General features: G+C 38.3%; 2 protein-coding genes across 2 annotated transcripts; both read right to left on the reverse strand.

Moving 5' to 3' along the window:
• Nucleotides 1-1,522: 1,522 nt before the first annotated feature.
• FGA (fibrinogen alpha chain) lies at nucleotides 1,523-9,469 on the reverse strand. The gene is made up of 6 exons (XM_045552153.1): nucleotides 9,343-9,469; nucleotides 7,199-7,324; nucleotides 6,542-6,725; nucleotides 5,348-5,493; nucleotides 3,190-4,756; nucleotides 1,523-2,435 (listed from the first exon to the last, which is right to left on the reverse strand). Exons 1-6 carry the CDS (start codon nucleotides 9,394-9,396, stop codon nucleotides 1,726-1,728), a joined length of 2,787 nt encoding a protein of 928 aa, XP_045408109.1. The 5' UTR covers nucleotides 9,397-9,469; the 3' UTR covers nucleotides 1,523-1,725.
• Nucleotides 9,470-20,555: 11,086 nt separating this feature from the next.
• Nucleotides 20,556-28,948, reverse strand: FGG (fibrinogen gamma chain). Its single transcript, XM_045552154.1, has 10 exons — nucleotides 28,686-28,948; nucleotides 28,541-28,585; nucleotides 28,159-28,342; nucleotides 27,954-28,047; nucleotides 26,206-26,336; nucleotides 25,770-25,903; nucleotides 24,669-24,853; nucleotides 22,917-23,194; nucleotides 21,317-21,486; nucleotides 20,556-20,773 (listed from the first exon to the last, which is right to left on the reverse strand). Exons 1-10 carry the CDS (start codon nucleotides 28,761-28,763, stop codon nucleotides 20,759-20,761), a joined length of 1,314 nt encoding a protein of 437 aa, XP_045408110.1. The 5' UTR covers nucleotides 28,764-28,948; the 3' UTR covers nucleotides 20,556-20,758.
• Between the last annotated feature and the right edge of the window lie 43,141 nt (nucleotides 28,949-72,089).

A 72,089-nucleotide genomic window follows, 5' to 3' on the forward strand; every position in this document is an offset into this window, starting at 1 on the left:
TCAAGAGAGAGGTAATTACATGAAAATCAAGAGGAAGTGGGCTTCTGAGTGAATGAGAATCAGAGAAGCTGAATTAATATCTAATTTCAGAGGAAGGGAAATAGAAAAATAGGTTAAAGAGGAGGTAAAATGGAAAGGAGCTATCTGGTGTCTCTTCTCATAACCAAACTATTTTCCATTACCACGATTCTGCTGATATTGGCTACTGTTTACAAACTGAAAAGAGGTTTCTTTAATCCTTTGATAAGCTCAAAATCTTCAAAATAAATTAGAAAAAATGGCCCTTCCCATTCACTTTTGTTCTGGGACTGCATTCTGTTCCTACATAGTGTGCTCCTCTAAAACAAAATATTTTCTAGTCTCATCTCCAAGTCTGCGGAGGCCTATGTGTGAGTGTGAGTAGGGTCAGAACAGAGACAGATGGAGTTCTGTTGTCTGAAAGAAAGGAAGCTTCTTTTAATTCTGAAGAAGTTCTTATCCAATTATCCAACAATTTGAACGTTTATCACTTATTCATATCAAGGATTTTTAATTCCACATAAGGAAATGCAAGAATACTGGGGTTCATATGTGATTCATTTGCAAGCTTTTATATTTACCTCCCCTCTGCTCCCCAGGCCCTGGCCCCTAGCTCTAGCCTCCTTCTTCTCTCCCTCCCTCCTTCTGTCCTTCCTGGGAGAAGGGATGCAGTTTACAAGTGGATAGAAGCTATTCAAGTAAAGAAAATGTACAGGACTGCTTGGGATATTGCAATACACATTAAAAGGAAAATGGCAAGTAGTGCTTATTGGAAAAGAACAGACATTAAAAATTGGGAGCCAAGGCCACCAAGATTGAAGATGCAACTTGGATCAAATAAAATATGGGCCAACGTAAATATGTTGAATTTATAAAAATAGCATAAGTCATATTTACTGAGCTGCTTTCAAAGTAATGAGTTACTTTTAATAATATCTAGTGTATCACAGAATATAGTTTATGATTGGTAGAAAAATGAAGCCAAATCAATTCTGGGAGGATTGTTTATCAATGTGTGAATTATATCTGTTTTTGAAATACTTGTAAATATTTTTAAAATTTTAAATGTATTTTTGAAAGAAATTGAGTAGACCCTGGGAAAAAATTGGGTGTGCATGACGATGTCTTGTGGAAGACGTAAAAAACAGATTTCCATTTCTGTTAGGAAAGAATGTTTCTCCTGCCTTCCTGGGTTTTTGCTTGATAACAGAAGAGATGACCACACTTTGTAAATTGTAAATTCTTCTACAAAGTTCAGCCATTGTTCATTTCAGTGGTTTTAACTTAAAATGTTGGTTTAAAACCACTCAGATAAAATGGGGGAAATAACATTTTTACTCTGCAATGGCCATCTACGCTTTGGGTGGTGTGGGAAGAGAAGTTTTCAAACCAATGCCCTTCAAGTTGCAGGGAGGAGCTACCGTCTGACTCCCCTTCCTGAGGTACTGAGTGCCCCTTGGTATATTCTCAGAAAAATTTTAAAACCCACAGAGCTATTCAAAGATTTAAAAAAAAACTCATATAACTTTATTTTTCAAAGCACTACCACATCTCAGTTACATTTAGCTACAGTACAAAGAACAATGAAATAGCACCTGGGATTTTTTTTAGCAGGTTGTAAAGAATCTTGACTCCTTTACTTTTCTTATTTTCTCTCCACTTCACTAAACAAAGAAAACAGAATGGTCCCACTCCCACTCCTTCAGCCTATTGCATCACTAGAGGCCTGATTTTCATGCGAACAGCCTTGAGGGAATAATCTGCTCCTCTAAAGGGGACCCAGACCACTCCATTCTCAATCTCATAAGGACTGTTGTCCCTCGGGTCATAGGACCCCCCAGGGTAGTAGACACCATTGAGATTGGCTGCCTGGCAGTTGTTGTACCACCAGCCTCCTCCATAGACTTCCGCACAGTTCTCTTCCCACTGGTCTGCATCCCTGTCAAAGGTGCTGAACTTCATGTTGTTGTGAGAAGTGTACTCTGTCCCCTCCTCCACAGAACCTTCAATCAGAGCATCGCCCGCAGTGCCCTCATAGGAGGAGACCCGCAGGGCATAGCCATCAGCCTCAGAGCCCACCTGGAAGTGATATTCTGCATAAGCCCCTTTCCCGGCCCAGTCTTCTAATTCAACCCTAAGAACAGAGCCCCTCTGGGTTAGCAAGTGGAGGTAGTCATTGCCTAGCCAGAATTCTCCTTCTCCCTTGTCATTCACGCTGCCAAAACCTTTCTTGTAGTCTTGCCAGGTCCGGTTAAAATTCAGTGATCCATCCATTCTTTGCTGGATCAAAAGCCATCCTCCCAAACTGGTCTCTTGATCGCAATAAACAGAAAAAATCTTACTGGATCCCGGTAGCTTGATATTGAAAATGCCACTTTGGGCACCTGAAGGATGTGTTTGGAGGACATCATCACAGTCTAAAAAAAAAATTAAGCTGGTTGGAAAAAGTTACTCTCATTTAACCTTACAAAGATAGGCCCAGATTAAAGAAGGCTAATATTGCTTTCCTTCCTTCCTTCCTTCCTTCCTTCCTTCCTTCCTTCCTTCCTTCCTTCCTTCCTTCCTTCCTTCCTTGCTTCCTTCCTTCCTTCCTTCCCTCTGTGAGGAAAGGATGCACTTACACTGGGATAGAACTTATTTATACCTGCAAATTGCAAAGGGGATTTTTCTCAAATGGATTTGGAATTTTACTTACACATACTGACTAATAGCCAGTAACCAGCAAAGGTAGCTAAGCATCAATTAGTACCTAATACAACTTGTTTTTAACCTGATCTAAATGTCAACTGAGACACACACTAAAAATGTGATTAATCAATTGGGTGACAATTCTGATAGCACACAATTTGAATGGTGAAAGAATTTGATTAAATAAACTCAAAATCTAGTTTCAGAAGAATCCATTCATTCATTTAAAATGTGTTTATTGAGTGATGACTCTCTGCACTGTTAAGCATTTGGGAATACAGAGATGAACACGATATAGACAAACGCCTTGCCCACATGGAACTTACAGTCTACCACAAAAACCAGACCAAAAAAATGTAATTTCAATAAAGTGTAATAGAGAGTTAGGAAAGAGGTGCAAGGTGCCATGGAAGCACTTTGCAGAAACAATTAACTTAGCCTAGGGGGTCAGGGGATGCTTCTCCAAAGGAGAAGTGTGGATACCTCTGGAAGGGCGTGATCTAGCATGGCCTCTTTTGATGCCATGTGCTCCTTTGAAGTCTTCCAGATCAGCTTCGCTTCCCGCCTCATCTGCCATTTTAAAGCTCTTGGTTTCAAATGTGGAGCCTCCTTTGTTGTAAGTCGTGCTAGTGGTTATGAATTGTTTGCTGTGACTTGAAGTTTTGCCACTGGAAGGGAATTCGGGTACACCGAAGTGACGAGAGCTGGTGGCCCCCATGTCTGTGAAGATGTCAGATTCTGAGCCCCCAGACTCAGTCTTACTGCCAAACCCTTTAAACATAGATGCGAGTGAATCTGAGGATGTTTTTCCAGTGAAGGGAGTCTCAAAGAAAGCAGCTTCTTCGGGGTGCCTAAGGCGGAATTCATCCAGGCCACCTACGCCAGTAAAGATAGGCAACTCTACTGCATCCCCACAGTCAGAACCATCTTCAGAGGTCACCACTTCTTTGGTCACTTCTTTATGACCATCAGGACGTGTAACAGTCTTAGTAACAGTTTTAGAGCATGAACTACGCCTGGTGGTTGTGCTACCAGAGACCTTCTCATTACCAGTCACGGACTCTTTCTCTCCTTTAGAAGTGACCAGTTTACTTGTGTGGTACTCTTGCCTTGTCCCTGGACTTACACTTCCTGACACCTCTTCAAATGTGCCCCAGTCTGGGTTGGTAGGCTTGGTGCTCCCATAGCCTGGGCTATCTGGCCTAAAACTTCCAGATCCAGAGCTCCCAGTGCTCCAGTGTCCACTGCTACTGGATACAGAGCTAGAGCTCCCAGTGCTCCAGTGTCCGGTACTACCAGATCCAGAGCTCTCAGGGTTTCGGTTTCCAGTACTGCCTGGTCCAGAGCTCCCAGGGTTCCAATGTCCAGTGCTACCAGATCCGGGGCTCTCAGGGTTTCGGTTTCCAGTACTGCCTGGTCCAGAGCTCCCAGGGTTCCAATGTCCGGTGCTACCAGATCCAGAGCTCCCACTGCTCCAATGTCCACTACTACTGGATCCAGAGCTAGAGCTTCCAGTGCTCCAATGTCCGGTACTACCAGCTCCAGAGCTCTCAGGGTTTCGGCTTCCAGTACTACCTGGTCCAGAGCTCCCAGGGTTCCAATGTCCAGTAGTACCAGATCCAGTGCTCCCAGGGTTCCAGTTTCCAGTACTACCTGGTCCAGAGCTCCCAGGGTTCCAATTGCCAGGACTAGCAGGGTTTCTGGGGCCTTCTCTCTCTGATCCTGGTCCATAAGATGCAGAGTCTCCTCGGGCATTCCCATCTCCACCAGGCCTCTCAAGTACCATTCTCATCTGTTGCACTTCTGTTAGTGCCTTCCACTCTGGAGGGGCCTTCTGAAGCTGGGTCTTGAAACTTACAGGAATCAAGTCTGCCACTGGGCTCATTTTTATCAGTGGTAAGTATTGCCTGTCTCCAGAGGGAAGTAAGTTTTTCCCAATGACCCGTTCAAGTTGTTTCTGCTGATCTTCATAGTCTTTTAGATCTACCTGATGAGTTAAAGCCCTACTGCATGACCCTTTGCAAGATCGGATCTTAATATCAATGTCCACCTAGACAGAGGGGAGAAAAATAAAGAGAAAAGGGTGCTATAAATAAATAATGTCTACTGAGTCCTTGGTAGTTAATTATTTTTTGGAAACTAGTTTCATTTTTTTGACTTGGAAACCTACCAATCAATACTCTTTACTTCCTGCTTATCTAGCATCCTCAGTGGAGGAGATATTGGGCAGTGTGAGGCCAGCCAGGATAAGCAATGGGTGATATCTGGATTCATCATAGCCTTTGAATGGATCAAGAGTAAGGTGCTATTCCCTCTGCAGGGAAACACTAGTTAAGGCATCCTCAGTAAGACTGAAGCCAGAGATTCAAAGGCATGATGGTGGTGTCAAGGGCTTTGGAATTAGACAGAAACTGAATGCTTGCTTTTGAAACTCACTATCTATGTGCCCTTGGAAAATGTACTTAATGTCTCTGAATCTTTTTCTTCATCTGTAGAGCAAGGAAAATAATACCTACTTTTAGGTAGATAATGGATATAACACTTTTCTCTGTATATAGTAGACACTCAATCCATGACTATTGCCTTCCTTTTTTCTAGCATTCCAAAACAAGGATATCTGGGGGCAGAGCCACATACTTACCTCCAGTCGTTTCATATCTACCAGCTGAGACCTAACGTTGTTCTGCAGAAGTTGGATTTGCTGTACTTTTTCTATGACTTTGCGCTTCAGGATCTCAATTCTGCTTCTCAGATCTTCTGACACTTGGTTATATGCACTGTCATAGTCTGAAATAGAAAAATACGGAGATTGAAGTAGCTGCTGAGTGACTGGCCTGTAATTGCTAGCAAAAAATAAAAAGAAGAAATTTCTTATAAACAGTCCCACATATTATTTTTGGATGTAGTTTTAGTGTAATCTGTGAGTTCCAAACCTACTAGTCATTTGACAATGCTATGTCCCGCAGTCATCCATGTATGTCAGCAAAGATGTCCTACTAGTAACTATTAATACCAATGAAACAAAGAAGAAATTTCTTTGGAATTGTAAAGGTATAATGAGGAGTTAAAATAATTGGTTCGATTTCATTCCAATTATTTTATCATATTTTCAATCAAAGGACTTGAACATATTATTGGATTTTCTTACTGCAGAGTTTTTCTTCCCATCTATAGATTTGAAAATTGTTCCTAAGCTTTTTGGGGTCAACAGGATCATTCACTTGCCAGCTAGTGTTGTGTTGTCAGCATTAAATTAGTCAAATGTCTCCTGAACGCAGAAAGAGTCAAACCATGGCTTTAGGAACTGAAGCCTCAGGAGGCTTGCTGCCCATGCCCAGAGTGAGTGCAATGTTTCCTAGCCTTCACGAGTGCCCTATAAGAAAGATATAGCATGACCGTATATTTTAAATTTAAAAATCTATGTAATTAGCTCAGTGGAATCTGGGGGTTGAACTCCTAGCTTTGTGTCTCTGAGCAAGTTTTTTGACCTCTCAGTTTCCTCCTCTGTTAAGACAGAAACAAAAATAGCAACTCAAAGGGTCAGGCCCATTTTATTTTCAACATATACTCTTCGAAAGAACAAACCTAAATTCTAACATTCAATCTAAAATTCTGACTTATTTTATGACCTTAAGCAATCTCAGCTAATCTCTTACTTTACTTTGTAAAAATAACAAAAATAAGCCCCTCCTTAAAGTTCAGGGATGTTATGGAGGCATGTGTTTTTATACTGAGTACTTTGGAAGAAAACAGTAGTTATAAGCAGACATCATACTTATTTAGGATTTTTGTTGTTTTCTCTATAAAGTCAAAGCACTAAGTATGTAGTACTTACTATTGGCTTTGGCAAAGTCCCCTCTCAAAATTTCCATTATATTTCTGGTTACTGAATTAGAATCCTTATTGTTCTTCTGATAATCAATTAGTGAATTTTTGAGTTTGTTTATTCTGTTTGTGAAATCTTGATTGACTTCATCAATCAACCCTTTCATCCTGCAGCCAGAAGGGCATTTGTAGTTCTGAAAGAAAAGGGGAAAATTACAGTAAGGCTCTACCTCTTGGATCCAGAACAATTTTACCGGTTTCCATGTTTTGCCATTGCTTCCTGACACATCTCTTCAGATCATCTACTGGCTTAAAAGTAATTAAGAGTACTAGTTAGAGGGCATAGAGAAATTCTGGAATGAGGGCCCACTTAACCATAGATCAGGTCCCAGGAAATTGAGGCCTCAGTACTCAGGTTTCTGGTACTTGCCTGAGCATATAATTAAATCCCATCTGTTTGTCCCGCTAAGGATCCAGAGTTGGGGAGGTAATTAAACAATGCTCTTGGGATTAGGTTCCTTTTCATTTGTCATCTTTCATTTGGCATAAAAGGAGCGTTTAGACTATTTCCTATTGGGAAAAGTTTCTGGCACCACCCAGGGTCCGCTTGTGAGCCCCTCTATCACCACAGGGAAGGAACCTCCTGCTCCCCAGGCCCCCTGCTCACCCAGTCTTCATCAGAGCAGAAGGGCCAGTCTGAATCTTTGCAAGCAGATTGATGTCTTTCCACCACTCTTGGGCCACGCACGCCTCCTCCTTCAGCTAAAAATTCACTTTCACCAGGATCTGCAGCCTTTAAAGATTCATTCACATACACAAAAGAGAGCGACAGCAACATTAGGCAGAAGCGGAAGAGACACTGGCATGCCTACAAGTCCCAAGGAAGAGAAGGCATTCTCGTAGAGATTAGGGGTGCCAGCTTCGGGGCCTCTATGAGCTTTGGGTTCCTTATCTTTAAGTGAAAATCCTAAGACCCATTTTATGGAGTTGTTATGAGAATTAAAGAAGGTAAGGTGTACAAATTTCTTAACTGTGTTTGACACTAAATAAGCATTTGATAAATGTTTTAAAAGATTCATTATAAAAGGAAAATTACTTGAGTCAACAAAATTAGTTAAATTTTACCTTTCCATTTTTACTAATGACTGCAAATAGAAAGATAACTGAAAAATTTAAACAGTTGTTTCTCCTGTAATTCCTGCTTCAGTAGGAAAAAAACTTATACTATCTTAACTTAATGTTCCTCTGTCCTTCAAGTTTCTACTGTAATCTTTAGAGAAGGATTCCTAATTTGGACAAGCATTTACTAAGGACACAAATATGGCCAATTCACACTTGAAAATGCTTTCTAGTTTATGCATCCATGCAATAGTTTCTTATTATTTGAAATGAAAAAGAAGTAAACTGAAAACAAAAAATAATGGTCAATGACTTGACAACTTTTTCTGAACATCTTATAATCAGAAATACAGATTTTAAACATTTCTATTGGAAATCAGAATGTGAAATGGAATATAAAACAATTCTTTCAACAAGACTTTGTATCCTCATGAATAAAGATGACTTCTAGGTTTTAACTATTTTTATTTTAAACCACCAACTTACAAGGGTTTTGTTGTGACTGTGTTAATCTGGGATAGTTTATGCTTATAATTAGTTAACATTTGTGGTCTTATTCTTATTTTTTAAAAAAACACCCAAATAATAATAATACTAATTCAGGGAATCAAGAACAATTTATTTAAAGGAGTAAGTACAATACTTTTATCCAAGAAATATAATAATAAATTCAAACATATTTCAGAATAAAATGGTACAACAATAAAAATAGGCAAAAACTGATTATGCCAATAAGGGAAACAGGAGAAATAATTGAAACCTATGCATTATTCAAAATATTGCCTTAGTAAATGATTTTAGTTTTATTTCCCATAAAAATTATAATTGTTATGTTACAACAAGAGAGAGAATTAAGTTAGAAAACTCGTTTTAGTTTTTTCTGTTTACTGTCTGATATTAGGCTTTATGAGTGGTGAAGGGCAAGAAATAAATTGGAATAATTTACATCCTGGATAAATAACCAGGAGGTAACTGAGTTTCTTGAACATATTTGTCATAATTTCATAAGATTGGAGTGTTTCAGAAGCCTTGTTGAATGAAGTTTCTCTTGTTTTATATATGTCTCTAGAGTTAATTTTAGAAATTATTGCAATATTTAGAAGTTATCTTAAAAGAATACAATTACTTCGAAAAAGCATATTGCTTTTTCAACTCATCGCTTCTGATTTTGCAAAGATGTTTTCAAAGATAACTCATTTGCTTTTTCTTTTGTCTTGAAAGAAACACAAAAACAGCCTTACAGAAAAACTGTACTAAAAAGCAAACTTCCTGCTTATTACGGACAAATAGCAAGAAATTAAGATTTAGAGAAAAAACAATGTTACCATAGAATGTTTTGTTGCATTAACTAGCATTAGAATGCCCTAAGACTTTATAACCACAAAGATGGCAAAGAATTCTTGCCCTTTAAACAACAACAACAAGTACAGCGATGCTATAGGACTGAATGACAGATGTTAAAGCCTCCCCTGTGACTTGGACACTTTAGTCCATCTAAGATCTTCCTCTTGGGGTCATATTACCCTGTACTTTTGAGGTGTCCAATCCATTATTTAGGCACTTGCCTCCAAGGCTTGGAGTTTATGAGGCTGAGAGTGTGTCGGGACATAGACTAGGTAGACTCAGACCTTCAAGCTCTTTGTGGAATAACACCAAAGAGAAGACAAAAAGAGACAATAAAAGGAACCATACCCATGCTGTGCCCACCACACTCAGGACCAGGCAGACGATCCTCACGGAAAACATCTTTTCTGAGGGTGGGGCTGGCTCACGGAGAGCGTTCCCACTGAAAGAGAGGCTTGACTCCAGTCCTAGCTCCCATCCATTTAAATCTGCTGGAGGTTTGGTTAATCATTACCTTTGTCCTGCTTAGACAGTCAATGCTCACTCTCCATCCTTTGTCCCTTCTATAATGTTGGTGTCCCAGAAATTCTTGCTCAATCCTCCTCAGCTTGTTTGCTTCCGATAAGCTGTTGCAAAGGTAGCATTTGATTCTCCAGCCAGCAGTTAGGGGAAGATTCCACATTCCAGGAACAGGGTGACTTTGAGAATGAAAAGGGGAATCTAAGAGGTCATACTCGTATTTCCACACTTGAAGGAATATGGAGAGTGAGGCCTTCTATAAACGTTAAACAGATTATTTTTCTCTGTCCAAAATGGTTAAGATAGCAGCCCCTGGAGCCAAACATCCTGGGTTTATAATCCCAGCCACACCATTTCCCAGCTCTGTGCTCTTGGACAAGTTACTTCACTTCTTTATGCCTCGATGTCCTCGTTTAAAAATAAAGATAATGATAACCACTATGTGTGTTCTTATGAAGAATAAATGAGTTAAAGCTTATAAAGCCTTCAGAGCATTGACTATCACGTAGTAAGCATTCAGTAAGTGCTACGAATTATTGGAGAGCATAAAGTGCCATAAAAAATACTGTTCTTTCCTGTTTCTGTGCCTTTGGACATGACAATTTACTTTCTTTGTTCTTCATCTCCATGACAAATTTCTCCTTGGCTCAGTGGAACTACCATATGCTCCAGCAATTTCACTTCTGAGTATACATACAAAAGAAATGAGGTCAGGATCTAGAAGAGGTACCTGCACTCTCATGTTCATTGCAGCATTTATTCACAGTAGCCAAGAAAAGGAAAGAACCTAAATGTCCCTCAGTGGATGAGCAGAGAAGGAAAATGTGGTGTGCATATATTATACACCACACACACATACACACACACACACACACACACACAAAGTGGAATGTTATTCAGCCTTGACAAAGAAGGAAATCCTGCCATTTGCAGCAACATGGATGATCCTGGAGGACATTATTTTAAGTGAAATAGGCAGACCTGTAAGTTTCGGTCATGCAAGATAAATAAGTTCTGGAGAACTACGTCCAGCATGATAACTATAGTTAACAATATTATATTGTATATTTGGAATTTGCTAAGAGAGTAGATATTAAATTTTCTACTACATAAAAAAGGTAACTATATGAGGTGATATATATGCTAATTAGCTTGATTGTGGTAATCATTGCATGATGTATATGTATATCAAAACATCAAGTTGTATACCTTAAATGTATAAAAATTTTATTTGTCAATTATACTTCAATAAAGCTAAAAAAAATCTTTGGCTTAGATTTTCCAGATTCAGGAAATAAGAAAAAAACAGGGTGTCCAGTTAAATCTGAATTTTAGATAAGCAAAAAATCCATTTCAGTATAACAATATCTCATGCAATCTTTGAAATGCATTTACACAAAATATTTTTTGTTGCTTATCTGAAATTCAAACTTAACTGGGCATCCTGCAATTTATCTGGCAATCCTACCTTGCCTCAAATTCTGCTTCCTACGTGAAGCCAATCCTGATAAAAGTAATAGCTAATATTTGTTGAATGTTTACTAAGTGCCACTTTGCTAGACATTTTGCAGGGTGACTGATTTAACCTCTCCAATTAAAAGTGATCTCTTGTTCTTCCATAGTTCCTTAGACCATGTACCATTAGTGACATTTATTAATGTAGGAGTGTTGTTCATCTCCTCCACTAGATCGTAAACTTGAGAATTAAAATATTTTGTTGGTATTTATATGCTCCCCAAAAGGTGTGGGCTCTCACTGAGCAAGAAAGGATGAGTGGGTTCCACTGTCCTGAAGCTGACCTGTGGCCTCCTCTGGCCCTGCAGACATACGAAGACTTGCTACATGTAGATGAAAGCTCCGGTGCAAGGCAGGGACCTCCTTCACTGCTTGCTCTATGGAAGGTTCCTCATCTGATCGAGCTCACTCCTGGGGCAGCTCTCTATGATTTCTAGAGGCAGCTGCAGAGCAAAGAGGGAGACCTAGAGCCCTGTCCAGTTTCCAGAGGACAAAGATTCCATGAAAAGCTGGGTTACACTCACCCACAATGACTGCACTTGCAAAATACCTGGCCGGGATAGGAAAGTGAGGCTTGACCTCTGCAGATGTTTTCTTACTCTTACAGGAAGTGCCCCTTTGGGGAGGTGGACATGATGCAGCAAAGAAGTTCCCAGAGAGGAAACTGGTAGGACTCAGGTGAGCTGGTTCAACAAAATCTGATTGAAAGTAAATTGCCAAAGACCACAATTTGAATGCCATCACTCTGGTGCCATGTCAACGTGTTTCCAGGAGGCTGCCTGAGGGCTTTAATCCTTGCTGTTCCAAGGTTCTCTTAAGTATGTTCCAAGGTTCCCTTCAGTATCTGCACATCTCACTCCCTCACTTCATCCAGGCCTCTGCTCACGTGGCACCTTCCTGGAAAGGACTGCTCTGATCACACTGCCTAAAGAGCAGCCACCCTCACATGTCATTCCATTAACGCTGCTATGTTTTTCTTCATAGTACTTCATCCCTACTGGACGATATGCATTTGGACAGTTATTTATTTTATGTCTCACCCACAATATGCTTCATGAAGCCCAGGAACACTGCCTTGCCCAATGCCAGGCACAGAGTAAGGACTACCCAGTATTTGTTGGAGGAGTGGAAGGCCGTCACAGCCCAGTGGCAGCGCTGCACGGTAGGTTAGTGGGCTTTGCAGAGTGTGAGACCTGGATTCTACCTAAGTGACGTGGGCAAACTATTTAAGTTCTCTGAGCTAGTTTGCTTATCTATAAAATAGGATGACAATATTTATCTTGCAGGATTGTTGTAAAAATTATATAAAATGGTATATATAAAATGTTGGACATATACAGAAAGAGCCCCAGAAACAGGCACCAAGCTGGGCTCTCCTCCCATGCATCGTAAGCTATGGAGGAACAGGTTTTGTTTAGACAGAAAACCTGCAGATTAATAAGCAACAAATAATGCAAGGAGTATCATTTTTTTAAAGCCTGTGACAATAAAGGTATCTTTAAAAGCGCAAAGTTGAAAAAGAGTCAAAAAATTTTCAGTAGCTTAAATTACAACCTGCTATACATTGTCTTACCCCCTTCCCCCAGATGACTATGTTCTATTTTCCTTTGCTCTGATGAGAAGGATGTTCTATTTATTTATCCTCTTGAAATTAATGTAATATTCCACAAGGTATGCGTATTTAAATGCAGGAATTCACACATCGTTATGCCCTGACTTCTGGCAGGACTAGAATAGCTTTTATTAAGTTTAATAGTTTATTTGTGTGGTGCATAATGTATCCAGAAAAGAATAGAAATTCTATAGCTGTAACTATGTTTCGGTTTTAAACCGTATCTACTCATCACAACTTCCCCGTGAACAATAAAATATATAGTCAGTCATCTAGATATTTGCCATTGTGTAAATACAAATTAAAAATCCAAAACAAAACAAGTTTTCTTTTGAATGGAGTGTTTGTTTTTCCGTGGGCTACATCTTAGAATTCAAATGTATTGAATTCTGAGAACAGTTCATTCCTTTATTTAAATATACTAATCATTTGTCATATATACTATTCGTCTAGTCCTGCATGCTCTGTGCTTGAGATAGAAAGACAAATAATGTATAGTCTTTTGCCTTCAAGTTGCTTATAATCAAGTGAGCAAATCAAATAAGTTATGTAGCTAACAATTTAATTCATCTATACAAACTTGCTATTTTTGTAGCTCCAAACAAAGAATATTTGCAATTTTAAGAGGCTTAATCTAATATAAAACAATGAAAAAAATTCTATAAGCTAAATTCTTTTTCTTTCTTTTTTTAAATTTCAGAATATTGCAGGGATACAAACGCTTTGGTCACATAAAATGTCTTTGCACTACCCGCCCAAGTCAAAGCTACAAGCGTGTCCCTCCTCCAGAAAGCGTGCACTGATTAGGTGTGAATTCACCCATCCCCTCCGGCCCCCTCCCATGCCCGATCCCAGTATATTCTGAGTGCTGTTAGAGTGCACAGCAGAGGGTGGTATATCATTTTTGCATTGCTTTTTGTTACATTTTATGTGAAATAGTCCTTAAAAAGTCAGATGTAATTCAAGTTCAAAATGCAAGATGCTTCTGAAAAATACTTACTGTGTCATCCATCATAAAAATTTATATGAATCTGTACATTTATTATTATTCTAACAACAAGAAGATAATGGCACTCTGACAGAAAATATTTTGTTAAAACAATATTAAATACATACTTGGAAAGTGCTAAAATTATTTTCTAAATTTTGAAATGTCTCAATTATAGAAATTTAGGAGATTTGGGCATTTATAAATACTCTGCAGAGTCTCACCTCAGGTTTTACAACAGTGCCAAGGATTCACTGGAAAACATTGGCAAGGCTACTTAACTTTGTGTGTCTTATGTTCTCGACTTGTCTCCTGCATTTCCAGGATGTTGCAAAAGTTTGTTTTTACCAAGCGCTTACTGTGAAAAGTGAATTAGCTGGTGGAATGACCTATGTAAGAGTGACTACTGGGGTGTTTATTTTCAGAACTTGTCAATACCCTGAACCCAGATGGTTTCCGTAGAAGTTAGAGCTGTAGAGAAAAGAAGGGAATTTTCTTAATATACAAAAATGATTCTGAACTGCACTTAAGAAAGTGAGGAGGGGCCAGGCACTGTGGCTCACACCTGTAATCCTAGCACTTTGGGAGGCCAAGGCAGAAGGATCGCTTTTTCCCAGGAGTTTGAGGCCACATAATCATGCCAGTGCTCTCCAGCCCGGGTGGCAGAGCAAGACCTTGTCTCCAAAAACAAAAAAATAATAATTGAGGAGGTAAAAAAGAGCTTTATTTGATAAGAACTTTTTTATGATCTTGCTTGATTCTGTCACACTGCAGTTCTCTTTAATCTCCTTATTCAGGAAAAAAATCTACCTTATTTTGTTAAAGGTGAACTGTTTCCAGATTAATGACTGTTTAATTCAATAAGTTTTTTTAGTATTTTGGGGATTAAGACCTATCATGTCCCAATGATAATTATAATAATGATCCTTTTTTGTCCTTGGGCATGATTTTCATACTGTTTAACCACTTTCAATCAAGTTCCCACCTAGCAGTTATGAGTGTGTATGTGTGTGTGTGTGTGTTTTGAGAGAAGGAGTGAGAGGCAGAGAGAAACAGAGACAGACAGGGAGAGAAAGAGGTGAAAGTGGAATCCTTGAGTTTTTCTCACTGTTTTATTTCTGTTCATTTTTTAACTGCATTGTCAATTAAATAATTCAATTTTCAAGATAAATTTATCTCATTTATAATGTGCTTTCTCTAGATTCACTAATTTTTCTGCATTGAACGTGTATTAAAGCAAAAATGCTATTTTTGAAAAGTAAAACCACTATACAGATAATCAATTGATGTATTAATTGATTCAACAACTTGATTCATTCTGACATCATATGCAATAGGCTCCATTATATTTGGCACACTGCTCTGCTAGTTTCACTGTGGATCTTCTACTAAAGATTAGCAAACAAGACCTCTCAGGTGGTATTGATTTAACAGCGATTTATTAAAATCTGGGGAATTAGCATATGCAAGGCATGTAGAACTTCCACAAACAAGAAAGTATTTGAAAAAGGGGGGTAATTTAATTACCAAGGTCCATTAAATTCTCTGTGGTTTTTTAATGGGACCTAGTTTTAGTGGGCCATTCTATAGTAAAACCAAGTCAATTTAAAGAAGGTTTGGGGTAAAAATTTTGCTTAGATAAAATTCAACAAGAAAATTAAAGAGAAAAATGCAGAGAAACCTAAACCGAGGGACATTTTACAAAATTCATGACCAGTATAGAAGAATAGACCCCTCTAAATTGTCAAGGTCATGAAAAACAAAGAAAGACTAAGAAACAGCAGGCCCAAAGTGACTAAGGAGATGTGACAACAAAATGTAATATTGTATCCTGGATGGGATCCTGAAACAGAAAAGTGACATTAGTGTAAAAATTGGTGGAATCTGAATAAAATTCGGAAATTAGGCAGTAGTAAAGTACCAGAGTTGGTTTCTTGGTTTTGAAAATTGTATCATAGTCATGTAAATGCTAACATTAAAGAAAACTAGGTGATGGCATAGTGAACTCTCTGTAGTATCTTTACAAATTTTCTGTAAATAAAAAAGATTGCAAAATTAAAGCTTTATTAAAAATCAAAAGCAAAAAATATTACAGTTTAAAATTATATTTCCAAACTTAACCAACATCAGATTAAATGCAGCAATACCACTCTTAAAAGCAAAAAAAAATAACTCAATTTTTTTTATTTTATTGTCTCTCAAGCAATTTCATATATTGTCTTTTTGGACCCTTCCTACAGCTTTGTGATGTAAGGGGAGCAAATTATGAAGGAAAACATTTCCAGTCCAAGGTCTCTTAAATGTTAGGTCACATTGTTTTAAAGTAACATTTTAACTATTTGTCCCTGAGGATTTGAAAGAGGCCACTTTCGTCACCGAGTGGAATCTGCCCTACTCTGTTTATTGAGGGAGAGTCAACATTCAGATTTGTTTAGGGAGGGTTCTCTATCTGCCTCAGGTCACCTCATGTTTTGAAAGTTATCAGTAGAAGAAAATCTGAGTGAGGACCTCGGAAAAATAGGAGTGAGGGTCAGGAACACTGGATTGTGGATTTGGGAGCCGTAATTTTGACCCAGTTGTAGACATGATTAACTATCATGATCCTGAATTTACTTCAGTTTCTTCCTGCAAATATTTCCCAACAAAATTGAGGTGAGCAAGAGTTTACAATCATGCCAGCCAGCCTTCCCACAAAGCTTTCAAACTTGCTCTAGGGCAGTGTTCTGCAAGCCAGCGTCGAATCTGCCGTCAATGCTCCTAGCGCGTCAGTGGCTACAGTGCCATTTGGGCGGAAGCTCATGTCTCCAAGGCCAACAACTATTCATCTATCTTCAGTGTGGTTTTTTACCTTCTTAAAGGGAAAATACTAATAGACTTCCAATGTGTAGATCATTGTCGGAGAATGATTATGATTGATGCATACTTTTATGGGGTGAATTAATTCAGAGACAATCCTCATTCCCAAAATAATTTGTGAAATCTCTTCCTCCCAAGAATCAGTATCATCAAAACTATGTTCTCTGGTCATAATGCAATACATTTAGATAAAAATTTAAAATAGTTTTGGCCGGGCGCGGTGGCTCACGCCTGTAATCCTAGCTCTGGGAGGCCGAGGCGGGTGGATCACTCGAGGTCAGGAGTTCGAGACCAGCCTGAGCAAGAGTGAGACCCCGTCTCTACTAAAAAAATAGAAAGAAATTATCTGGCCAACTAAAATATATATATACAAAAAATTAGCCGGGCATGGTGGCGCATGCCTGTAGTCCCAGCTACTAGGGAGGCTGAGGCAGTAGGATCGCTTGAGCCCAGGAGTCTGAGGTTGCTGTGAGCTAGGCTGATGCCACGGCACTCACTCTAGCCCGGGCAACAGAGCGAGACTCTGTTTCAAAAAAAAAAAAAAAAAATTTAAAATAGTTTTAAAAATCACAAGACTTGGAACCAAATTAAATTCACTTTATAACCCTGGGGTTCAAAAGGAAATCAAGAGAGATTATAATATGCTTAGATTATAGATCTTAACAACACAGCACTGAATGAAAATAGTAATAAGTACAATAAAAACCTTAGCAGTGATTCTGAATGGATTTGTGATAAAGGACCAGTTTTATTAAAATTTTAGTCAGTCACAGACCTATTTTTTATATAATATGAAAAAAATTACTAGACAAGTGAAATTTTAAAAAGCAAAGATATGCAAAATATAGGCCCAAGTTTTTATTTTTAGATTTGAATGGTATAAAAATTACATCTCAATAAATATAACCAGAACAAACATAACATAGGAAAAGTTTTCTGTATGCTAATTCTCAATTTTTTTTTCTTGATACAGACCAGTAATGAAGAATTTGGGGACCAGTGTTCTGAGCAACACTGATTTATATACCACAATGCCAATTATGTAGTTTAAAAATACATACATACACGCAAAATCCATGATTTAAAAGAATGCATACAAATGAAGAAACAAACATCAAGCTTGTTAAAATTGTTGTTTATTAAGGGGAAGATGGGACAAAAAGGAAATTTGAATAAATGAGAATCTATCAGTCAAGAGAGTGACCCAGCACAGACCAGTAAGAATGATGTACTGTGAGTATGATTAACTCAAAATCTCCCTCTGAGGCTTTGTGTGCACATGTGCATATACACACACACACATACACACACACACCCCACACACATAATCCCCAAAGAAATAAATGAAATACACTCTTTCCCACATTTTTGGTCCTTATTATTTTCCATCTACTTTGACTCATCTTACTATCTTTAACTTTTCCGCCCCCACTCTTTGAGCTATATCAGACATAAGAAATCATCAGGTAGACATATTTTCCACAGGGTTAAATGTGTACTTTGGTTTTCACCCTTATCATTTGAATAAATCAAAGGTATCTACTATAAATACCTGGGCTAATTTATATTGGTAAGAGTCACAGTGAAAGAATTTTAGATCTTGGAAAGATCTCAGATATACTGTCTATACTTTCTTCATTTCTCATTTACGTTCAACCTACCCACAAGTCTGAAACATAACTTTCAGCAATATATTTTAAAAGCTTGATATTTGGCCAATAAATGGCCACTCTTGTCTGTTGATTTAAGATCTTTGCTCTGCAGTTGTATGACTTGAAGTCATGGTGTCTCTACATCTGCTACTTTCCTTTTTGGAAGCTTCCTCTATAGGTCTCTCAAAGTGCGAGACCCTGCACATCTGATTTGCACTTAGGGTTCCATTTTGCAGTTTTTGTATGCCCAGGAAAGTAAAGGGGAGGGCTAAGCAATAGTTATCTGTGATTTGATCTGTGAAGAAAAATAATCTGTCTCTATGTGAACCCAAACCCTTTTTTTTCACTTAAAAGTAGATTTTTTGGGTTGATTTATCAAGGTAATCCTTTCCATTTCCACTTTATTGGTGGGGACGTGATCCAGTTGAGTCTGGAAGTATTTATCCTGCTTTATTTCTTGCTGCCACCCTTCAACACTCACCACTGGATAGTAACAACTAAACAAGTAGATTTTGGAAGTTCATCTATTTTTCTCAACCCCACTGGGTTTCAAAATTAACTACAAAATTAATATGTACTCATTATAACAAGTCAAACAACACAGAGGTATCTAAAGAAAAAGTTAGTAGCTCCTTCCCACCAATCAATGTTCCATTATCTAACATGTAGGCCAAGGTTGTACACAGGACTCACAAAACCAGGGGGCTCCAAAACGTTTTTGAAAGAATGTTGTGTTGGTATTTCTGAAGAAGCATTGGACAAATGATCATGGGAAAAATCAGAAATCTTTGGACTTCTTTATATTTATTTTGTGTTTTAGCATTTTTATTTAATTTTATAGATTGGTTGAGAGGAGAACAAATATGTACAAATAGTGCACATATGACAAGATTATATTGTGTTCATCAAGTTGACTGAGATTGCTATTAAGATTATATTTTATTCAAAGTGTATATATATATATAATTTTACATAATTATCATTTAGAGTTATTGTTCATTTTAAAACTTCACTTATTTTGTAAATGTTTCCATGTTTATAAAGAGCTATTATGCTTAGTATGTAATCATTCTATTCTATTCCATTGTACTTATAAACCACCTTGTTTGTCCATTCTTCTACTGTTAAATATTTTCTTAATTTCTTACTGACATGAAATTTATGTCTATATTTTTATTTCTGTATAGTTATTTTGTTTTTTAAAAATAATTTTCTTGGGATAAATCACTGGAATGATATTGCATCAAAACTTATGAATATTCACATAACTCTTCATATCTATGACCAAATTGCTCAGCCAAAGGATTCTACAGATTGACCAAGGGTAGACTGTGTGCATTTTGAGTTTAGAAGTACTTTGGAGTGTAATGAGGTGGGAGTGGGTGAGGTTGGAAGCAAGAAAGGGAACAGGAAGGAGGTGATAGCCCTTATCCTGGCAAGAGATGTGTATGTGTATCTCAACTACAATAGCAGCAGTGAGCATAGAGAAAAAATGAATATAATAAATATTTAGGAAATGGATGGGACAGGATTGATGAGTGATTGGATATGGGGAGGAGGGAATAAGGAAGACTGAAGGATGAGTCACTGGTTTTATTTTTGAACTTGAGAAATGGATGTGATAGAACAGGTTTGGGAGAGAGGAGAATATTAAGCTTACTATGCCCTGTATCCCCAGTATCCAGCACAGTGGCTACTGTAATAAAGGCATTCAATAAATGTCGGTTGAATGAATGCTTCATGTGTACACGAACAAATGAGGGCTGTAAACAATGAATCAATGTTTCTATTTTCCAAAGCCTCATAGTATTTTGTTGTACACCTAAAAGTTGATTTGGTGTTTTTATTTCCTAAATAGGATATTTTAAACTCAGGATTCATGAGAACAAGAAAGTCAGAAGATTAAGAAAGAAATTGTGGAAAGAGTCTACAAAGCTCAGGACTTCAAAACAACCAGGTCCACCTCTCATAAAAAAATTAGTCAGCTACTTTACACAGTCAACCTTATGCCAAATTATATAGCTTTAGCTATTCCTTAGAAAGTCAGCAGGCCCTGAGCTCAGGCTGCTAGAACTCAACATCCCAGATCCAGAATGAAGAACAGCTCTGTTCCTTCCGCTCTTCTCAGAGTTCACAGAGAGGAACTGAGCAGTTGGTTTCCTAAAGCTCTTAGTTATGTGACTGTGACTTGTGCCTGTGTTTTTATATGCTATTTTGTCACTTTGGGTTGCTGCGTTTTCTTGTATCTGTCTTATATCTCCTGGAGGGCAAAAACCATTTCTATTCCCTTTGTAACTCCCCTAGAAGCAGGTATAATGTTTAGCATAAAGTGAGGGCTCAACAAGTAATTGCCCAACTGTAATTACTACATTGGTGAAAACTGGTGGTTTTTAATAGTCAATAAAAGGTACCAAGTATCTAGTCTTAGGAAACAAAAGATTTATTGAAATGCATGTAGATAAATTATCATCAGCATAAAACTGTTAGTGGAGTTTTCAACATGGGCTCTTTTTACTCTTAAAATGAAGTGAGGCTTTGCAAGTCCATTGTCCCATAGGAAAAATATATTTTTCTGTTCATATAAAGTCCTTTGAAAAAGCAAATCTCTTTTGAAATGGTCTTTTAAACGTCTCCAGCCTATGAATATATAACAAAACAAAAAATATGTATTAAAAAGATATAATTCTCTGTTTAAAAAGAAGAATTGAATATGAATGATTTATGGGAATAAGATGGAAAATACTTAGTTATTTGAAACTCTAAAATTTTCTCCTATTTTGTTAGCATATACTAAAATGTTCAGGAAGTAATAAAAATTTAAAAATCATCAAGACAAAATGACAAGTGATCATAAAAATGCAAAAAATGACAATAGTTTTATTATTATAGAAGGAAATAAGTCAAAACGTCATGTCCTCAAATGGAAAATTTTTAAATAACTCTGATTTCAGCGATTTGGAAATACAGTCCAAAGTGAGTTTTAATTCCCATTTAAAGCTAAATATCCTTAATAGAAGTCTTAAAATCAATAAATATGGTGAGGGAAAATAGAAAGAAACTTTCAAAAAATTTCTGAAAGTTTGTGGATCCATAGAAATTAGCAGTTAATTTTCCCACAAATCAGCCCCAGGGTAAAATGACTTAGTCATATTCTATTTCCACATTGTGTTCTGGCCCCACCTGCTTTGATCCCCCCAGGTGGTGTTGCTGTCCTTCTCCAATGGAGAGTCTGTTGAATGGGATCATCTTCATAGTGGTTTTCTTCATGGAATACCATCGGGATTTCCAGGTGGCCCAAATAATGCCGTTATCATAACCATTAGGAGTAGACGCTTTTGAGTAAGTGCCACCTAAGACAAGTCATAGATATACATATTATTGCTCTCGAATTTCCTTACCTCAGTCAGTCTATAAAGAGCCATTATGAAGTGCGCTGCCACTTACATCAAATTTATAGTGTTATCTACTAACCCTAAAATCTCAATTTATAATTAAAATAAATATATTATTAAGCAACCCTTTATGTCTGTGTTGTGCCTCATGGTCACACCCATACTTTACATTTATTCACTATGAGCAGAGTTACAAACACAAAGTTTCCTAATTGGCCTCCCTCCCTAAGCTTAGCCATCTTGGACTTAGCTATTGTGGGCATCCTGCTTCAGGCAGGTTAGAATAGCAAGAGTGCAACATTCCTGATCAGGTGGTCTCAGATCTTCTGAAAACATAATTCTACGGGTTAATTGAAGAAGGTATGAAGGGCTTTAGGAAATGGTTCTAGAATGTTATTTTACATCTCCATTATAAAGTGGAGACTAGGTTGATTTGCCTTCTCCTTGTCCCAGAGCACCAGATCTCATGTAATCGTGTAAGGGGGTTGTCTGAGTTCAGTACTGGAGTGTACTACAAGCTATCAACACGGCTACCCTGTGTCATATGGCTCAAGTACTTGCCCCGAGACTTTCTTCTAATTCTGTGGCTTGTTGGTGCAAAAATAAGTTAGAGTTTTCCAATTAAATTGTTGTGAAAACCAACAGGTTACTTTAAATAAACTTTGACAGGACTCCAAGTTGGCTATTGGCTAGGATGATGGTGCTCTTGGGAAGTAAGGTTGCTCATCAATAGAGGAGATAAGTGGCCGCACTATAGGCTTCTTAATGGATCCTTTAGCATCAGTAGGGCTTCCCCACACATAACTGTTGGGCAGTAAATAAAACCAGTTTTCCAAACCATTCTACCCTTATTGCAAACTATAGCCTAGCCGTGCCCCATCCGAAATAAGTGTCTGCAATCTCCAGACTGGACTCTTCTCTCAAGCTTTCATGAACCTCTGCCCTTACCAGTACTTTCCCACCCTTGATTCCATTCCTCCAGACACCTGCTCTGTGCTCACTGGGTGTATCTGACACATAGCTCATGGGAAGCTGAGCCAGGCTCACGTGTTAACAAGCATCAATACGGTAATGTTAGTCTATCCAGATCACATATATGGCATGTCTAAAGCAGATATCATAACCCAAAGTGCCAACTATGATGGTGACAGTTTTGGTTACAAGGAAGACCACTGGATATTTTGCAGCAGGTGGATTTCTTGTAGAAGGGCCAATTTTTGGCATAAGCTTGGTATTATCCAATTCCAATTTAAAACGAAGAACCATATGATAAAAGCCCCACTCCACTCTCTTCACTAATTATTTCTCATTTCTTTATATTTATTTGTTACCTTTTATAAAAATATTATATACCACATATAATTGTAATCTAAGAAAGAAAGACATACCTTGGTAATAAATTCCATTGAGGTGGCCAGCGTGACACTTGTTCATCCACCAACCAGATCCATCCTGTTCAGCACAGTTGCCTTCAAACTTATCATTGTCATTGTCCCAGGTACTGAACTGCATGCCATTGTGGGATGTGAAAAATTTGTCACTAGGATCATCACCAAAATCATAGCCGTCAAAGGCATCTCCGGCTTCCCCACCAATGAAGTAGGCATATGTCAGGCGGTACTTGTCAGCTTCAGGTCCCACCTTGAACATGGCATAGTCTGCGTGACTGGGAAGAAAAGAATAGAGACATCATACCCTGAGCCTCCTCGGGGATCTCAAAGTTCCCTCTTTCATAGGACAGTTGCTTGGAATTATTCACTTTGCTTCTTAAGGCTAAAACGTGCTCGTTGAGTAAAGTTTTCTGCAAATCTGGCAAGAGGCAATGGATGAGTGAAGCAATCGAGAGCTCATCAGTACCACCCAGGATGAGTTTAGAAGCCTTCAGGACATCCCAGTGAGAACTAATAACCTCACCCATTTGAATGTCTTTTGCTTTTTTTTTTTTTCATCCTAAGATCAAATCAAGATGTGTGGATGAATTGGACTAATTTCATATTTTCAACTTTTTAAAAAATGTTTGGCATTGCACGCATGTTATCATAGATCAAAGTCATTATCTGACAGTGACTGACCCTTAATTAAGACACCAAACTTGAAGGAGTCACAGCTCCATTAGCCACTCATATCAGCTGAAGGGGGAGGTGCTGAAGGGTTTTTTTTTCCCTCCAAGGCAGCGTGATAGTGGAGGGAAGGAGGGCTTCCCTGAGAGCAACAAAGAAACAAATGGTCCCTGTGTAGCCCACATGTGCTGTGGGACTCAGAGAGATTCTCTCCTGGAAGAAATTGTAAAAGAGGACCATAATTCTACAGTGTAAAGGGAAGAATGAACAGAGATTTCCAGAAAGTACTTAGCTTCTTCCCTAATGTCTAGTACTTGGGAAATGGCTGACATTCTCCTAGGAGAAGTTCTACTGACTGTGGTACTTTCTGGGTTAACAAACACACAAACAAGTGAAAAACTCATGTGTTTGGAAACAATACATTTCATTATTCCCAAAACATAACAAGAGGGTTTGATTTTTTCCTGCATTTTAATTAGGTATACAAGGCTCAAAACCCCCTCATATCTCTGAGATAGAGAAGGCTCTAGGTCCCAAAGGAGCTAGCTGATTTAATTTTAGGGTAGCCCATGATTTGACAGAATAGATGGTCATTAAAGCACTGGGAAATCTAAAAAGGCTGATTTTGCTTTTCAACAGGGTAGTTGTTAAGAGTGCAGACTCCAGAGTCAAACTACTTGAGTTCAAATCCTACCTCTGCCATTTACCAACAATGTGCTTTTGGGCACGTTACTCTATAAAATGGGATTAATAATAGTACCTGCCTGGTGAAATAGTAATTTGGATTAGATTAAATTCTAATTTCATACTCAATTTCTGGTACATAGTAAAAGCTCAGTAGTTAGCTATGATTCTGAATGGTTCCAGGGTAAGGAGATTGTATCAAAACACTCAGATCAATCCTAAACAGGACCTACCTTTCTGGACTGCCCCCAAACCAAATTGACTCCTGGGGGAAATGGCTGGATGTGCTTTTTGCCTTTGCCAGGCTGTCTTTGCCACTGGTCTATTGACAGTTGGAAAGTACACATCCCAGACAACCTCTACAATAAAAGGTTAGAAGTCCTTTCTAAAGAGTACCTGGTTCTTCCATTCCAGTCTTCCAGTTCCACCCTTAATACATATGGGATTGCAGACTGTGTGCTTATCAAATGAATCTTCTCATTTCCTAGCCAGAACTCTGTGGTGCCAGTAGGAGACAGATGTCCAAAACCTTCTTTATACTGAATCCAGTTTTTCTTGAAATCCAGACTGCCGTCAAGTCTCTAATTACACGATTGCATGGGCAGAAGGAGAGAAGGGATCATCAACGCACGTAAAGAAAATGTTATCAATATCGTTTTAAAAATATGGAAAGATGATTCTGTCAACTACCAACTAAGTGACCTTGGCCAAGTTAGTTCAGTTTCCTCGTCTATCAAATAGGAGAAATGACACTTACTTCATAGGGTTGCTGTGAGGATTACATGAGTGACTATAAGGGAGACACCTAAGAGTGCCTGGCACATGGTAACTTAGTATTTAAAAGACACCTGGAGGACTTCAGAACTCAAGCTTGATATTACTTGATATTAGTGATGGTGGAATGGTCAACCTATTGCTCAATCTGTGTCTGCCAACCAATGCTTCTGCCATTCACTCCCTCTGAGCGCCCTCTGCAGGGGCAGTTGTCCCAGTGGCAGGAGGTAAACAGAAGGTAAAGGAACCTGGGGACTGCAGTGGCTGTCAGCTGCTGGAAGAGGCAACAAAGGGACCTTGTCTCGGACCAGCCCAACTGTATCCTCGAGGGGGGCTTCATCATGTTGTGACAGCTACCCTTAGCTCTTGATCTACCTGACAGAAGAGTCCCGTCCTGTTCTTTGTCACTATTGTACGATGATTATGTTCTATCATGAATCCACAACCGCAGCGCCAGCAAAGTCAAAGTACAGACTCTGAAACCAGACTGCCTGGGCTCGAGTCCTGACTCCATTATGTATTAGTTATGTGATCCGGGGCAAGTCACTTAACCTCTTGTACCTCAGTTTCCTCCATTGTAAACAGTGGCAATAACAGTATCTACCTCACAGGGATATAATGAGAGTTAAACGAGTTAGTGTTCACAAGGTGCTTAGAAAAATATCTGGCACATGGCAGGAACAGGTAGGCACTTACTAATACACACGGTGAGGAAAAAATTACCTTCTGAAACACGGTCCATCCATTTCCAGATCCATCGATTTCACAGTAGACTAAGAACTGCTGCTTAGCTTTTAGAGGTTTGACAAAGTAAAGCCCACTCACTTTGGCTCCCTTATTGGCAATGTCTTGGCAATCTGAAGAAGGTGAAGAAATTTTACTGTGCTTTGAAACCCAGGCAAGACTGTGCTGGCCTTGAAAATGAGCTTTTAACTTGTAGAAAACTATTCATTTCCCGAGAAATATTTTCTCACTGCTCATATCATCATTCCTTTCAAACTATTTTTAGCTATTTAGGAAAAGTCTAGGCAAGTGAATGCTTAGAGTCGGTGGCTAGACACTTTCCAATTTGTTCCTATACATTCCAATACATACAATCTCCTTTACTTTGTACATTTACTTTGATGTACATAATCCCAATATAAACCTCCTCGCTTACCTTTTCCAGTTATATCATGTATTTGCACTGTGTCTTTGCAAGGTTCCTGGCACTTTTCTTCAAGCTGGGCTACCTTCTCTTTCAGGTTCATGATCTTCTGATTATTTGTATTATATATTTCCTGTAAATACCTACAAACGGATCAATGAGACAACAAAACATAAATATTCCTTTCAGGAAAGTAATTTTTATTTTAGAAAATAAAATTTAAAAGTCTATTTTATTTTAACTACTTATTTTAAAAGAAAATAAGTATTTACTTTTAAAAAAAACATGACCTTATTTTCTCAAGAACTATTCCTGATAAATTATTCAATTCTTGGGAAAATTGTAAAGTTATGTCATTGAATTGAGATAAATTAGAATTCTAAGCTTTTTGATAAAGAAAAACAAACAAAAAAAAATCAGTTAAAACAGGAATATAATTTTGACCTGAATCTTTTCACCTAGAATGGGGACTATAGCCTCAACTTTGAACACAAATAACAAAGCCCTTGTCAATACACGTGGTGAGCGGTCATTTTGAGTTTGACCTTATGCATAAGGGGCAGCAGATAACAACCTATATGAGTGATGAACCTGGTTAGTAGGAACACCTCCTCATGACAAGAAGCAGGGAGGCCCTGTTCGGTAGGTCACATGTGGCAAAGCACTATTCCTCTTCCCCTGTGGATCTGCTACGGATCTATTTATGGGCTTCAATCTCCAACTTACGGAAAAGTATCTGGGACATTAGCATACGTAAAACAAAACCACAGATACTTTCCCTTTTTTCTTTAATGTTTCTAGTTACATAACTTCAGAGTAGGGTTGGGGGAAGTAAAAACCGTGCTTTTGTAGTTTCTTACGGGGTTGCTTATAAATATTCAGAAATGATAGAAAACTTTCTACATTGCATAAACTATTGTGTCTTTCTTTGATGTGAAGAAGGATATTTGAACCCTTTTATTTCCCACTTTGTCTTAAACAATCTCTGCACAACAGTCCCCCTCAACTTAAATGATTGGCAATAACGATGCAAATTATTATGATAATAATAGTTATAACAATAATAACAATGGCCCTCTGATACCAAAAAGAGGAGAAATCCCGCCTGGGCCACTTCTCCCCAGCCATTTATCTCAATTTCTTACGCTGCTTTGAAAACAATTTAGAAAAAAAAATATGGAGAAGAAGCTAACACTGCATCTGAGACCTTATATTCTGAAAGTTTGAGTCCCTGGGAAGCTATTAACAGAGATGTTTCACTTCCAAATGAAAGGAGGAGAATATGTAAGTTCAGTCTACCATTATCAATGTGTAGCTTCACAATATTTGGTAAACTTAGTCTCTTAAAACATGTTTTTCTGCTTCATCCTCAATATAATTTACTTCAGTGGCCAAAATCCTTCCTATGCCCCTGCTTGCTAATGTCTTACCACCAATTTGGTGACATTTTTATAAAAAGAATTTTACTTTCAACACTCAAATTTCAATGAGTTTGATTTTATGGTGTAAGACAATTCAGGAGTGGGGAGAAAACATTTAGATAAATATGGTCATAATAGCATATGAACACATCTAGAACGTCTTTCTCCAATGTGATTATTAAAAAGCTTTCTCCAGTGTGTTCAAGATAGGCAAAATGCCAGGTGGATTTTATAAATGGAATTTTAAAAAAACACGAAAAGGTCACTTTCACCTAAGTATGGAATATTAAATAAAAACTAAATCAGTCTTGCAGAGCAAATTAAAATAAAAATGCTTACCGAATACTTGAGTCATGTGATAAAATCAATGTTTCATATTTCATAATTTCTTCTAACATTTTCTTGGATTGCATAGTAGCGCTCTCTACCGTATCTGTAATATGGATCAGAGACATAAAAATACGTTAAGCAGATATAACAACTAAAACAACAGCAAAAGGACTTCACAGATGATTTGCTCAGTCAGTAGTGTTTAGTTTCTCACTTGGTTTTGTTGGTTCATTAGGATTATAGCTGACTTTGAGTGTTTTGATCAATTCTTTGGCTTCTGATGTGTTGTTTTCAGCTTGATTTAAGATGTCTTCCAAAGTCTGTAGGTCCTTGTCTACTTTGGTTTGGTAAGTGGAGAGGAAATCTGCAATGCCACAGGTAGTTGGGCAAAAACTACCCTGAAAATATAACAATGAAGTGAATTAAAATGTTGATAAAGGCTACACTTGAAATCCATCTGTTAATAAAAATAGATACAACCCACAACTCTGTTTTTAGAAAGGTGCAAGTGTCGAATGCTATTTGTGAGAGAACTGCTTCTACTCCTCTGCCCCCTCCAGCTCCCACAGGAAATGAGAAACATAAAAGCTACTTACAAATCGTTCATCTAAGATGCAGCAGTTGTCTCTGGTAGCAACATACTAAAGGAGAAAAATACAGAAATTTCACTTGTTTATCATCTACTTTCTTATTTTCCAGTTTTCCATTTAAAACAATATGTTTTGTGACCAGCACACTTACTGCCAGGCATGTTGAAGAGAGTAATAAAAGGGCGCAGAAGTTGAGGATTAAACTCCGGGGGTGCCAGGACCAGCTCATGATGTCTAGGGTTAGGGTGCCCGGTGCGCCGAGCCTCGCAGTCAGCACTGTGGCCTCCCGGGCTCCAATTGTCCCTTTATGTAAGCTCCCGGGACGGGACTGCTAGTGGCTGGAGCTTATCACGAGACTTCCTTTACCAGAAGGGTGGGGACATCTTTCCTGTCCCTTTTTCCTCATCCTGACCCCCAACCTACGCGCCGTTTCCCAGATTTTGCACACAGGTTTTCGCTCCTCCTTTTTGGCCCAGTTCAAGCTTTTTCTTCTGACCTAAAATCATCTCCAAAGGCTGGTGAAGCATTAGCCGTTGCTGCCAGGAGGGAGCGGAGCCGGGGGGCTGTGTTGCAACTTCTTCCAGGACGTGGCTGAGAGCAAACACAGGGATCTGACCTCGACCACGGCAGACCCAGCCCGTCTGTGCGTCTCCTAAATTACCCAAGGAACGTTCTTAGCCCAGGATGAGGTAACATAATTATTTTTAACCTGTGGCTATGGCAGGAGGAGACTTTTGCCTCATCCCTGTGTCCCAATTCAATACTCCCAGGAACAAACGACACTGGAAATACATTCCTGCCCCTCTGTGTTGGCCACTGTCATAGGCTGTCAGTTCTCAGTGAGCTTTTGGGCACAACTCTTCCCTTTGTCTGGCGTAGCACCCCGTCTGCCACAGAGGAGCAGAGAGCTGGGAGCTCACGCTGTTGCCCCTGCAGTTCCATCGAGTTACCTTAGAGGAAAGCCTGGGTACAAGAGGCGGGCCTAGGAAAATCCACCTCCTTTGTGTCAGACTACAGTAGAAGCCAAGCTGAAGGAAAAGGGACGAAATGAGACATGGGGACCAGAGGGGCATCGTCTTTGTCCCGCCCCTGCAGCTTCCTTGGGTGCTGGGAAAACATACCTATCATCACTCCTACTGACAGCCCACAGCTGTGCGTTACACCAATATGAATGCCCCTACTTTTGGTTACCCCTCACTTCCTTCTCTGAAATCAAGCCTACTGCAAATTTTGATGACATATATTAGTGGGAGAAATACATCCAATTTGAAAGAAATAATCTCTAATGTTTGATTCCAAGAGTTTACAAGGGAATATCTATGCTTGACTTGAAAACAAAGATAAATGTTCATGTTCAGTAAATAATCAATAACTGTTATAAAAAAGTGAATATGTCAAAGCCAGATTTGTTGCTTTTTCTCCTGTCTCTGCCTTATCAGTTATTGGCAATCACAACACAGTACCACCAGTCAATTAAGGGTCTCATGATGGATCTTTCTTCTCCACCTTATCTACTCGTCTAATCAGTTGTTAATCAAGTCAGTTGAATTAAACATTAAACAGCTCTACCTCTTTTAGCAGCTTCGTATTATATGTATACATGCCGTATGCACCTCTTTAGATTGTAAGCTGATTTCTATTGCTACAACACTAGCATAGCAATATTTAACACTCAATAACTATTTGATGATTTGAATTGAATTAGTTGCCTCTGTGGAGAGGTATGGGTTGAGGGGATGAAAAATAGAGTTGGGAAAAAGGGTTCATTTTCTCTACATACTCTGTATCTTTAGAATTTTGAATATATGTACATACTATCTACTAAAATATATATGATTGGCCAGGCACGGTGGCTCATGCCTGTAATCCAAGCACTCTGGGAGGCTGAGGCAGGAGGATCACTCAACGTCTGGAGTTCGAGACCAGCCTGAGCAAGAGCGAGACCCCATCTCTACTAAAAATAGAAAGAAATTAGCTGAACAACTAAAAATATAAGAAAAAAATTGGCCGGGCATGGTGGGGACCTACTCGGGAGGCTGAGGCAGGAGGATCGCTTGAGCCCAGGAGTTTGAGGTTGCTGTGAGCTAGGCTGATGCCAGGGCACTCTAGCCTGGGCCACACAGCGAGACTCTGTCTCCAAAAAAATAAATGAATAAAATATATATAATTAAAATAGTAATTATTGATCACTCACAATGATTTATTTGGTATCGTAGTACTTTTTAATTACTAATTACTATTACTAATATCCTAGTAATTTTTTAATTACTTCTTGATTATTTTTTGATTTGAATATAAAAGGTGACTAGGACACTGCCTTTGCCTTTAAGGAGAGTATAGCTCAACTGGAGATCATGTACATAAATAGTTCTTAAGAGCTCTGGAGTACATCTGCCTGGGTTTGAATCCCATCTCTACAACTTAGTAGCTGTGTGACTCAGTACCAGCTACTCAACCTCTCTGAGTTTCATTATCTATGTTGGGAAAACAGGTGATAGTTATAATATAGTACCTACTTAATAGGACTGCTACCAGGATTCAGTGGGATAACGCATTGAGCACATTACCTGATTCACAGAAAGTGTTAAGTAAATGTTCATAGGCTTATAAATTACCAAATGTATCTGGTATAAAATTTGTATAAACAGGAAGTTCATTTAGTAGAATTGTAAGAGGGACCATTATTGGTAGATTTGGTTCATGGGGGATGAGCTTTGTTGTTCCACCTATGGAAAGTTCTCTTCAATAATGTCTTGCAATGATCAGACTGTAGCTGCAGTCTGATTCTGTAATGCTTTCCAGAGAAGAAAGCACTTGATTGTCTAGTTTAGGAAATTCCATTCAAATTAATTCCACCAATCAAAGATCAAAGGATAATAGAAATAGACTGTACGCCTTTTGAAAAGGTGTATTTCCTATCAGTAAGAGTGTCCAAACAAAGACTGAGTGATTCTTTGTGGTTCTTTTTGCTGAAGACAAAAAAATAATGATTTGTTGAATTTAAGGTAACAATTCATGTAGTCACAGGTTGGGTTTTGGGCTCTTTAACTTCATAAAGTTTCATTAGATGTATCAATATGTATAATATTTACAAGGTTGATAAACACTTAAATCGAGGAAATTAGAAATTCTACCTTATCACATTTACTTGTATTCCTGGCTTTTTACTGACTTGTATTAGAATCTGAGATGTGTTATCACAATTTTAGAGAAAAGAATTTGCTTTTACCACAATCTCAAATATTAAATTTAAATCATATTAGACAAGATGCTTTCTGAGAAGAAAATGACCAACCATTCAATTTCATACCACTTAGGTTTATTAAGTTGCATTTTTTATTTTTTACTTTTTACTTTTTTTTGAGACAGAGTTTTGTTCTGTCACCCAGGCTGGAGTACAGTGATGCCATCATAGCCCACTACAGCCTCGAACTTCTGGGCTCAAGAGATCCGCCTCCCTTAACCTTCCAATTATCTGGGACTACAGACATGCACCACCATGCAGGGCTAATTTTTCTTATTTCTTTAGAGACAGGGTCTCACTGTGTTGCCCAGGCTGGTCTTGAACTCCTGGCCTCAAGTGATCCTCCCGCCTCAACTTCCCAAAATCCTGGGATTACAGGCATGAGTCACTGTGCCCAGCCAGGTTTATTACATTTTAACTACTTGTTCCATGTTTGGGCCAATTTTTTCTTTGGTAAATGATAAATGATTAATGAATTCCAGGAAAGAAGAATATTTCTTAAATCGCATTTCCTATGCTTCCAGGTTTGTTTTTTGAGAAAATAGCATTGGTAGTATTTAAGCCAAAATAATCATTTAATTTAATTCAGGGGTCAATGTGCTTGTTTATTGAAATAATAATTTCGTAACTTACCTATCATCCAACTGTTTTGTGTTTTGGTTTGAAAATATCACATCTACTACTAATAGTCTTCATATATATTGATAATTCATTCTGTGAGCCTCTTATCTGTTTTGTTCATCTTGGCTCCAAAATTATTGCTGAATTTGAATTTGATTGCGTATAATTAATTCATAAGTGAAGAAGACTTCATCACCTGGTGACAAATGATACAGGCCTGAAAGAGTAATAGAAAGAACCACCAGTTTTGAGCATCTCCTTTATGCTAGATATCATGCTGTCGTTTAGTTGTCGTTTTACATATTCTCTCATTTGATCTTCACAAGAAATGTAGGAGGTAGATATGATTATTTGCAACTTATAAATGAAGAGAGTCTTAGAGAATTTATGTGACATATTCAAGGTCACGGTGCCAGAACAGGAATTCAAACCCACAGGGCCCAATGCCTATGCTCTTAACCACGAATTTTAACATATTCATGAAGAGCTTCATAATTTAAAGTGATACACAGATACAAGGTGTTATGAAAATCAAAGTTACTGATAGAATGGATTTTTAACATATGTGAAATATATGTATGCATGTATATGTGTGTGTGTGTGTGTGTGTGTGTGTGCATGATTATTTGAACATAAATTTACATCTATCTTTCCATCTGTCTGCCTATCTAGATCTTCTTGGGTGAGAAACAAGGTTGGCTGTATGATCATTTAAAGTCTTTCTCAAATCTAGATTTTTATTGTTTTATGATTAGCTTGTGTTTGGGGTTTTGTTTTTTTGTTTTTGTTTTTTTGGAGCTAGAGTCTCTCTACCTTGCCCAGGCTGGCCTCAAACAGAACTCTTATCCTCAAGTGATCTTTTTGCCTCAGCCTCCTGAGGAGCTGTGACTACAGCAAGTGCTACCACACCTGGCTTCTTTCCAGTTTTAGATGGAAGCCATTTTTTAATGCTGACCACACTGTTCGAGTTCAATAGGACTTGATGAATTGAATTCTTTAATCAGGTTAAGGGAAGATACACCCATTGGGTCTAAGGAAACTCAAATCAATACTGACAATGATATGTCTATTTTTCTGATAAGTAAACCATTTCTAGACCTAAGTTAAATTTGTAGTCTGATTCCTCAGAATTGAATTTCCTCAAAATTGGCAGAATGAAAATGATCTGTTGGAAAACCTGTCCAACCTAATAGTAAAAATATCCCATCAAGGGAGACAGAGTTGTCTGTTAGAATATTTGTTTTGTGTATAAAAATAGCTCAGGGAAAGTGAAAATGAAAATTTTTTTGGTAGTCTATGAACAATGTGCTTTTAGTTTCATTATGTAAATCAAAGTCAGGAAAACAACACGGGACACAGCAAAACAGACTCCCTCACTGTGGGGAGGGCAGCAGCCACAGGTTGGGTTTTGAGCTTCCAAACTTGATAAAGTTTCATTAGGGTATCAGTTGGGGGACCTGGGCTAGGGGAAGGGATGCCCAAAAATTGTTGTGGTTGGGAGTTAAGAAATTAAGCAACTGGGTGCCTAGAGAAAGAAGGATTATCTCATTGGGAATTATATACAGAGCCCCAAATGGCCAGAACTCAACCATTTTTGATACGAGTTTGAGATCAAGGAATGCTCTGAGGCACCCTGGATTGAGACAAATTGTAACAGAGAAGTTAGATTTAAGTATTTTGCTGCACCAACTTGGTCTCTGTTACTGAGTCCCTGGTGTATATCTATCTGTTTGTTTCTGTTTTCAAGTCATCTACAATTTGAGATCCCTCACTCTGTATAAGAATGTTCACTACTAAATGTGATCAGCAAAATATTTACAAGAGCAAATGAGTGAGGTTTAAACAAAAACACAAAGGGGCCAAGTTATTTACATTCACAAGATTAAGCTCTGGCAAGAAGGAACCTTTTAAGCCTCTGAGTAGAGACACCAGCCTATGGTGAAAGTGGACAGCCCCTGCTTTGAGGAAAATTCTGGTTATTTTGTCATATAAACTATCTTTGGAGAAAAGAATTATATATTCCTAAAGAAGGAGCAAAAGTAGGGAGAATAGAATATGTTATCAGATCATCCAAGCAATTCAGTTCATCTTATCTTGCTTAAGGCCCACATGTGCTTTGACCTGCAAACTTGAATGAGGGCAAACAAAAGATTTAATACATTTATAAGATTTGGATCTTTGTTTTAAATTTTAACTACTTGGGTTAGTTTATTACCTTAGTGTGATTGCACTATTGTCCTTTCAAACTTAAGTCCATATAGAATATGCTGTGTACAAAGGCTAACTTTTAATGGCCATTTTGAAGGACTTTGCTTCATCTGTGAAAGGTGATAAACTTCAGCCTTCCTCAAGGGTAGATTGCTGTGTATGCTTTACCTTCAGTGGTAGAGCAGTGACCTCCATTTGGTAAATAGAGATATGATTTGCAAAACCAGATAAGTCAAAAGTCCAAATATTTACAGAGTGTTTTGCAAGAAAGACTAGAGTGTAAACCATACTGTTTGGTTGATACCCAATGTGGCCGTAGGTGACTGAAGAACAGCCTGCCTTCAGGGCTAACCAGGACAAGCTCATCTATAAAGAGACAAAGATAAGTCAAAATTTAGAACACTGTGTTTCATCTTTTATAAACAGCACAGAGGGAATTCTGTTTACCAAGATCCAGGAAACCAATTGCTTAATCAGGCATCCCCCTGGGTCAAAAAACTATCCATAAGCCACACATCAATAGTTCCTGTGGACCTCACCCAATAGCTTTATTAGGTTAATTTCACCATTAGTACTTCATTGATATTGAATACTATATCATCTTCTTATGAGTATGGAAGGCCCCTTCATTACACTCCTGTATCTTCCTGATACAGTAAGCTATTTCTAGCTCTGACCCAGAAACTATATGCAATTATCCTAAGAAAATACCTAAAATAACGCTTACTCAAATAGGCACCCCAAAAGTTGGTTTCCAGGTAACTACACACTGGCCCAGGGTGCTCGTCTGCTGAATGCTCAGACCAAAGTGGTCATTCATTCAATAAATATACATTGAGCACATACGATTTGCCAGGACCTGTTCAATACAATGAACAAAACAAAGTTCCTGCTGCCAAGTTTACATTCTACTGGAGAGACAGAAGCAATAAGCAAAATATCATATAACGCCATTTGGTGACGAGGGCTGTGAACAAAAGTAAAGAAGGGTTAAGAGAACGAGAGACTAGAAGGGACGCTGTTTTAGATACATGGGTGGGAGCAGAGCTCTGTCGTAAGGTAACATTTGCTGGGTTTGGGGTGAGGCTAGTTACAAAGCTTGGGGCCGGGTCACCACTGCCACCTGCAGGCCCCTATCTGGAGGGTGGGTAGCCTGAAATCAAAATATCGATTTTTTTTTATTTGGGGCTGTCAGAGATTTGACAAGCCTAGATAAGTGACAGAGTGAGAAGAAAGTTTACTAAGAGAGGAACCCTGTGAAAGTCAGCCAGAACACACCACGAAGGCCATCTGCGTGTGACTGTTATGGAGCTCGCAAGTGATGTCATTCTCCTCACCAAAAACTTCCAAGGACTCCCTATTTCCTATCCAGTTAAATACAACTTCTCAGCTTTGTATCTAAGCTTCTCAAAAAAAATAAATAAATAAAAAGCCCAATATAACTTAACCATTTATTCTAAATTGTATTGAGGTATCACAATCCTATAAAATGTCAAAACATTATAATCATGTCATAATACATTAATTAAAATACATTTTATGTAAGCCCCATAAAGGCAATGATTTTATCTACTGCTATCTGTAGCTCTTAAAACAGTACACTCAGTAAATGGTTGTCAAATAAATAAAATATGGCATACTAAAATATTGCTAACTACTAAATGTTACTGAAACACTAAAATAAAATATGAAAATGCAGTCTTAGGCAGAGAAAATGCATTCAGTAGTTTAAAGATCAGTCCAAAAAAGAAAAGACAAATTACACCAGTCTCAAACACATCTATCTTGGAGCAAAATCCGTCTACAGATGTAGCAAGGCAACCAGATACCATGGTGTGTGTCAATGACAAAGCTGGTAGAGAGCACCCACGGAGGAACCACAGTGATTCTCCTGTGACTCAAAGGCTGGACGTAGTGGCTCATGCCTGTCATCCTAGCACTCTGGGAGGCAGCAGGATCTCTTGAGCTCAGGAGTTCAAGACGCGCCCAAGCAAGAGTGAGACTCTATCTTTACTAAATATAAAAAAAATTAGCTGGGTGTGGTGGTGTGGGCTTGTAGTCCCAGCTACTCGGGAGGCTGAGGCAGGAGGATTGCTTCAGCCCAGGAGTTTGAGGTTGCAATGAGCTATCATGACGCTACTGCACTCTAGTGGCCCAACAACAGAGTGAGACTCTGTCTCAAAAACAATAAGACAAACAAACAAACTATTCTCTTGTGACTCGATTTGAATGGCATCAGGATTCACTGTGACTTTTTCAAAAGCAAAACTATGTAACATTGTAAGACAACCCAAGTTTGAATGATGTCCATAAAATAAGCTGGGCAAGTTCCAAAAGAATTTCCAAGAGCCACTGATCACTGCTTCTCCTGATTTTTCTTTATGAAGTATAAGAGGGAAGGCTACACACAGGCCTCTGAGCCACTCCTGCTTGCCTGGAACCGGTGGACCCTAACCAAACAGTGTAACCTTAACAAAGTTAAATAAAATCCTAGAGATGGGGAAATGAGGGAGTTTATAGCATTGTGTTTTGCACCTCTGTCAGGCACCTGCATTAACCTTAGAAAATTGTCTAGAACACACAGAAATAGGGCTAGAGCACATCATAGAGAAAGCCAAGTGACCTTCACCTGCCCCTTTCCTTAGATTTGCCTGTCTCATTGGTCCCATGCTTTAGCCAGTTCACTCAGCCACGCCCCAAGCCAGCAGGTGGGCCACGAGTGGTCAGAGCCTATACTTGGAACACTATGGCCAGGTCTTGGGTCACCCAGCTCACTTTACTCCTCAACTAGAATTTGCAGTTGGGCCTCAGACTGTCAAAGCCTCTGTCTACGGTGGGGAAATGGATCCGAGCAACCCAGGCTGGCCCTGGTTTGAGATTGTTGTGGTCCCTTCTTTCTCCATCCAAGAAACCTGCTCTGCTTCCTGATCTCCCAGCAACAGAATCTGATGAACACACATGAAGTAAGGTGGGAATGAGTGATTTGGCCTAAGCTGTTACTTCTACCAAGACTGAAATTTAAACTTGAGGAAAAACCAGAAACCAAAGATATAAGCATCTACAGACAGAATTTTAGGCAACTCTATTTTAGGAAGTTAAGAGAGAATTATAGGATCAAATACAAATTAGGTGACTAATTTAATTTAAGAGTGATTGTACAAATCAACTTAACCACGTAAGGACAGTCTTTCATTCCTGTATTAAGTACTTGGAATTTCTTCTATATGACTATTTCTTAAAATGCTCCTTACATTACTCTGTTTTATTTTGTTTAAAAATGTAGATTCGTTAGCCCTTTTCCAGATCTACTGAATCAGAGTGTCTGGGAGTGGATCCCAGGAATCTGCCTTTTAACAGTCTTGCCCAGATGATTACTAACACAGTCAAGTGGGAGAACCACTGCCTTACATGGTGCTGGAGAGTGACCACCCTGCTTTTCCTAAGGAGGCCCGATTTCCTTTTGGCAATTTCAAGTCTTGTACAATTACTCTTTGTTATAGTATTTAATACTGAAGGCATGCTAAAATCATTTCTTGTTGCAAAAAAAGAATTGAAAACCAACTGTAGTCGTTTCTTTTATTTAAGTTAAAAACTAAAGTTTGGGTAATTCGATTTATTGTTACATATTGCTTCATTATGAGTATTGCTTCAGCACTGGCAAAAGAATGAAAAGTAGACTGGCACCAAGGGTCCAGCACTTTGTACATTATAGTAGGTGTCCAAGAAACAGTTTGAAGAGATTCAAGCACTTTACAGACATAGAATAGAAAGGACTTAGAGAAAGACTGAATTTGGAGGTAGAAAGGGGGAAAGAGTCAAAGATCATAATTCTGAGGAATGGGAAAGATGGGAACCATTCACAGAAATAGAACAATGAGAGTAGGAACTGGTTTGCTGGAGAGAAAATGATGTATCCAATTTCCAACATTCTAAGTTTGGGTGGTAGTGAGACCTCTAAGAGGTGATGGCGTGGGAATGCTAGAGACAGAGCTTTGGGAATGAGCACTGATGATGGTGAGTTAATGGGAAGCAAGGAGAGTTTACAGGGAGAAAATATGGTGTGAAAATAAAAGAGCCTGAGGACAGAACTTGAATCTGAATTTAAGAACTAACAACAGATAGAGAAGGAAAGAATGGCTCTGTCTCTGCCTTGTGGCCCTCTGCCTACGGAATGCCAAAGACTTTCAGATCTCCAAATGAAATCACTTGGATGTGATTTTACTATTTATCTGTGCCTTGGAATGCTTTCAGATTAAATAATAATAAACAATATTTCATCTATATGTGTATATAAGGGCTGTCCGGAAAGTATCCAGCAATGTTCTATGGTCTCATTATATTAATACTAACAATGGCTGAATACTTTCCAGACAGCCCTTGTACATACCAAACCTTTGACATTGGATAATATGTCTGATAATACAGAATGACTGATAGTCACTTTACTTATTTCATGTTCTACGGTGCCAGAGATGGGTAGGCTATCTAGCAGAGATTTTGTTAATTAGCACTTTCTGTGATATTAATCTAGTTGTGCTGAATTTCTCGAGATGCTTGGAGGATCTGTTGTATTACATTTAAATGGATTTTATACAGCATATGTCATTATAGATATCTATAATTACATTGGGCTTATTAGAGCTAGTGATCCGAGTAGACTACAAAGAACGTAGACTACAATACTCTTTTTAAAACCCTACTTGGAAGAGCGCAACCTTCTCTGATAGTTAATGTCATAGAGCCACCTGCTGGTGAAGTTCTTTTACTACTAGGGAACAACAGGCACTCTTGTGTGGATACATACCTGTCACTCAAATTGCCACATAGATTCTTGTAGATTAAATATTCCCCCACTCATTCTTTTTATATGTGTGTAAGTTCTTGTCTGTATGTTATATTTCTCTGCTTTTGCGCTGATGAAGGGATGGTGATGTAGATATTATTTCTAGTGTCAGTTATCACCATCCAAAATGTATCCTCAGATCAAAACCCCACGTGGGTGTGTGCAGGCACAAGGGACTTGGGCATCAGTCTGCCTGGTGGAGCCATGGTTTCTCTGTGTGTTTGGAGGTACTTCCAACCTGGTAGGTAGAGTATTATATAAATGACCCAATAATGGCCTCTGTATATTGGCCTTGTTGATTTTTTAACAGCAGGTTGGCACTCATTAGCTCAAAAGCCTGCCAACCTAAAGTCAAATATTTACACACCTGATTGTTTTAAATGCAATCCAAATAAGCAGATTTTTAACCATTTAGAACCTGCCTGCTTTGCATAACCTGAGCAACTGCATCCAACATCTACTAACCATAGAGAAGATAAATGTAGCTATGAAGACCCCACTCAGCTACTGCCTTTTGGAGGTATTTGATTCTTAGACTCCTCGCTGGGCTGCAGAGGGATATCACTTAAATATGGAAGCCCCCTCTCTGATCTCCTCCCTTTCCCAGGAGTTCCTTTGCCTTCCTCCCCTTCTGGGTGATGAACCCGGTGCTCCCATAGCTCTAGATGGTCCCATGCTGTGTGGGACTCCCCTACTCCATGCAAACCTGTCAAAGTGCTGCCCAAATAGAGCTCCTTGTATGCTACTCCCACCTCATGATCATGTCTTTTTCCTTACTCAAAATCCCTTGGAAAACTCACTCCATCATGTGAGAAAGGCCTCAGCTCAGTAGGGAGAAAGAAGTGAATGTAATAAACTCAGATAACTCCAGTTGCTCATATGGTCATGACCCTATTCATCCTCTGCACCTCTTCTTTGATTACTATTGTTCCCCTTCAGAAAGCAACACTGTTTCCAAAATAGGGCAAAGAAGACTTGGGGGTACTGGTGCCTCTGGCTGTCCCCTCCCAAAGTGTCCTGGAGACCTGGCCACAAAGCAGGTGAGAGCACACCTGTGCCACACTGTGTTGCTGCTTTATTCAGCCATAGGCAAAATGGCTGGACCTGGGTCTGGCTCTGAGTTCTGTCAAGGGCTCCGGATGTTCTAGGCATCGCCAGTGGTGTGCACGAAGGCAGGAGCTGCCTGAAGAGACAGCCCAGCCAGTGTTAGGCCTGAGGAAGGACACTGAGGGACTGAGCCTGAAGCCCAGCGGCTCAGTATTTGAAGGTTATGAAAGCCTCACACGCTTTCCAGGCAAGTGTGGTTGAATGTAGGAAAGTAGCGTCTCTCTCCCATGGTTAGTTAAGGATCAAACTTGCTCTTTTAATCTTGCCTGTACCACTGGTTAGCTCTGTGCTCCTGGACTAGTATTTGGCCTCTCTGTACCTAAATTTCCTTGTTTGTAAAAGGGAGGCAATGACAAGACCTACCCTATAGGTTTGCTGTGAGCATTAAATGAGATCATTGTGTTTTTTTTTTAACCTTGGCAGTGTAATGTGATAGCTAAGAGTATGGACACCGGAGCGAGGCCACCAGCTGGTCCAGCTTTATAACTTACTTGTAGCTGGGTGACCTTGGAAACGGTACTTACTTTTCTGTCTCAGTTTCTTCAACCATAAAATGGGGATACTAATTTTTATTATCCATCTCATAGGGTTGTTTTATTTAATGTGTTAATAAATGTAAAACATTGGAAACATCATATAAGAGCTTATTTTATTATTATAAATAAATCCTTAGAAGAGTTTCTGGTAAGTAGTGAGAACTCAATAAATGTTAACTATGTTATTATTAGTCATATAACTGCCCAGATAATCCATAAACTTTATTAGTCATCCTGTAAAGAAGCAAGGCCTGATTTGTTTTCTTCCTTTTATTAAAAAATTTTACTGTTTCTAACTTAAAACTCCTGCCTCCCGAAATTCAATCCAGGAAGAGAGTCAGGGCCAAGGGACTAGAAGGAAAGATGAGTGCGTTGATGAAACAAAATGTGTAAGAAAGAGGACGAGCTCCCCTTTCTTTGTCAACTAAAAATCAACTAGGCTGTCGGCCCCAGAGCATACTTCTTTTGCATCCCTCTCAGGACCTGGGAAAGAATATTTGCAGCGGTCTGCAGATGCCCGCAGCTGGCCTTGCTCCGATGGTACCTATACCTACAGGAAACCCAGGTTCTTCACGGCCCTGGCCTAGATACAATGCCCTCGCTGCTTGGAGAGAACCTGGGGCCCGTGTATCTCTAACTTGTCGGATTTTCCCTTCTCAAACACAGAATTTGGAAGAGCGTGGGGAGTGCCGGGAGAATCTTTAAATTGTTTGGCTAAAAACCGGAAAGGCGCTGAACCAGCGACCCTGACTGTTTTTTGGTGATGGTTGCTGAAATCACTGGAGCACAGGCTGGCGAGAGCCGGGGACCTGGAGGTAGGCGCGGGTCCCGGGCTCGCGGCGCAGGTGGCCCCGGCCAGCAGGGGGCGTGCGGGCCCCGTTTCCAGGGCGCGGGGGCGCAGCCCGGCCGCTGCAGGAGCGCGCGCGGCAGGAGCGGTGCCCGGGCCTGTGCTCCCCCGGCGGCTGCCTCGGGCGAAGGGCCCCGGAGCCTGGACGTCCGGGCCCGGGACCGCAGAGCGGGGGCCCGCGCCTCCTGGGGAGATACTGGGGTGTCGGGTAGCCCGGCGGCCGCCTGCGTCCCGGGACGCTTTCCCCCTCCTCTTTCAGGAGAGGAAAGGCGCCAAGGGAGACGCGAGGACTGATTGCAGCCCTGGACGGAGACGCCAAAGTCCAAGCGACAACACTTGATTTCTTTGGGAAATCAGAACCCCAGAACTGGACTCTTCTCCGCCAAGCGTCCCAGCTCTGCACCGACCTTGCCCCAGCTCTCCAGAGATGGAGAGCGCGGGTCCCGGCCCCTTGCTCCACCTCACTTGGAGAGCGGCTGCCTCCTCCCTTTCCCCGCCCTGCGACAGTCTCTCCCGCCCTGCCCTGACCTAGTAACTTCCCTGTTCTGAGCCTCGTTCTTGCGCTAGCGTGTCTCCCTCCTTTTGTTCTCTCTCCCACTCTTAACTCCCTTTGGAAATCCTCACTTTCATAGCCTGCAAAATTGTACAGCAGACGTTTGCAACAGAAATGGCTCATAATGATCCATCCTCTTAGGTTGGTGGTGGTTGCGGGTTTGCAGGGACTATTAAAACTGTGGCTTTTATTCTTGAATGGTTTAGGGCTTTCTTGTGCCTTTATTCCCCCTAAACATTAGTTTGATTTATTAAAATCCTCCCTCTCCCCCATTTTTGGCAACTTGATAAAGAAATCAAGTGAAGGAAAGGGATTGGGGAATCTGATCACTATTATTCAAGCCCTCTTACTATTTAATACATATTAGTGGTAACAGATGGTAATCAGGCCTTGGGTATTTATTTATATGGAAATCATCTAGTAAAATACAATGAACAGAGAATTCCTTTTGAGGAACTGTGAACATTTTTTGGTGTTGAAGTGTGTTTTGACACCTGGGCAGGCCCTGGTTGCAGTGGCTGTCTCATTTGATTTGAGGGCCATTGACGCTCATGAAATCCAAACCACGGTCTGACTGTCATTGTGCCTGAAATTCTAACGAAGTTTATTCCTTTTTGTTTTAAGTCTTAATATTCTTTTCCAGTCCCCCTAATGAATAGCAGTAACCATGAGAAGAATGACATCATAAGATGTTTTTGTTTTTTTTTTTTTTTTTTTTTTTTTTTTTGAGACAGAGTCTCACTTTGTTACCCGGGCTAGAGTGAGTGCCGTGGCATCAGCCTAGCTCACAGCAACCTCAAACTCCTGGGCTTAAGTGATCCTACTGCCTCAGCCTCCCGAGTAGCTGGGACTACAGGCATGAGCCACCATGCCCGGCTAATTTTTTTGTATATATATTTTTAGTTGGCCAGATAATTTCTTTCTATTTTTAGTAGAGACGAGGTCTCACTCTTGCTCAGGCTGGTCTCGAACTCCTGACCTCGAGCGATCCACTCGCCTCGGCCTCCCAGAGCTAGGATTACAGGCGTGAGCCACCGCGCCCGGCCCATAAGATGTTTTTGAAGAAAAGTCCTGGTCTGGGATTCAAGACACATGGCTAACTCCAGAAGGCCTGTGTTCAGTGTTTGGTTCCGGACCCAGTTCTGCTGCTAACTGGCTATGTGATTTTGGTTGTTCAGTTTATTTAATCTCTCAGAACCTTGGTTTTCTCATTTCAGGGAATCTGGGACCAATAACTTCCATCTATGTCCAATGATTGCTAAATTTATGGGCAATTCTTGGTGCTCATCTTCCTTGACTTACTACCAGTGATCAGCCAAGGTGATCATTCTTTTCTTGAAATGCTTTCTTCTTGAAGTCTCGTGAGGTTTTCCTTTTCCCTCCTTGCCCACTACTTTTTAGTCTCCTCCTCATCTCTAAATGCTAAAGTTTGGAGTGTTCCAGGCCTCTTCTCTGACTCCCTACTCTCTAGGTGCTCTCCAGATCACAGTTTGTATATTGGAAAAAACTTTGGCTTTACAACTAGACAGACTTGGTTTCTGATCCTGGTCACACACACGCACTAGTATTGTGAATTTCCCAGAAGGTCCATTTTCGACATTTGTGGGATGGGCATCATATTATAAATATCTCAAAGATTTATTATGAGGACACATTGAAACAAAAATGTTCATAAAACACTCAGCTATGAGGAGGCTAGAAAATGAGCAGTTTTCATCATTTACGTGTGAATGTGCTTTGTTAGCTATAAAGCCACATGTATACATATAGAACTAGTATTCCTGAGGACTATTGTGTGCAATGTACTACGCTAAGCATTTCAGGGTGAATGGTTTCAGTGCCCACAGCATACTGAAAATTAGAAAATAAATAATGGGTAGCATCTATTCCTTATATTTACAGGCTCTAATGGAACTGAATGTCTGACTTCTCATTATTTCTGCATAATCTTCCCTTAATCTGCAGTCCTTCTGTGCCTAAGAAGGCAATACGCATTCTTGTTATCTCACTCTCTCAAAAAAACCTGTGCACAAACTCAGCCACTTCACTTACATGTAACCCAAGTGGTGACAAGCTGCTAGTCCTGCTAGGTGAGTACTAACTGGTTTATTTTACTTCAGCACACGATGCTAGGCTCTGGAGATTCAAAGGGGATTATAACGTGTCCTTATTTTCAGGGAACTCATAGTTGCTTGCTATAGTCTAGCCTAGTTTCACAAGGTATTAATATATACAATTCAGGTTGTTTGAGGACAGGAAGGAGGTCAGTTAGCATATAGGTCTGTATCAGGTTATAACTGCTGCAGTTTGAAGACAGCAGGAAGCCAGATAAGCACCCTGTCTGAAAAAATTAGCTTTTATCATTTTGAGTTTTTCTGTGGAACTCCAAGGTGTAGGCCCTATTCTTGAGACTATGTTAGTTTAGAAGCCTCTAGTCTAGGACACCAAGTGTTGTGAGATGGGGGTCTCTGAAACCCAGGTCCAGTTCTGTATCCTTGTGTGTTGAGGTTTAAGAATCATGGACTGGCCGGGCGCGGTGGCTCACGCCTGTAATCCTAGCACTCTGGGAGGCTGAGCCGGGTGGATCGCTCAAGGTCAGGAGTTCGAGACCAGCCTCAGCAAGAGCGAGACCCCGTCTCTACTAAAAATAGAAAGAAATTATCTGGCCAACTAAAATATATATAGAAAAAATTAGCCAGGCATGGTGGCACATGCCTGTAGTCCCAGCTACTTGGGAGGCTGAGGCAGGAGGATCGCTTGAGCCCAGGAGTTTGAGGTTGCTGTGAGCTAGGCTGACGCCACAGCACTCACTCTAGCCCAGGCAACAAAGCGACACTCTGTCTCAAAAAAAAAAAAAAAAAAAGAATCAGGGACTACAGGACTCCTTTGATAAATGGGGGCAGCTGATTCAGAACCTCCAGGGAGTTTCTAAGCAGTGTTGCGTTGGTTGTGACGTACCATTTCCCTGGTTTGCCAGCCCTTCCCCAGTAATCATGCAGTCTCAGAACAGGACTTAAGAACCCAGGTGCACCATTGAGCTTTGCCTAGGCCCATGTCCCCCTCCCTGGCAGCCCCTCTTCCCCAATAAAACAAGGATCTTGCAGGGGGCGGGGGAGGGGAGCGCTCTAGCCACTTAGGTCTCAGAAAGGGTGTAGGACCCAGCACAAAGTCCCTTCCCAAAGCAGTTCCATCCCACAGTTTACTAGTTAGATTCAGGGGTTGCTCCCACCCCTCATTCGCTTCCTAGCCCCAGCAGCAAGAGAACTCTTGGTTTTCTCACCCGACCCAGGGGTGGGGAAGCAGAGTGCGCTGCAAGGTGGTTTTATTCTTCCTTGCCTGGCACAATATTTATCAATTGAACATAGATTTATTCTCAAGGAATATTCATTGGTCTCACATTTATTCATCAGGAATTCTAGCATACCTACATAATTTGATTTGTTTTGGCTTAACATTTACTCGTCAATAAATATTAATATTTCTTGAGTACTGTGCTAGGTCTTGGGAGTACAAACCAGAAAACAACCTATTTCCTGAACCCAAGATACCTTCTATTGGACTGTCTGTATTTTTATTTCCCGGGTTATACCAAAATCAACACGTTGTGTACCTTTCAAAAACCCAGGACTTGTGTAAATAGCAACCACAGAGAAATACTTGAAGACGATTATTTCTGTTACTTTCTCATCTCTATTTACTTTTTTTAAGAGTTCTGATTAACACAGTATACAAGCACATTTGTTCATTGAATTCTTCAATAACCTTCTGCCCTACAGTTAGAGTGGGGCAGAGTCCAGCCCAGCTCCAGCCCTGGGGCTCTGTGCCTAGGGGGTGGGTCACTGATTTCAGTAAGGGCACAGCGCAGCCCTTGGGAGAGGCTGGTCTAGCGGGACTTCTGCTGCTTCTGTGTCTTTGAACCATGACCTCTCAGCTGTGGACTGACTGCTTGCCCATTCCTGCACACTGACAGCCAGCTGGGCTTCTTTTTGATTTCTCCACAGTGTCTTCAACCTATCTAAATGCCTTTCCTAAAGAAAGCAGATTTCATGGGCCACTCCATTTGCTCCCAGACTACTGAAACACTGGCAGATTCGATTTAAGAATCTGAACGTAGAAACATTTAAAAATACATGACACTAATTCGCAACACAGTTTACATCTCCGTCTTGAATTTTACATTGTCCCTGAAGCCTGAAGCTTCATTTGAATTATCCATCATTCACAAAGCCGGCTTTGTCTGATTTTTGTGGCATCCATTTGTTCTTGTCTTTCTTTTCTCCCTTCCACGATATTCCCACGATTGCCAACACAGCTACTTGTTGTGCCTTGTTTTAATTTTGCACTTGAATCCTTTTTACTAAACATCTCAGTGTGAAATCCCAAAGTGAGATGTTTCTTCCTTCTCTGAAATCTCTGATGAAAAGATTCTGTTCCGTGTGCAGTTTGTAGGATTGCTTACTTGGAGATTGTCAAAGTTTCATTGGATGGGATTGCTTCTCATTTCAGAGTAGCTGCTGTTGATCTTTCTGAGCTCAAGTCCTGGAGAAGTAACGTGATTAATTACGGTACCATTTATCTTTCAATACTTCCGCTTTGTATATTTTAATGTTTTTTCCATACGTATATTACATTGTGTCTGAATTTACTTTTTTATGATTATAAAAGTTATCCATCTGTCCAATAGGGTATTGTAATTGCATCATATAGAAAAAAATGTGTAAATGTATATCTCAGTAATTAAGAAATAGTTTTAATCCTGCATTTATTTTTTGTATTTACATAAGACTACTGTGCCAAGGTCTCTGACCTTGAAAAATGTTTCCACCTTTGGAAAATATTTTCATAAAATCTTTACAAGAGGTTTTAGAAATTGCAACGTTTCAAAATAAATGATTCTATCATAGTTAACTACCGTAATAAGAAATTAGAGATGTAAGTAATCTTGGGGTATGCCATGAGAGCTTATGAAAAGTGAAAGAAATGAGATGAAGAAACCATTAAAATGAAGAGCTGTTTTGAAATGTAGTTTCCTATTCTTTCAGCCAACTTTTGCTAAGTGCCCATCAGGTACAGTGTGAGAGACTAGGGACACACACATCAAGACAAAGCTCCTACCTTTAAACATCACTGTTTTAGGAGGAAACAATATCTCTTTCTTTGGACTTTTATGGCTCTTACTTTGTATTTTACAACTGCCTTTGCATGAGATTTTTAATAAAGGAGTGATTTGAAGAAAACCAATTATTTTAGGATGCTCTTTAGGAAAGAGGACTAGTAGGGGTTTGGAAAGAGCAAATTCTCCCTTTGAGGACACTACTGACTTGTCATATTTCCCCACATACCAAAAGCTGTGAGGAGCAGGATTGATTTTTGCCTGAATTGATTATGAGGTTGGAATAGGAAAGACAATTGTACACCTGATGAATTGGGAATATATAATTTGTTCTACAAAGAGATCTTTGTCATTTGAAGGAAATAATTTGGGGAGATCACTGGGATTAGGGAAAGCTGCTACCACTGCTATAGATATTTTTCTTTTTACTTGTCTTTCTGTTACTCTATAATTATTTCCTTTTTTTTTTAGTGAGCATGATTAAGCATGTGGATTACCACCCTAATATGGCAATGCTTGAATATAAAAGTACAGTGATAATAAACTCATTAAGATAGGGAGGGTTGCTAGGGCACACTCACAAATGCGTATATCCACAACTTCTTTATTTGGATAATGTAAGGTAAAATAAGATTTTGCCTATACATTTTTTTCAATTTTGATTAATTCATTGTTAAAGTATAAAAAATAAATTATACTTTGTGTTTTTCTTCTAGTTCCTCGGCTACAATATGAAGAGAAGCTGGATCATTTGATTTTTGGTTATTTCTCAGAAATAACTATGTGCCTGCTAACTGCTGCAAAAGTAAAATTGCCTGTAAGTTAATTGTAGTCAATTTAACAACCATGTAACCATACCTTAAACGATGCTTATATAAGACAATGCTTTTGTAAGTAACTTGTAAAATTTTTTGAAATTGTTAGGTGGTATTACTATTAGAAAAAAAAAAGTAAGTCATTTAGTTATTTCTCATCCTTAAGTCAGAATTATCTTAAGAAAATACAGCTAACTATAAAAGAACTTTGCACACAAAGATGGATATTGTAGCCTTATTTATAACACACTAAATCCTAATTTAGTTTAGGAAAGACCTAAATACCCAACAATAAGGAAATGAGTAAATAAATAGAGATCCAGGCAATAAAATCTTATGTAGCCATTAAAATTATATTTATGAAAGGCCTTATTAACATGGAAAATTGCTTATGTTGTTATATATAGTACATAATAAATGTCTTAGTTATAACTTTGAAATATTTCAGTTGGTTGCAATGGATTAAATTTTCTTATTTTAATATTTAATGCCTAGAAATTGGCTTAAGGCATAGAATATCCCAGCAGAAATTCCATTTAGACAAGAGAACTATTCAAATTATTTAGCTTGTTAGAGAATATGTAAAGGTCTTAATATAGCTATATCATTAACTTGTAATATTTAGTCTATGTAAGAAACTTTTACTTGGTGAAATTAATAAAAAATGTCCCCATAGTAACATAACTAGCCTAATTATCTAGTTTGTGCTTTAAACAACAATTTGACCACAAAGGAGGTACTTTCAAATAACTACATCCTGTATGGTAACTCTTATTACAATCTACCCTTTTGACTTTCTGCTTCTATTCCTATAATCTAGCAACCAAATGTGAAACCATTGGTTTCTCCTAAGAATTAGTAGAGAATTTTAGTAATGAATGTTCATGTCGTGTATAATGCTGTATAACTTTAGGTTTTCATAAAACTTTGGAATTAAAACTGCTAATAGATCACAAAAGAGAAATAGTTTGTTTAATCATTTTAAAGCCTTATTTTATCACTTTTGTGATAATGAATGTTCAGTTTATTTTGAAGATAATGTCAGATCTTCCCACTGGTTGATCATATTTTCAAATTCACTTGTAATTAGTTCATATAAAACAATAAATGTTACAATTACTTAATATTTAATGTAGCTTTGCAAATAATTAAAAGGTTGATTAGTTTGTACTATTGTCTTTGAGCTAGCCAAATATGTTTTATAGTGAAGAATATATTTATTTTTATATTTTAGGACTTGGGGTATGTTCCTGATTTTGTACAGATTGACTCCATGTATAAAAAACATTCACCAGAAATGTATTTGTCATGTAGATCTGCAGTCCCCAACCCTGCAGACCAGTGCTGGTCTGTGGCCTGTTAGGAACCGGGCTGCACAGCAGGAGGTGAGCCACTGGTGACCAGTGAGGAAAGCTTCTGTATTTATAGCTGCTCCCCACCGCCGGCATCAGCGCATAAGCTCCGCCTCCTGTCAGATCAGCTGTGGCATTAGATTCTCATAGGAGCACAAACCCTACTGTAAACTGCATATGCAAGGGATCTAGGTTATATGCTCCTTTTGAGAATCTAATGCCCGATGAGCTGAGGTGGAGCTGAGGTGGTGATGCCAGCACTGGGGAGCGGCTGCAAATACAGATTATCATTAGCAGAGAGGTTTGACTGCACCATAAATGTAACGTGCTTGAATCACCCTAAAACCATCCCCCACCCTCGGTCTGTGGAAAAATTGTCTTCCATGAAACTGGTCCCTGGTGTCAAAAAGGCTGGGTACCCCTGATGTAGATCATCTTAATTTCTTATATTCAGTGGAATATCAGATTTGAAGAATTGAATGGTGCACGCACACACATATACACACATACACACTTAGTAAAGCTGTTTGACTGAAAGTCACTAAAAGCAAGTAACTCAATGAACATTTTTTTTTTTTTTAGAGACAGGGTCTTGCTCTGTCACTTGGGCTAAAGTGTGGTGGCATCATCATAGCTCACTGAAGCCTCAAATTCCTGAGTTCAAGCAATCCTCCTGCCTCAGCCTCCCTAGTGGCTGGGACCCCAGGCATGTGCTATTATGCCCAGCTAATTTTTCCATTTTTTGTAGAGATGGGGGTCTGGCTGTTGCCCAGGCTGATGTCAAACTCCTGGGCTCAACAATCCTCCCACCTCAGCCTCCCAATGTGCTAGGATTACAGGTGTGAGCCACCACACCTGGCCTCAATAAACATTTAAAAGAGCTTTATTAGTTCCTTCATGGTTGCGAGGAAAGAAAGCAGTTGCCATTATATAAAAGAATACTTAAAAATATAAAGCCACTGTTAACCTGCCAGCATTTTGGGTGTGATTTCCAGTCAGAGAGTTAGAATTATACTGTTTGTTTGCTCTCTGGCACCCTGGCTGGGTCCTCTGTGGCTCAGGGAAGATCTTTTTAAGGTGGTTCCCTGGAGTAGTATGAAATTTGTGGCTATGAAACCAGTAAAAGCTGCCAGCCATACTCGAAGCAAATCCAAGGCTCTGGCCTCATTATCACAGAGCTTTGATTTATTGAGCTAATGAAGAAAGTCTTGCAATTGAGTACTGAGGTTAACTTCAAATGGCCTTACTGAATATCTCTTTTTGAAGTATTGAGAATGTATCCCTTAGAATGGGTTGTTTAAGATCTACATGAATAGTATTGTATAATTAATAGTCTGGATGTAGTTAGTATATAATATTTAGCTTTATTGACACATTTCAGAATACACCATAGAGTTAGAAAGGCGGTTTTTAAAATTATCATTATTATCCATGAGGGGGCGCTATATCCCCTTTTAAAAAAATCAGTTACCCAGAAGAAAAAGAATAAGGCTAATTGTTACAGGATATTGCAAAAAAGAAAGCAAAGTATCATTTAACAAAAACTTCTTACAAAATCACAGAATTTGTGGTAAATTTTTTTGTATAATACCTTTTATTTTGGAATCCTAAAATGTCAAGTAATCCACATTTATACCACTCTTGCTATGCATATATGTGCCAAATTTAGAGGTAGACATCACAGGGTACACCAGTGCCACCTAGATGATGGGGTGGAAATAGAAACGAGTTTGGGGGGGAGTTTCACTCAATAGATGTAACAGTTGAAGCTATTATTGGGAAGGATTTCTGTAAACAGGGTGAGAATGGTGTCATCCTAAATTGAGCAAGAGAGACCCACTCACAAAAACAAAGAACTTATTAGGGAATAGCAAGGGATGGCAACCCAGGATACATGCCTGTTATGGTGGACCATGGGGCATCCGAGGTGATTGGGGAAGGAAACTTTTAAAGGCAAAAGAGAGAAATTCAGATAAGCTGTTTTGAAACAAAGACCCTTGTCTACAGGGATTTGTCATAGGGGATGGTATCTGTTCATTGGTGGTACTGGCTATTGCTAGGAGATGGTCTTCACAGAAGTGGCTTAACTGGAAAGTTCTGGTTGGGGAAGTCCTTTGTGGCACATGCTGGTGAGGGTCCTTCCTTCGTGGTCTCCTTGCTCCATTTTGTTAGTGTTTGACATGTGCAACTCCATTTTGGTACTGACAACTTTCACAAGAGTTTTGGTCAATAGAAATAACAGTTGAAGCTATTATTAGGAAGGATTCCTGTAAACAGAGTGAGAATGGATTCAAAGGAGAATAGGAAAAGACTGAGCTTTAGAGATCCCCTGCAAAGAGGAGAAACGGCGGTGGCAGAGGATGACATATAAAATGGGGAAGGGGTGAACCACCGAAGAAGCAGGGGAAGAATGTGGGTGGTGCAGTGTCACAGGGACCCAGAAAGGAGGGAGTCTGAGCGAGTGGTGGTGCTGGGACAGGAGGTTGGGTGGACGGGGTGAGTTCATATGGACCTGAATAGGCTGAGAAAAATGAACATAGAGAAAAAGATTTTGTGTTCGGTTAGAAAAAGGACTAGTGGGTATAAATTCTAATTACATACACTTAGTAATCATTCTTTGGCCAGTTAATAGGAATGGTTTTGCAGATGTTGTCTGATGATGCTTGTCATTAACCACACGAACAAGTCCATATAGAGTCTGACAGCAGACGAGGAGTGGGAAGAGCAGGGTTTTCGTGGCACCTCTGTCACTAACAAACTGTGTGACCTTGGACCAGTCAGCCTCTCTTCACCTTAATTTCTTATATTGGTGTCCAAGGATGGATTTTAAGGAATCTAAGATGCCCCTGAAATTATAAAGCAAAAAATGTTTTTCCCTCTAGGGAGAAGACCCATAGCTTTGATCAGATTCCCCAAAGTGATAATGCATCTTAAGAAGTTAAGAACTACTGGATTAGGTAATCAGTAAAGTCCTGTCTGTTTTAGAATTCCAGAATTCTGAATCTCTCGTGTTATCCTCTCTGTAGTATTCCCTATAGCCTATCTCAGGAAAGCACTTGCAGAGACCAAATTAAGGATTAGAGTTTCGAAAATGTAACTGACTGTGTCAGTCCTCCCTAGAGGATTATTTAGAAAAGCCAGGGAATTTAAAAAATTAAACTTAATCATTTCTTTAATGACCCACAGATATTTTTAGTGGGACCCAACCTTTATCTCTCTGTTCACATCAGTTACTACCCGTGCATCTGATGATCATAAACACCAAAAGTGGGTGCAGCTGCTTAAACATCATAGGTGGATGCCATTGCCTTGAGTGCGTTCACCTCCAAAAGAAAAAAGGTGCAATGGGGAGAGGAAGCAGTTCACTGAATGCAAACTGGTGATTGAGCTCCCATCGGAGCAATTGCTTTGGTGGCCCTCTTGTGGGAGGTGGGAGGTGTGCAGGCTGTCTGCAGTCCTGGGTGCTGATCCACACGGGGGTGCTGCCGCCCCTCACAAGAGAGCCAGGAAGGCGGGCCTGGATTTGAAGATAGCAGTTGTCTTATTCCTTCCATCTTTATCCTCCCTTCACTCCCCTTCCCAGCCTCCGGTGACCATCATTCTACTCTCTATCTCCATGGGTTTGATTTGGTAGCACAAGAGGGCAACTATAGGTAACGATAATGTATTGCATATTTCAAAATAATTAAAAGAGTGGGATTGGAATGTTCCTAATGCAAAGACATAAATGCTTGAGGTGATGGATACCCCAGTTGTCCTGATTTGATAATTACGTGCTATATCTTTGTATCAAAATATCATATGTACCCCCCAAATACGTACAACTATTATGTATCCACACAAACAAAAAATTAAAAATTAAAACAAAAGCAATTGTCACTGGAGATGACATCATGGGAGAGGTTATTGACATTTATATATTATGATCCTAAGCAAGAAACCATCCTGTCACAGATTATGCAATTATGATCATTTAATTTGGTGTAATTAGTGGATAACTGTTAGCACTGAGCTCCAGAAATCCTTTTCTCATCTGTTGTTACTTTATGAAATCTGGTATATCAGCTGCCTTGATTGGTTAACCGTTTATGTTTATAAACCACTTACGTGGGTGATATTAAAGGTTTATTGTTTTATTAAAAGCAGTATTTAAAATAACTCTAGATGCTTCTAATTCACACAGGTTAAACTGAAATTATGCTTCTTAAAACATATAAGGTTATTTAGCACAATATAATCAATTATCTATTTTTCTAATCTTAACATTATTTTGGTTCCAACTGACAGATTTTGCTGCAAGTGGTACAGTCTATGTGTCTTAACAGGAAGGGAAATGAAAGTATTACATATTTTCTATTAACACTTCAATTTGAAAAGCTGAATGTTGAAGGCAAGCATCACGGTTTTCATTGGAGCTGTTTCCTTAGCACCATCTGAGCTTAGCTCCCCAGGAATTGCAAGAGGTGGAAAATCCCACCTGTGAAATGCAAACACAGTTCTTGTAGGTCATTGGATACTTGCAATATTGGTGCTGGCTGTCAGGAACACAAACAATTAATTAACTCATTTGTTTGAGTGTAAACAGAAGAGTTCTGCTAATTAGCTTTATCTTCCTAGAGCCATTGGTTCCCTCACATAGGCCTGCTGAATGTTCTGTCTGTGCGGAAGGCTTAGATTTACGATTTGTGACAACTGTTCCGGGGATAACTTTGCAGGGCTGTCCTGTTCCTCTGTTGCTGTGTAAAGAGTGTATTTTGAGTTTACTTTTATCCTTCCTCTAAAAAGAGGTTCTTATTTTTGCAGGGCCTAAGAAGTACCTGTGATGAGTGATTTCGCTGCCATAATGACCTGTTGATTCACTTTAAATATGTTGTTCATTAGCACAGGGAGGACTTCTGCTTTAATGATCTCATTGTGATGACAAAGATGCTAAATCTTATCCAACAGAATTGTCGTATAGACCCATTTTTGCTTTATGGAAAGGGAAGTGCCCCTCAGAGACTGTAATTTGTTTATAGAAAACAAATGTGGAAACAGTAATACCTTGAGCAGAGGGGAAAGTAGGAGCCTGCCTGGGAATGTCAAAGTTTGACCTTTGACAGCCTAAATTCTGTCTATTCCCTGTTGTGACAGTGACTGAACACAATGTAAAATATGCCCGTCAGCATATATAATACGTTTTTAAGTTCTACATTGGTGATTTAAGGATAGAGCAGTTCCAGTTTTAACCTTTGGTAGGAAATGTGCTTTTCGGTTTTGGGTGCTGTGGACAGGCTTTAGAGTAACAGAAAGTGTCCTTGGCAGCTTCAATGCCTCAATGTGACATGCACCTTTCATGAATGACTATATCTAAGCAGCGTCAGCTGGTGCTATGGTGGTTTATAAAGCTTCAAGTGTTTTGGCCTGTTTCCCATAACGAGCCAGGAGACCCTCTTGGGAGGGGGTGGAGCGATCACCCTATAACAAGGTCCTCTCCAGTGCTTTGACACTCAGCTTGGGAAAACGTGTCTTCGTCAGGAATCCCTGGACACACACCTCATGATACGGTAGGGAACACAGCGAAACTCATGTCTTTCAAGGAAATGTATTGATAGATTTTATTTTTCAGCTTGATAGGAACCATGATTCTTTACTAGAGATGAACTGCTATAAGATCTTCCAAATATGGGGAATTACTTTGCAAGAGCAGTAGAGATTATATACACACATATATAATATTAATATATATGCATTTATAACAACATATGAGATAGATGTTATCAATATCCTACTTTAACGGTGAAGAAACTCAGGCACAGAGAAGCCAGGTGGGTTACCCGGGGTCCTGAGCCTACATTTTAAACCACCAGGTTTCACTTAGCTTCTCTTTGGTTCAGGTTCCTCCTGTATATCGTGAGGGTTATAATACCTGCCTTAGAGGGTTGCTTCAAAAACTAAATGAAATATTGACTGAAACATGCTCAAAACAGAATAGCTTTTTCAATACATATTAATTTCTTTATTCCAATAATGAAATTTATAGAATTCTACTTATATAATACATGTTTTATTGTTTTAATATAAGTAAAAAGGCTTTGTATGAATAAAGGTTTACAATTTCTTTTGCAAAATATGTGTAGAAGAAGGCTCTATAGGGATCAGCTATCACAGGGATGGAGAGTGGGAAGAAATTTCCAGACACCATTAAAGGCATGAATGTATACCTTGAATAAGGTCTTTTTTCTTATGTTTTTTTTCCTTCTTTCCTTCCTTCCTCTCTCCCTCTCTCCCTTTCTTCAATTTAACATAACCTAATACAAATGCCTTACTTATTCCTCTCTGTTTAACCACATTTACAAGCTCTAGTGGAAATTCAACATCCTGTTCCTCCTCTGAACTCAGGTGAGCACTTACTTCACTTATGGGGCACCTGGTTCCCCAGCCAGTGGCATGTCCAGACTCAAGCCCTCCCCCTGTCTGCATCCCCGTCCCTTGTCACAGTACCCTTGTACCTTGTTGGTGCTCAGTAGACCTTGAGTCTTACGAAGGGATGGTGGGTGGATCATAGGAATATAACATCAAGAAAGGCTAGGGAATTGCAGTAAGGCAGGAATGGGATAGAGCTGATAGTAGATGAGCAGGTGTTTTTGAGGGCAACAGTTTATTCCATTTTAGACACAAGAGCTCCTCCAAAACAATGGTGATGAGCAGATAAGTAGTATGGCACCTGTAATAAGTAGGCATGTTATTTCTTGAAAACAAATGCTTTAAATTTTTTTTTTAAAGAGAAGAAAAAGGAAAGAAAGAAATCACTAGGAAACTTGTTTCTCTTGGGGTTCATTGTGAGGAACCCTGTCTCTCCTGAGCACCTGTGATCATAGATCTGCCTTTGCAAAGGTGTGGTATTCAAATGCATGCTACTTTCATAATTGGGAAAACCAGAATCCAAGTAATTTACTTGGCAGTTTACTTAAAGAAGTTCGTGGTTGCAAGCATCCCCACGGCATCTGGCAGAAATGATTGTAAATCTAGGATTTGCAAAGGAGGCTGCTCCACAGATAAAGGTTTACTAAACTTAATAGTTCACAGTTTAAAATTTCAAAACATGTATCAATGTCTACAGAATTCAGAAATTGGAATTATTTGATGTTTGTTAAAAATGTTTAAAGAAATAAAGATGGAATAAAAACCTGAGCAAGGAACAAGAAGCTTTCAAAGAAGATATAGATGTGAATAGAAACCAAATAAACTCCTATTAATTAAACATATAAGCACTGAAATAGTAATAAAAACTCAATAGGGAGATTGAACATCAGATTAGATACAATGAATGGAAGATTAGTGAATTGGAAAATGGATCTAAGAAAATTGCTGGGAATGCAGCCAAAGGCAAAGAGATGGAAATTGACACGGAAGTTCGAGATACGTGGATAGAATTATCACGTCTAAGTTTCTATTAATTTGATTTCCAAAAGAAAAGACTATAAAGGATAGGGGAGAAGCAATATCCAAAGATAATGGATGAGAAATTTTCAGGGTTAAGAAAGCATTTATATCCTCTGAGTCAGGTAGGAGAATCAATCCCAAGCAGATTTAAGACAGAGAAATCCATACCAGATATACCGCAGGCAATTGTCTAAAGTGAGACCATAAAAGCATCCAAAGGAAAAGACACATAACATTCAAAGATCAACAATTAGACTGATAGCAAACTCTAAGCAGAAAAATTGGATGCCAGAAGTTTGTAAGATAGTATCGATGAAGTAGAATGATTGTCATTCTAAAATTGTATGCCCAGATAAAACAGCATTATAGAATGAGGATAATGCTGAAAGAATACTTAATAAACAGCTCTAGAGTAAATAATTATATAAAAAATGGTATGGGGTGTTTTACTTCCATCCTTTTATGCTTGAAATATTTGAGGCATATTTGAATCATTGAACAATGTTACGTTGATAATTTTGTTTGTTTTAATCAAAAGCTTTAACGTGCCCTGGGTTAAAAACAATTAATGATGGGCCCTATTTCCAAAAGAGCAGGACCAATGAGCAGGGCCTGGACCTCAGTGCCAAGGTCATTCTGATGGGATGTTGTGTCAACAGGGAGGATCTGTCGTTCATGCTCTCAATTTATGGAAATAACACATTTATCACCTTGAGCTTAACATCTTTGTTTTACTTACTAACACACAATTGATTTTCTTTGGCTATTACAAAATATATTTTTAGATGCCCATTTGTTAACTGTAAAACATGAAAGGCATGCCAAAATAAATACATTCCTTTCCTATTTGAGGCTTAATATGTCAGTGTACCAAAAGCACACATGAATTTAAACCAGGATTTTATAGAACTGTGATAGTCCATTAAAAAATGGTATAATATTTTTTGTTTTGTTGTTACCCAAATTCATCAGAGATGGCCCTGAAAAGCTGGTTTATAAACCCATATGTGTGGTTGATGTAACAACTTCTGTACCTTTATATTCGATACCCCCAGGCTTTGTATTCAATAACTTGGAATTGTTGAAATCATAAGGTGATTAGAAAAGTCTTCACAGTTTGAGGGCCCTTCTACATGTTGGAAGACTATTCTGCCTATGTTGATTTTTAAGAAATAGTTGGGCCTACTTTCAGGGTTAATCCCTCCCTTCCTGGTCAAATCCCCACACTTTATGTAGCTCCATTTAATTCCTTAGGGACTTGAGATTCTTTGTTGTAAAATATTCTCCAGTCAAATGAAGTTTCTTGAGGGTCATGGAATCTCTTTCCTACACGTTGAGAGAGAATGATGGTAGTTGTGCAGACAGAAGGAAAGATCCATATTTTAGGCTTTTTGGATCCCCCCGCAACACCCTGTTCACCCAGTCAGACTCAACCGAGCGCACAACTTTGCTCTCATGAGGTTGTGTTCTCTAGTTCAAGCATCTATGTCCCTTTTGGGACCAGCTATTCCTCCACCAGACTCTTCCTTTCCACCGTTTTCCAATCAGTTTATCTCTTTAGGGCCTAGTGCCCACTGACAATGATCCTTTTCTCCTCTTTTCTTCCTGCCACTCAAGATGTAGTGTCCTTCTTAATCTTGGCTTTACAAATATGTTGAGCAAATTGTATCCTATGTATACTAAAGAGTCATTAAGTGTTTTTCATTATCTCTTGCTAATTGTGTGACCTTGGATAGTTACATGATCTCTGGACCTCTACCTCCTCATCTTTGTATCCAGATATGTTATTGCAATGATTAAATGAAAGAATGTAAATGCAATACTTAACACAGTGTTTGTAAGGCCCTAACAAACATGGTTATTGTTACTAGAGAATTGATGAACATTATGAAAGGGAATGTCTGGAGAGCCTAGGAAATTTATAGCTGGGGCCCCTAACCTGTTCTGAAGAGGGATGAAGAATGTCCTTCAGGGGAAGTAACATTTAATTTGAGACCTTCAGAATGAATATAATTTGCTCTGGATTAAAACAAAGGTTCCAACTAGAAAAACTGCCCTGCCTGAGCCAGGCCCTAGAGGCATGTACTGGAGGGATGCAGGAACTGAGACGTCCAGATTGTCAGATGCAGAGGAAGGATGGTGAGAGAGGAGCCTGGAGAGAGGCAGGAACCAGAGGGGTGAGGACTCTGTAGGCCATGGTTTAGGGTTTTGTAATTTGTCTTGAACACAAATCAAAAAGTACTGAAGAAAAGTAAAAGCAGGAAAATGATATGATCAGATGTGAGTTCTGAAGAGATCATTATGGCTACAAAGCGATAAAAGGGCAAAACATAGAAATAAGGAGACTATTGAGGAAGGGCAGGGGAGGGCTAGCAGCCAGGGCAAGGGAAGGAACTGAGGACAGAGCATTGATTAAAGAATTTTTTTTAGGTGGTAAAACTGGCAAGATTTGATAGTAGAGGGGATATGAAAGACCAGAGAAAAGTAGGTCCCAAGCTTGTACACAGCACCAGGCGTATTACATTAAAAGGAAAAAAACACATAAACACCTTAAAATATCTAACAGTAAGCAAATAGCTAAGCAAACTCTTTGCTCTCTTGAGTAATATGCCATTGTTAATTATTATGTTTATAACAATTATAAGACATGGGAAAGGCATATGATTTAATTTCAGGTAAAGAATAAACACATGACGATAAAAGTATACCGGTAGTTTGATTTAAAATATGTTGGAAAAATAAAGACATTAAAATCTTACACATAGAGAAGGATCAGGAAAGAATTTATGCTGGCTGGTATGGTTGATACTGGCTTAATGAGTAATTTCTTCTTTCCTTTTTTTACTTTTCAAGTTATCTTTGATGATCAAATGTTCCTTTTATACAAAGAAATTATTTATACAGTAAAATAGTATGGGCAAGAGCAGCTACTTTAAAGGAAATTCATTTGTCATTTGTACTTTGTTTTCTGTATAAATGTAAATTTTTATTTGCGGCATGTTTAAAGTGAGACGAAGCTGCATAGATGTTTTCTTAGGGAAAGAGTTCCATTGTTTATTTTTTGCTTATGTTAAATGACTCCTGTTAAGTGTTAAGAATTAACAGACTTAAAATCGTTGGGAATGATTTTCTGTGTTGAACACCATGAGGCGCTTCATTTAATCCTAAGGTGAATCCATGAAGGGCTGCCCCCTCTGTTGGTTGTGACCACACTCTTACATGGCCATGGTGGAAGCCCTAAGAGATAGAGGAGTCTGGGAACCCAGGGATGCCAGGCTCTAGACTCATGCACAAAACCACTGCACACTCGGTGCTGTATCTCTATGGTCCTTCCACACCAAAAGCTGCACGAAGGCAGGGGCTGTCTGTTGTTCACTGCTCTATGCTCTAGGCCTGAACACATGGTAGGCTCTCAAGAAACTTTGTCGAACAAATGGATGAATTTGTCTTTCTGTATGAAATTATTTTCTTAAGTTAGTTCTAGAAATAAAATTATGTGTTATAGACATTTTATATTTCTGAGGTTCTTATAATGTATTGCCAAATTATTAATACTTTGGAGAAGGCTTGTACCAATTTATACTCCCTCCTACTAATTGTTTGTTTAACCATACCATTACCAGCACAGCACTAGATATCTTCATTTTCTTAAGACTTTAAATGTTTTTGGTAAGAAATAAATAAGGCCAGTTTTTTAAATTTCTGGGTTTTATTCTAATTTTCATGGTTTGTTTTGTTTTGTATTTTTCTTTATAAAAATAATACAGGTTCATTTTTTAAAATACGGTCATTCAAAAAGAAAAAAATAAATGTAATAATGATCCTGCTACACATAGCCACAGTTAATGTTTTTATCTATATCCTTCTAGCCATTTATATATGGACTTATATACATGTATTTCATATATAATCCATTATTATGTATGTGTAATAAAAAGTCTGACTTCATTTTTGATGTTTGACTATTGACAGCTTTCAGATCCTATCACTCCCTCTTCTCCCTTACATTTGGGCAAGCAGATGAGAAAGACCAGTTGCTTCCTCTGGTTCCAATGAGAAGCACAAAATACACAAGTCTTGGCCCACATGCGGGAGCCCTCACCCCAGCCCCACCCCTTAATTACAATAAAATATAAGTCATTCTCCTTTCTCTACTCTCTCATTTGTGGACCTGCTTGGGAGCCTTCCTTGTTCTCCCCAGAAAACCTCATTACATGAGTAATAATCAACCTTTTCATATCCTCTTGGTGTGTGTGTGTGGTATTATCTTCAATCTCTACATATGAACCAAACTGAGATGGCTGGGGGTGAGGGGTGTCTATCGTCTCCTTGAGGTGACCTGACCACAACAATATGGATTATGAACATGAATAGCTTAGCATATATATCTCAAATAAGAATGAGATTATACTATGCATATTGTGTAATCATCTGATTTTTAATTTAATCAAGTATTTTAAAAATAATATCATTAAATGTTTTACACAGCACATATTTAATGACAGTATATTGTACCAGTATGTGGTACAAATGATCTAAACAACTTATTATTGGATATGTATGGAGGTTCCAATTTTTTTTTTTTTGCTATTTTAAGTAAGTTACAGTGAATAACTGTCTAGCCATAACTTTGTGTCTATTCTGATTATTTCTTTAAGATAAGTTCTCTGGTTTTAAGTATTAATGCAACATAAGCACATTCACTGGAGTAAGCATTTGTGGGGCACCTCTCATGTGCAATTATTGGGGATCCTAAATAGAAAAGATACCAAACTTGCTTGCAGAGAAGTCCTGACGTAATAAGGAATCCAGAAGAATATTTGTAAATTAAAAACTGTGAGTTTTCTTTTAATGAAGACGGCTAAAACCAATAAATGTTGCCTTTTCATTTGCATAAAATTTTACAAGGTGTGAAGTTTACCACAGGGTGGCACTAGTACATTTCTATTTATTTGTGACATGTTAATGAGCAGTTTCTTCTCAACTGATCTATTTTTAAGTGAATTATAACTGGAAAAACTAGGTTGAAAAATTAGATTACATTAAAAAAATAACCACAAGGCAGGATTTTTATTTAAGAACTCAAACATTACATATGTTTTTATAACCACGGAAACAGCAAAAACATGAGCACCATGGCACTGATGGGAGATGCGGCCTCAGCCCTTTGCTCCGACAGCTCTGCGTTCGCTCCCTCCTTGTGTTGAGAGCAGGTGACTTCCAGATTTGCAGCGATTGTCCTGGCCTCTCGTTTGAGCCCCTATTGAAGACGTGTACATTTCCAACAGTTATGTGGTCAATATCCTACTGACCCAGGCTCGGGCCCTTCCATGGTCTTCCCTATCCCATCGATCACTAGATAAGATCAAATTTTCAATGCATACTATTTCTCATTTTCTTCCTTTCATATTCATTCACACTTAACCAGTTTCCTAATCTAGATTCTGAAGGCTATTTAATACTATAATACTCTTTTAATTGGTTTCCATGCCCCTTGCTTCCAATGCAAGGGCTTTCCAATTGTAAAATAGAGAGCGGAAGTGCCAGAAATCTGACATCCTAGATTTTATCACCTTAGTCTTATCTATTCAACCAGATTATAAGCTCTTTGAAGGTGTGGGTGTTTGCCTAGAAACAAATGTGCTTTCCAATTTAAGGAGTGAATTGTAGCCTTAGAATTGTATTGTGGTGCTGAAAACATGCATTTGACAGGAGAAATTGAGAAACAGTGAAATGTATCTTTGATTATTACATTTAGAATCCTTTGCTGAATTCTAATGTGTACCAGTACTTTATAGGAAGAAAATACTTTTAATCTTTGTAGCCAGAAGTTATCTCCCAAATTATATATATATATATTAATATATGTTCACTGTTATTTTCCTTGAAAATTTTTCCTCTAACTTTTATTTTATTTTATTTTATTTTGAGACAGGATCTCTCTCTGTTGCCAGGCTGGATTTCAGTGGCACAATCATAGTTCACTGCAACCTCCTATTCCCAGGGTCAATCGATCCTCCTGGCTCAGCCTCCCAAGTAGCTAGAACTACAAGTGTGCATCACCATGCCCCACTAATTTTTTAATTTGTTGTAGAGATGGGGTCTTGCTATGTTGCCCAGTCTGGTCTTGACCTTCTGGACTCAAGTGATCCTCCTGACTCAGCCTTCCAAAGTGCCGGGATTACAGATGTAAGCCACTGCACCCAGCCTTCTTCTAAATTATCAAAAAATATATTATGGTTTTATCCAAAAGAAAATCTTAATTTTTGCCTCAGTGACTCAAATAATGTTGATTAATGCTATCTGGTTTAGGTTTTTTTCAATGATTCAGTAATTTATTCCAAATGAAACATATTTCTCTTGGCTTCCTGCTTTTATTATAAGCAGCCCACAAATGTTGTACCTTAAATAGCATTCTTAGCAACTGCAAATTAAAAATGGTATCCATTCAGCTAAATAGTAAGATGATATTGATTTATTATTTCTGATATTTCCCTCTTTTTTCTATGTCTCTATATTATTGTTTTCCAAAATGTGGTTTAAACAAAATATTCAATACAATATAAAATATGACAACTGTTTTACTTTAAATAATATCTAGAACAACGAAGATTTATCTATAGCTTCTCTCTGAGGGCAGACCCAAGGAATAGTATCTTAGGAATCTTCTTCACAATCATTATTATTGCCATTATATATTGCACATGGCCTTTTAAAATTTATAATTTTTATTTATGATGCTTAAAAATGCAGTGGTCATAATATAAAATAGCTTCAATTAGTATATTTATTCTTTTTCCACTTCAGTCTTTAAAAACTAATAATAAACTCTCAGTGAACTTTTACCCTGTAAAGGACCTGATATGACACATTTGAACTTACAGTGAACTTACACATGAACTTTCAGTTATCCTCTGAGAAATATAACAGATGGAAAATAGGCAGATTTTTCAAATATTTTTAGATGCAGTCCTCTGACATGTTCAACAGAGACAACAAGGCGGGCTATCTCTTCCCAGTGTTTACTTTGCTGTCTTTATTGTACTGCAGGCTGTTTAGATACATTGGATGCCTGAACTGAGAGGTTTGGCTATATTTTTGTTTGACTGGCATCTTGATTTTAAACCAGTGATTGTATACATATTTAAAGACAAAACTAATTGGGTCATAAAATATAACAAATTCTGAGGGCACTTTATTGAACCCATTGAAATAATACTGTTTCCAATCATTTAGATACTAGGGGCTTTTAAAGGTTCATTTGAGGTTTCAGAATATGAATCAGCTATAATGTCTTTTACTTTGAATGGTTTGCAACTAGCAATCCAGTTCAAAATGCTTGTGGTTTCTGAAAGGTCATTTGGGAAAAGAAAAGAATTAACTGAGCACCAACTATTGTACTACTACTGCTATGGTGTGAGATAGGCTCCTTAGAGTTACTTAATCCTTGCAACTCTGTTCGTTCATTTTATAGAAGAGGAAACCATGCTCAATTTACAGAAGAGGAAAGGGAGACAGAGGTTGAGTAACTTACCCAAAAGACAAAGCTAAACTAACATTCAAATCTAGGTCTCCCAGACTCTCAAATCCTTGCTCCTTCAACACTTTTGTGCCCCCCAAAACAAAATATTTTGTTTGGTCAAATAACTGCTAAAGATCAAAGTGTGATAAAGCTATAATAATTTTATAATCTTTGTTTTGAGAATGTAAAGGATTTATTTCTTTGTATTTGTTCCATAAGATTATTAATTAGATTGAAAAATTATTTCAGAAAGCTCTCAGTGATTTGAAGACAGCCAAGATTTGTGCTTCTCTTGAAAATTTCCTGTTTGCAAAAAACTGTGTATCTATTGTAGTTACCAAATAATACAGCCATATATACTATTTATCTATTGATATGATCTTTTTCTTTAGAATCAGTTCCTATTAACACCCACTTTATTCTCAGACCATAATTTATTCATCCCAAGGGATGTTTTAGATGTTATTTAGTTGAAAGAGAGATTATATTTAATGGATATACACATGTGTGAAATGGCATACAACTACATTTGTAAAATCAGGATGTGAACTGTGTTAAGCTGTCATCAGTCCAATTTCTCTGACATTTGATTTAGTAATGACAATATCATTGGTGAGGCAGATAAAGATCTTTCTGTTATACAAGGATGTGCTCAGCAGCTTAAAAGGCCTGTTGAGATCTTGTCAGTGATGTAATTTAAGTGGATAGCAAGGTAAAATAAATTGTTCCGCATTTTAAGGGACTTTCTAATATTCTCCATTCTTTAATTTTTTACTTAATTTTTAAAAATAGCTTTTCATTAGAAGTAATGAACAGATTTTATGTTAAAATAAGTGATGCTGTTTTTCTTCCAGTGTTTAGATACAGAAGGTGGAGCAGTGCAGGTTCAAGGAGCAAAGGGGTTTCTTCTTCCTTTTTCATAAGGTGTTTTCTCTTGTCTTATTTTGTTACTTCTTTAGAGGTCATGGAGGAAGCACATGAATTTCACTCTGCACAATACATAGAGGGATTTAATTAGAAGTAAAATATTAATTTCCTGTAGAAAGTGGGCAGAAACCCTGGTGGGAGGATAAGCCCACAGACCATCTATGGTTTCTTGATATTGATTTTTTTTTTTTTTTTTTTTTTTGAGAGATAGTCTTGCTCAGTTGCCTGGGCTAGAGTGCAGTGGCATCATCATATCTCACTGCAACCTGAAACTCCTGGGCTCAAGTGATCCTCCTGCCTCAGCCTCCCAGAGTGCTAGGATTACAGACATGAGCCACCACACCTGGCCTTGACATTGATTAAAATTAATTAGTATACATAAATTTAAAAACTTATAATTACACTTACAAGATGGCAATTCCTTAAGTTTGGGGTAATCATTGTATGTCTTAAACTACAGGTTATAAGTGTGCCTGTCACCCAGATAGTGTTCATTGTACCTGTTAAGTAGCTTATAGCCCATCCCCTCCTGTCCTTCCTCCCTGCTTGATTTCCATTGAGTTTTACTTCCCCTTATACACATGTGTGCTCATTAGTTAGTTCCAATTTAATAGTGAGTACATATCATGTTTGTAGCAGGGCAATCTAGACAGAAATGCTACAAACTGTTCAATTAAAAGATAATGTCTTAAAATGGATTAAAATCAAGCCCAACTGAGTGTTGTGATGCACACTGAAACAAAATAATACAGGAAAATCAGAAATGTGAGAATGGGCAAGGAACAAGAAGAAAAAGATGGAGGAGCAAGAAGAGGAGGAGGAGGAAGAGAAAGAGAAGGAAAAACAATTGAGGAAAATGGAGATTATAATTGAGAGTAAAATATTATTCAAGTGGAATAAAATATATTATTTACAATGAAGATAATGTGGTCACGCACTTTCATGTGCTAAATAACATAGCATCAAGATGCTTAAGTAAGAACTGTTAGATACTTAATAAGAAATGGAGAGAAATACAATTATTGTGGAAGATTTTAACAGACGTTAATATTTTATCAGGTTGATTTAAAAAGAATACAGAATTTTGAATACTATAATAGTATTGGATTAATAGCTACAGAAAGAACATTCCCCCCCCAAGCCAAGCATGCACCTTGTTTACAGGTATCCTTAATCTGTTCCAACTACCTTAATCTAGTTCAGACAGTAGAAATTTTATAGATTACTTCCTTTGACCATTTGTAGTACAGCAGATAATAAAACTTTAAGCAACAACAAAAAATAAAAACTCTAACTCCTTAGTAATATAAAAAGTACTTGAACATGTAGCTGTTGGATCAAAGAGGAAATGTTTAACTTTAGATTGTTTACAAAATAAGGACATCGAGGCTGTAACACGTCAAATGTGCTTTGAAGCTAAACCTGTATTCAGGAATAACTTAATATCCTTAAATGATTAGATTTCCCTGTTGCTTTAACTATAATTGTTGTTGAGATCCAAAATGAGTGAACTCTATCAGGAATCAAAACTAAGGCAATGTTTGGACTGAGCTACCATAAATTCATAAATATATATTATTACATATACTTTGCTGCAGAACTGGTCTAGATTATAATGAGGCTTACGTTCAGATTTTAGGACCTGAAGAAATATACGTGCCACGAGCTAAAGCAAATTTAAATGGAGTAAGTAGAACAGATTTCTTATTCCAGTGTGAATGAATAGGTTGGAAAATTCTTAATCACTTATTAATAAAAATATTTATTATAAAGACCAACCCTGTTAAGGCTAACAGGTTATGAATTTTGGATTACTTCTATTTTACAATACATATTTTTTAATCTATGCTTCTATGACAAGTATTTTATTCAATTTGAATTTTCTGTTTGCCTATGGCCAAACACACCCCAATTCTTTTCTCTTCCTTTCTTGCTCCACTTTTAATATTTGAGATATGTTCAGGCTCAGGAAGATCGGTTTATATTAATTTCCAATGTCAAAGGTCAAAAATGATTTCTGTAAAAAACAAAATAATAATTATGTTCCTGTAGTATAATAATAAATATTACTATCTTAAAAAAACCAATTAACACTAATTAAGAGATTAATAAGTAGCAGGCAATGTTGTTAGCTGCTTTACTTGTATTAAGTCATTTAGTGCTCATGACAGCTTTTTAAGGTAGATTCTGTTAGTATTTGCATTTTAAAGATGAGAAGACTGGAGCATAGAGATTGAGTAATTTTTCTAAGGTCATATAGCTACGAGGGGCAGGGCCAGATTTTGAACCCCTACAGTCTAGTTCCAGCATTTGTACTTTTACCACTCAGTGCAAGAGTTTCATTGAATGTAAAGAGTCAATCAAAAAGATTTTTAAAACTATCATAACTGAATTATTAAGGCTTGAATAACATAAAAAGATCATTTATTAAATTTTAGAAGATAATGAAATAAAAATAAAATATTTATTTAGAGTCATAGATAAAGTATAGCAAAAATAACTTAAGTATCTCTGTCCTAATCTTTATTGAAACTCTTCTCTACTTAGAAAATTTTCTCTTCTATATAGGAGTATGCTCAACAAAGTGTTGGCTAAATTCTTTATTTTGAATTTCTTTTTGAAGAAAGCCTTCTTGGTTACATAATTTTTGCAGTCTGTTATTCATTTCATTTTATAAACCTCCAAATATGACAAGAACTTGTGTTTTATTTTGTAGGCTAGTGTGTGGTAAGGTCAAAATACAAACTTAGGGGCTATTTAGAATTATATGGGAAATTTTAGATGCTTGATAAAATCCAGAAACAGGAACCAGCTCACTATACATAGAAATATGTGCTCTATTAGTTGCCTGGTGGTTAATTGCCATATTTTAATTCATTGAATTAGAATTAGTAAATACAAAAGTTAAAATGAAAAGTTATTATGAAAGCAACTTATAGCCTGTTGTTTAGAAGGTGCTCTTTATTAAAAGATGCTTGAAAACAGTACCTACATATATTTTTCATGGTGTGACTATGAATTCCAATTTAGCCACATCATTAAATTGTCAAATGGATTCATTAAATTGGATTTTGAGAGAGAGAGTCTGACAGTAAACATTATGGGAAAGGTAGAAATTTACTTTAATTATTGGTCTTATGATTTGTACTTGGAGAAGTGTTTTACATCTGATGCCACATTTTTTCCTCATAATAGCTCTAAGACATAGTTAGGAAGCTGATATAATCTGTATTTTACTGAAAAGGAAAATTAAATTATGAAGAAATGATCTGGCTTAATTAAGGACAAGCAGGTATTTAGAATAAAAGGTAGAACTAAATCTTAGACTTCCACTCCTTTCTAGAGATCTTCCAAATGACTGACTATATATTTTAAAGACATTTTAACGTACATACCTATACCATAATTCTGTTTCAAACTAGGAGAATTAATTCATTGTGTAATAGCTATCCATTGACTATAGACCATCTATGTTGTAGGTATTCTATAGGGAATATTGAGCTACCTCAATTACATACATATAATTTAAAATCAATAGTCACATGAAACAAAGCAATGGGTATCAATTAGATAAAAGAGAGAAAAATGGGAAAAAAAGGAATTTTACAAATACAATGTTAGCAGTTTTTCTAAGCTTTCATTATTGTGTGTCAAATTGTATTCCTAAGATAAAATTAATTATTATTAATTTATGGGGGACCAAAAGGGTTATCATCTATTTTTAACAAGTTATTTATTTTGTGTGTACATGTGTGGCATAATTATAAAAATTTATAAAAACCTTCTCATAGTAATCATGCAAACCAGAGATATTTATATGATCCAGAAACAAAAAGTTCGTTCATAGTATACAAATAGAGATTTGTGTCTTATTTTGAGGTATGCACTTGTTAATTTGTATTCTTTGTTAATAGGATCCTGGAGAAGTTTTCCTTTGGCTTTCAGTCATTCATAAACAGAGGAAGGCAGTGGAAATTTTTTCAAGAGAAATTACACTAGCAGGGATTGAAATGGGTAACTGTACATATTTTTATAGTTACAGCTCTATGAATCCCTACTTTCTTATCATCAGTTGCAACATTCATTAGTTAGGCCTTCTGAACTTGACAATCAGTATGTCCTAAGCTACACGGGTCATGCAATACTCACAACCCTTCTGCCTTTGAGCATTTTAATACCTTTAAACATTTATCAAGAATATACTTTTTCTTGTAATATTTATTTCAAATGTATTGAAATTTTTAAAATCCTGACATTAATTATGGCCATGTATGTTTATGTATTCTGCATATGTCAAATAGTGAATTTGGGGTGACAATCCCAGACAAAGAAACCTGGTAAAGTTCACTTTGGGTTTCCTCTGCCCGCACCACTATTCTCATCCCATGCTCCAGTTTCCCCTGAATTAGGATCCATGTCCCCAGAAGGGTCTCTTCCTTCCTGGTGCCCTCTAAAGAGGTCTCATGGTTTGCTGGGCTGTGTAGCCCCCAGATTTTCAGGCCCCCAGAGCTGAAATGATCAGCACTCAGGATGTGATCATTACGGGACCAGGCCTTTCAAGGCCTTTCAAGGCTTCAACTCAACTAATCAGATGCACTAATTTTTTCACTTGGACATAACATTTGCGATACCTTGAGCTCCCACCTTGTAGTGAGAACATTCAAAATCTTCTCTACTAGCTGTTTTGGAATATACAATACATTATTGTTAACTACAGTCACCCTACTGTGTAATACAACACCAGAACCTATTCCTCCTACTAGCTGTTAACTTTGCACCTGTTGATCAACCTCTCCCCATTACCCACTGGCCATATCTAATAGCTCATGTGTAAAAGGAACTTGATAACAGTTTTCCCAATGGTCCTAAAGATTTACATGACATAGATGAGTTGTGAAGCTGAACATTTTTTAAAAACTATGAATAAGAAAGAATACATTTCAATCCAATGTGCTGAAGAAACAACTGAAATGCTTTTCAGTAGCTCTATAGAAAACGATCTTAAAATTACTTGTATTTCAAGAGATGATCAGAATATGCAGCCTGGAGAGGCAGGAAAAGACACTGAAGAAGCATGTTGGAAGTTAATAAAAATATTATGCTGTTTACTAGATTCTGTGATATTAGTGGCATTTGTCAGCTTCATAAACTTTATAATTTGTTGTGACTTTTTTTCTCATCCACTTTCATACCTGATTTTGTATTTTTAATTTTGCATGATTTTTCTTAGCAAAGCTTCTACAATTTGTATAGCTTCAGGCTGTGCAAAACCTGGATCTGTTCCACTTCTGGTTAATGCTGAGTCCACTACTTGATTTTTAATGTTAAAGAAGTTACCAGACTTTTAAGAGCCTTTGTTTCTTTGGCTCTGAAATGAGAATAATGAGTAATGCCTGCTCAGATGCCCTACAGGGTTGTGGGATTATAAAAGAAAGACAGAAGGAGAAGGGAGGGAGGAAGGAAGGGAGAATAGGAAGGAGGGGTAAGGGAGGGAGAGAGGGGAAGAAAGAGAGAGAGGGAGGGAGGGAGGGAGAGGATGGGGTAGAGGGGGAGAGAGAGAGAATTTGAAAGTGTGTGTTAAGCCACAAAGCAAAATACATTAGCAAAATACAAAGCGATCTTAATGAAATATTTCGATAGCATATGACCTACTTCTGTCTCTTCTTAGACAGCATATTGCCCATCCTTTTACTTATTTATTGAGGATTTAGGATTGTCATTTTGGACACGTGAAATGGATAGACTAATTCTCTCTTTCCTGTTCATTAATCTGCAGGTATGAGAAAAACAAAACCCTCAATTTATTTAAGTCACTGTTTTGTTTTTTTAGTTTCTGATGCAGCTAAAAACAATTTCCAAGTGACACTGAATTTGGGAAGGAGTTTGGGAATTCTGCATACTCAGAATTATTGTCTAAACCTATTATCCTATTAAATGTTTTCATTCTGGACCAAATTTTTCTTAACTATTTCTTCTAACAGAACATTCACAGCACATAGCCTGCTTTCCAAGGTCCATCATGGGACAGTCTGACAAACTTTTATGTCACTGTGTAAAAGTGACTAGCTTTCTGGTTTCCAATATCTGTGTCCTTGACGCTCAAAGCTCCACCTCCTTCAGGAATCTAATTTCACATTTCCGGTTGCAGCGCCCCATTTCCAGGTACCACATTCTGTATAAGTCAAAGTTCTTGGTGTTAAACAGCACTCTAACTAATTTAAACATAAAGGGATTTATTGAAAGTTATTAGCTGGCTCATAGAATTTTGGGAGAGCTGTATAACCCCATTTTGGGTGCTATTCAGTTAAACCAAAAAAAAAAAAAAAAAAAAACCTAGTCATTGTAGAAAGGCACTGCTGCACTTGGCAGGTAGCACACTGCATGCCAGAGAGTCCACCTCAGCTGAGAAGAACCATGTGGCTCCACCACTGTGCTCCCCTGT

This window comes from Lemur catta, chromosome 5 (assembly GCF_020740605.2).
Source record: "Lemur catta isolate mLemCat1 chromosome 5, mLemCat1.pri, whole genome shotgun sequence".
NCBI lineage: Eukaryota > Metazoa > Chordata > Mammalia > Primates > Lemuridae > Lemur > Lemur catta.

What these genes read in the sequence shown, in the direction of transcription:
- FGA (XM_045552153.1), bottom strand. Translation starts at nt 9,396, where the DNA reads ATGTTTTCCGTGAGGATCGTCTGCCTGGTCCTGAGTGTGGTGGGCACA. An exon ending in GTGTGGTGGGCACAGCATGG is followed by an intron (nt 7,325 to 9,342) that starts GTATGGTTCCTT and finishes GAATCTTTAAAG; the next exon opens with GCTGCAGATCCTGGTGAAAG. An exon ending in TAGATATGAAACGACTGGAG is followed by an intron (nt 4,757 to 5,347) that starts GTAAGTATGTGG and finishes CCCTCTGTCTAG; the next exon opens with GTGGACATTGATATTAAGAT.
- FGG (XM_045552154.1), bottom strand. Translation starts at nt 28,763, where the DNA reads ATGAGCTGGTCCTGGCACCCCCGGAGTTTAATCCTCAACTTCTGCGCC. An exon ending in TCTCTTCAACATGCCTGGCA is followed by an intron (nt 28,586 to 28,685) that starts GTAAGTGTGCTG and finishes TTTCTCCTTTAG; the next exon opens with TATGTTGCTACCAGAGACAA. An exon ending in GCATCTTAGATGAACGATTT is followed by an intron (nt 28,343 to 28,540) that starts GTAAGTAGCTTT and finishes TTATATTTTCAG; the next exon opens with GGTAGTTTTTGCCCAACTAC.